Source organism: Sciurus carolinensis, chromosome 16, assembly GCF_902686445.1.
Source record: "Sciurus carolinensis chromosome 16, mSciCar1.2, whole genome shotgun sequence".
Lineage (NCBI taxonomy): Eukaryota > Metazoa > Chordata > Mammalia > Rodentia > Sciuridae > Sciurus > Sciurus carolinensis.
In genome coordinates, this window is record NC_062228.1 from 24,464,002 (window position 1) to 24,536,090 (window position 72,089).

The window sequence follows — 72,089 nt, forward strand, 5'->3', positions numbered from 1 at the left end:
ACAATTATCACCAGCCTGGAGGAAAAAGACCTCAGAGTAAGACTTAGAGCATATTCAATGAAATAATCACTCCTTTTCTTTCATACTTGACATTGCATATACAAATATACAATAGAATAAAATAAAATAATTGAATGAAGTTAAGGGAAGGAGCTTCAGAGCTATGTGTCTGAACTTCAAAGATGAATGTACTACATACAAAAGTGCAGAAGAAAATATTTTACTACTACTTTGGCAGAGTAAGTTGGAAAAAATTGAGATAGAAACATATTTCCTTTTATCATATAATCTGCCTAAATTTTTGTGAACAGTATTTTTTTTCTCAGTTAAGCTATATACTGACCTCCTTCCCAAGTTGTAAAACATACTTCCATTTAATTCCAAGTACTCACACAATCATCCTTCTTTTTGGTTTCACAAATGACTCTGCCCTAAAAAAAAGAAAAAAAAATATATATATATATAGATAGAAAGAGAGAAAGAGAGAGAAAGATTTTTTAATTAAAGGAATGGAATGTTTTTGATTTGGGGTAAGACTTTTCTTTTCTTTTCTTTTTTTTAAGTATCCAGACAGTCATTTGGAAACAAAGTACTCTATAATAAGATCAATTATCTTGAAATTCAATCTTTATGTTACCAGTTTCTAGCTGTGTGGTCTTATCTTACTACTCCAGTATTTCTTTTCTGCTAAAAGAATCTAAAGCATTTTGTTTAATAGCACCATCTGGTATATGTTCTTTACACAGTTTACTTATTTACCTATCTACTACCTGTCATTGCCCACAAAAATGAAAAATTTAATGGTGACAGTTTGTGTGTGTGTGTGTGTGTGTGTGTGTGTGTTTATATACAGCGCTACACTCCCCCCACTCAGTTTTAGTAGGCAATTTTATTAGTCAGCTTTTGTTGCTATGACCAAAATACCCAATGGAAGTAACTTAGAGGAAGGAAAATTTATTTTGGCTTAGGGATTCAGAGATTTACCACATCATGGGCCAAGTCCTTTGCTCTAGACCCCAGGTTAGGTCAAATGTTATGGTGGAAGGGTGTGGTGGAAGAGCCTGCTCACACATGGCAGCCAGGAAGCAAAGAAAGGGAAGTGGGTAAGGGGCCTCAGGGAGGACACACCCTTCCAGACAAAACTCCCTGAGATCTACCTCCTCTAGTCACACCCCACCTGCTAACAGTTACCACCCAGTCCTTTAAAACTAGGATGGACCAATTAGTCCATTTGCTCTCACAATCCAACATTTCAGCTCTAAACGTTCCTGTATCAACACAGGACATTCTAGGGAACACCTCATATCTAAACCACAGCAGCAATCAGTTAAAGTTTGTTGATTAAATGAATGAATTCTTCTGATTCAGACTCAATAAAATGAAGCTGCTAAAAGAAGTTTCATGTGAATTTTGAAAATTTGAATAAATACTGAATATAGAGTGATAAATAGAATGGGCTTTCCATAATGACAGACAACATTTTTATTTATTTAATTTTTTAAGAAAAGAAATAGAAGAATGACTTCACTACAGATAAAAACAAAAACAACAACAACAACAACAAAGAAAACACCCAGGTAGAAAGATTTTATAGGGAAAAAAGATAGAACATAGAGAAGGCTGGAGGAAGGGACACTGACAGGCTGACAATATACAGCACAGACTGTTGTGCCTAACAGAACTTCCTGTAAGGATGTAAATGTCTGTCTCTGCCATCTAACATGGTAGTTGCTACCGCACGTGGCTATGAAACACTTGAAAGAAGAGTAGTGAACAAAGGAACTGAAGTTTTGAATTTTTACTTAATAATTTGTAAGTTAGTAAATTTAAATAGTCACATGTGACTAGTGGCTATACTGTGACAGAGAACATTTTGAGACGTGATTCCCAAAATTAAATAACCCAACTGGGGACTTACTTAGGAGCCCTCATTAAAATGCAAACTTTTAAAGTTTTGCTTCTGAAATTGATTTGCATAGACTTGGAGGCAAGGCCTAGAACTCAGCATTTTAAGGAATCAATTTTGAGTTATCGATGAAGATTATCCATGAACCACCCTTAGAGTTTGTCTTTGTGTCAATTCTTGGAGGTCTGTATGTTTTATTCTCTGTCCCTTCCCTTCAGTTCCCATTCAGTCTGAATCTTGTCTGCGGTTTTATCCCACTAGTCCGGAAATAAAATCGTATTTAGGAAGCAGAGCTGCTCCTTTAATTCTTTTGATGTTATTTTTAAATGTGTGCTGGTTTGTAATTCCATTATCATCATTCATTTCTAAATTTAACCTTCCTTATACCTTCGGAGAGTGAAAACTTCACTGTAAGTTGGATGAGGAATCCTGGTGGCTGCATCGTTACAGCTAGACTAAATTTAGTAAAGCCCATTGTTCAAGTTTTTAAATATTTCCAAAGCCACCTCTGAAGAGGATAGAATTTTAGAAACTGTGGGGACTTCACAGGTCCTACACTTTCATTTTCAGATGGTAAAATTGATAACCAAAAAGAGTCAAGGTCAAAGAGCTAATCGTTACTGTTTCCTTTCCTGTACATGTTCAATCTTTGGAGGTCAAAGCCCAAATGGTCACCATCAAAGGTTAGTGATGATTTGATCAATAAATGAAGAGTTATTGATGCTGCATTTTCTGAAAAGGATTGTGTTTCAGAAACTTCCTGAGAATATAGGTTTTTCTGTCATCTTCCTGCTGTATTTGTAACAACTGGAACATAGATCAGTTACTGTGTTTTTGACTGGAAAAGAAATGTCTTAAAACCTGAGAAAGCCTAAAATAGCTTCCATAATAAGTTAATAAAGATGATTATTCACAGATTAGGAAATCTGAAGAGAGACTGTTGTGGTTTTGGCCGCATGACTGAAAAATGCCAAACAAACTGCAGATTTTTTTCTCTCTTTGGTCCTATTATGCTCTGCATATTGGTTTTCCATTCCCAGTCTTATAAACTCCGGATGATGAGATGATTGTCACAGATTCGCAGATCCATGCCCATCACTTCCAAAGACAGAATGTAAGAAGGTCTGATAATTCTTAATAAATCTCTTTATCAGGGAGGGAAATTTTTCACACACAAAAAAATTTGCTCTAACTTTTATGTTAGCAAACTTTTTGTTTATCTCATTGGCCAGAATTTTGATGCTTGATAGTTCTGAGCTGTGGACAAGGTTGTTTGGAAAGCAAGGATCTAACACTTTCCTCTCTATAATGGGAATCAATTTATGCCAGAAAGGAAGGAAACTGTGGTTAGGCAGACAGTTTCCTCCAGAGGAGGATATGGACTTGCTATGGGGGAATTAAAATTTCATAGGAATCTAGAGGTTGGTATAATGACATTTCCATCTTGGAAATTGGTATAGAAGACTTTCTATTAGATGTTATCAGGGAAATTCTCCTCTTCCTCAGAGTGTGGAGAAAATTTTAAAAGGATCAGACTAGAGAAATGAACAAGAAGAGAGTAAAAGAGTCCTGAACTTAAATAAAACAAGGTTTTAGCATTTGGATCAGAAAATAATTTAGAGAGGGAATATAGAATAAATTCTTTATAGCTCAGTCTGATATTGAGCTGCCATTGAATAAGATAAACAGTCTACTAGCGTGTGAGGCAGAGAAACACAGCGTGAATCAAAGCAGGCAATGTTATTGCTTTCCAAGGTAGTGGTTTGACTAGATGGAGAGTACTATATCTGGTATTTGTCACTATTTCTTAGATGGGGTATAATTTCTCTTGAAGGACTATTGCACTGAGTCACTTAATGATACCAAGCTACTAAGATTTAAGATGTAAAGGTAGAATGTTAAAAGTTGTGCATTTGTTCACTGGGAGGTAAAAGGGAGTTTAAATTCCTATTTAGGCTTTGCAATTTCCATCACTGGCAAAGACTATTTCTCTCCCTCATTTTTTCTCTTTATCCAGTGCCAGTCCATATTCCACTGCCGCTTCCCTTGCGCACCACTTTAACTGCAGCACTTTATGTGAAGGCACAAGTAAAGCGAGGAATCAGTGTCCTTCTATGAATCATCTGTCAGAGGGAGATTTAAATGCATGTTTCTTACCTGCCTAGAGGAAAATGCAGTAAGTGGGTGTTGAGGCAGGAGAGTAAGTTATGTATTGTTAAGAACTGCTGTATTTATTGTGATCTAAACAGGAAATTGCATATTTGCAGGTTGACAGTCACAATTGGAGAGAAAGATCAGCTTTGTGCACAGGCACGGTGACAACCAGGGCTCGAGTGTATGGCTCATCAGCACAATTAGTAAAGCAAGGCAGACTCAGAAATTCCCTACCTCTGTGGCTTGGTCATTGTGATGAATTGAGAAAGGTACAGAACCACTCTGAGCTTCAGTTTCCTCATTCCTAAGTTGAGAATGAAGATAGTTACTCAAATAAAGGTTTGTGATTGCATTAAATGAGATAATACTTGTAAATTGCTGCATTAGGACATAATATATAGAAAGTGCCTAGTGCGTGTTTGCTCTGATGCTTACAATAATATCAAAAAATTAAAGTAGACAGTAGATATTTAAATAATACGCTTCAGGTAAAAGAAATGAGAAATTCAAAAATGTATAAGAGTAAAATTAATTAAAAATGAATTTTTAGATGTCTAGTTATTGGAAATCTGACTAAAAAAGGCTGAATACCTAGCTTAACTGGTCCTGATATAACAGGGCTAAATGCTTCTCTATATTTTAGCAGAAACCCCTGTCTCATGTAACACTATATTAGTCATATTTAATCATTTGACTTTAGTGGTTAAGAATATGGGTGTTGCTTCATGAATCTAGGTGGTTCATCCCTATCTTGATAGTTAGAAGCCATCTAACCTAGGAAGAACTATTTAAATTTTCTATGTGACTAAAATTATTTCCTATGTAGACAGGGATCAGTCATAATAGCTATTCCTTATGACTGATATTGAGGATTACAGGAACTTTTTTTGAAAAGCACTTCCAATAGCACATGGCATATAGAAAAATTCAATATGATATAGCTTTTATCAATCACTAACAGAAAGAAAAGTCCATGAGTTATAGGAGAAGAAGTGACCTGGCTCCCAACAATACATATTGTAACTGGGAATGGACATTCAACCCAAATCACTTGGGAATAGAACATGATCTTATTCTGCATATATTAGGATTTGGGGCCAAGAATAAAAAGAGCTGAAATAAAATGGAAGCTTATCTCTTTTCCCTGTGAAGCTGTGCAGAGCAGGAGGTTTAGAAAGAAGAAAGCTCAAAGGGAAGAGAATATGCTGCTTCTCAAGCTTGGTGTAGAGAATTGACTCCTCTTGTAGGACACCATTACTGAGATGTGACAGTCACTTTTTAAGTATTAGAATGGTTTGAAAAGCTTTCCTATTTCATTGTTCAACCTACATTTCAAATGCAGGACAGCCACATGTGGCTAGTGACTACTTTATTGAAAAGTGCAGGTGGAGAAAATTTTTATTATCACAGAAAGTTTTATTGGTCAGAACTGCGACAGCTCTTCCTTAGGACTACCCCTTCCCCCACCACCCCATCCACACACAGTTCTTCCATTCATACCTACTGTGTTCTAACAAGGTTTCCATCAACCTGTGGGGCATTTTGTGTTCATACTTAATGTGAAACAAATCCCCAGAGAGAACTCAACTCACCTTCTCGTTTTGGATTCTGGAGCCGGAGCTGCTGGAAATGACATGTTCTGATGTTCTTTATTTTCATGAGAATTTTTTTTTCTCTAAGATTTACACTCCAGAGGATCCCATTCTGGGTCTCCCCTTCATGCAGTGGTGTAATTCATATATCTAGTGGAAGGCAATTCTTGCTGCTACTTGTCCTGGGTCATAATTATGTTTTGGGGCTGTCCACACAATACTCTAATTATGTTTTGGGGCTGTCCACACAATACTCTCTAAGCAAACACCTCTCTAGGCCATATATATATAGTATTTTACTTTGTGTAGGTGTTCCATGTGATTCAATTACTTCTGCAATCCTCAAAACCACTTTAGGAGGTAGTCACTCATCACTTGGAATTATCCTGCACAGGGATAGATGAGGAAACATGAACAACTTTTTCATGGTCATGAGCTGATAAGTGACCTCGTTGGTATTGGAAACTAAAAAGACTGGCTTCACCAGAGGGCAGTCAGATGAGGATGCTTGGATTGCCTCACTTAGCACATAGAATAAATAGTCCCTACACCTAAACCTATCCTCACAGGGTAAAGCCTCAGAAGAGATAGACATTTAAATTTCTTCAGCTCAGTGTTTAGGAGGAGAGACTGAACTAGAATAAACACTCCTAGTCTTATTGTTTTTTATCTTTGTATTATTCTGAGTTATTTAGCCTGTGCAGGCATTAAATCATGAAGGATTATAATGAGCAGAAGAATCATTCACAAATTATTTCTTTGAAGCCTCTTCTCTATCAGACTCTTTTCTAGACACAAAGAAGAAATCTCAAACATCCACATCACATGTACAAATATTATAAAGAAATGCCATGTCATGGAATCCCAGCTGACCATACTCTCAAGTGACTGAGATCTTAAACACTGTTGCATTTTGCATAAATAAAATTTCATCGTATGACAAACCCTATTGCATGAAGCTCATTTCTTTTTAAATGTTATTCTCTAAGACGGCAGCAGTCTGGCATCATGCAGGCAAGCATAAAGCCTCCATTAACTACTGTGCCCAAAGTTTCAGAGCTGTGGCATAACAAGCTTTGGAATTTATAGAACAATTATAGAATTATAGAACAATCAAAGCTTTATATAACTGCCACAACTGCTAGCTTCAGCACCACAGGTAGGAGCTTAGGAAATGCCAGTGCTACTATCACAAATGTTTTAAAAGTATTTTTGTTCTTGTTTTGCCTTTTTAAAAACAAGTGTGCATTTGTACCCGTGTGTGTGTCTTTGATTGTTTCATTTTGTCTGTTTTACTTCCTTCTCCTCCTTTCTATTTTTCTCCTGTATAACATCAAAAATTACCTAAATATCTATCCATCTACATAAGTGCTTAAACATGCCAGTTGCTGTAACAAAATTACAGCATTCAATTCTCATAATAATCTTCATTTGAGAGATGGAAAAATTGATGCTCAGAGTGATGAATAAATTGCTCAAGGTGAAAATAGCAAATAAATGGTGGAGCAAAGTATTGAGTCCAATTTTATTGACCTACAAACAGGCTTTTAACACACTTCCCTTCTGGTCTCTTCATGCAGGCCCTCCTTTTATCCACCTCAATCCTGGAATTATATGGCATAATTTTTAAAAATGTTGGCATTAGGGTGATCAAATTCATAATTAAGATCCTAGAAAAATAGTTTGTGTTTTTCCAGCCTTCTTCACTCACTATAAATTAAGATAACCATTCTAATTTTTAGCTAATTCTTGCAAAATGAAATGAGATACCTAGTGAACTAGCAAAATGTCTTATTCATAGGTTCCAATCTTTCTTCTTGCCAGGACAGGGACAAAGGGATCCCCTTAACCACGTTTTTCTTTGATTAACAACATTCTGTTTCTATTTCATTCTCTTCTTCCTCTTCTCTTCCCCTCCTAGTGTCCCTTCCCCTTTCTCTTTTCCTTTGCACCACTTACTTACCAATGCAATTAAGTCAGATGATGTCTATTTCAGATCAAGTCCTAGCTGTGCTGCTTAATTGAATTGAAGGTTTATGCAGCATTTGAAACTTGAATCTATTTCCTAATCTATAGAATATAAAGATATTCTCAAAGACCCTTCCTCAAACTTCTATTGTATAATGCTGAAAATATTTCTTTCAGACACTCGAGGCATTTATAAAACTTTATTTTATAGGGCATAATATCCCTATATTTCCTGACTGCTGTACCTTTCCTTAATTTCCTAATCCTTTATCTACCAATGGCAAGTCATTAAACATTTGAAATGGCATTAAAACATCTTGCTCCATTGTATTTCAGTTCTCCATCTGGCTTTTGCAATTGGAATTTAGGAGCAAATGTGATTTTGAGCTTTGGGGGGCTGTATGCAAGCAAGAAATACTGATGCCATCAGCCCACATGTCTATACAACTCTGAACTTTGTAGCCTCCATCATTTTCTGAGGAACAGATGGCAAAGAAAATAATCCTGAAATGCCCCAATCATGACAGAGAGAGAGAGAGCAAGTGAGAGCAAGTGAGCCACAAAATGTACTTTTGCAGTTATTGGTTTGAAAAAAAGGTCTCATTGGGAGAAAGATAGCCTTTGCCTTTTGAGGGAAGCATTGTGATGTACTGTAGAAAAGAGTGCTTGAATCAGTGAGGAATAGCTTGTTTAAAGTCCAGAGTATGAAAGAGGAGACTTGAAGTACCACAGAGGGGAATATGAAAGAATGTTTATCCTCTTATTTATCCTGGTGACCCAAATCACTACTCCATAGACATAGATTCCTTTTCATAATTTAACAGCTCTAAGAAAGGCTTTGTAGGATGATAGTACATGCAAAATATCAGACAGGCCTAGATTTTATCCCTGAGATGGAGATCTCCAAAATTCAAAAAGTTTGAAATGGAAAGGGACATATAAGACTTGCTTTATCACCGGTCAACACAACCACATAATGAGAGACCATTAATCCATCAGTTGTCTTTAATGGCAGCAAGAATTTGGGGGTATATTTTGCTGCTCTTGCTGGGTAATTGACTACCCTCAGAATAGGTAGCTCAAAACAACAATTTGTTACTCTCACACCCATGACTATGTAAGTTAGCTAGTGGTTTGCTGATCTAGTTTGGACCTGATCAGACATTTTTGCTTCAAGCTCTGGAGTCAACTGGGCTGGCTCCTCACAGCACAGTGGATGCAGATTTGCTCTATTTATTTTAGACCTTCTTTGTAAAGCAGGTTAGACAGAGCATGTTCCTATTGTAGCAATGACTGTAGCACAAGAAAAATAAGATGAGTGGAGTAAAACCTCCTGAAGTCTAGAACTACCCATGGCTCACATTCACCTCACATTACCTACCCATATCCATCAGCCAAGGCAGTCACATGTTTTTTCTGGTCAGCTTCTGTGAATCAAGTACTAAAATTAATTGATATAAGATGATTATTACTGACCCTGCGAATTACTGTTGGAGAGGCATTTGGAAAGAGAAGGGCATTTCTGTCTGTTTTTGTATGAGGGCTGGTACTCATTTGGGATGACATAATGACTTGAATAGCTGTGTTGGGGGATGCCCTTCTAATATGATCTGTTCTCTCATATTTCTGGTCTGACTTAGAATGATTCTAGAACAGATTCAGCCAAGACTATTGAATGAAATGTTTAAGGATGGTCTTTCTAGTCTCAGAGTAGTAAGCAATAAGACTTCTCACATAGCAACTCATAGCGCCTCAAACAAGTGTTTCAGAAAACCAGGTAGAAACTGGATAACTTCTACTATATGGCGTCTGCTACCTGTTGTGTCTTATAAATACTCTATTAGCAATAAGCTCATCACTAAGGTCAGCTGAATTTCCAGGGGGCGAAAAATAGACCCAACTTCTTGATGGGAGGAGTTTCAAAGATTTCTTGTTCTTGTAAACCATTATGCATGGCTGAGCTCAAACTCAAGTTTCAGAGAAGCATTTTATTCCTCAAGTGAAAGGGATTGTAAAGCCATGTGGCATAAACTGTGGACATGGAGAGCTGAGAAGAACTAGAGTTAATGAATCAATAGCATCAGAGATTGGTGAAAACCCACTGAGAGCCATAGGGGATGGTATCTGGGATGGTTAATATGCTTACACATGTGAAACATGGAAAATATAAATGGTCCTCAAGGAAGGTGAGTGAATCAAGGTCAGTCATTGTTTTAGGATGAACTCTGTATACACTGGGGTCCAAGTATAAGCCAATGTAGTGCTAAGTAAAAACAGCTGACACAAAAGAAGTCAGGTCCTAAGGATTGCACCCAAATGATGTGATTGGTACCATCGATTACCAGATCTGAAGGAACAAGACTAATATGAAATCCAACTTCCCCAAAGAAGCTAAACTTACATTATATCTCTGACAATATTTTTGAACTCTGGAGCTGGGGTTCCAGATCAGCATGAAAAATTATCAGTAGCTCAAGCAAGAAAAGTAGATAAAACCTGAATTAAATATGCTCTAATGGATTAAAGATTTCTAGAAATATTTGAACAACATATTTGGAGGATCAAATGAAGATTTGTTTGTTGAATTTCAGTGTTATTGATCAGAATGTCTTGCACTAGTTTATGAAATATCTTCTATAATATTTCAGAAACCGGAGTTTGTTAAAACCTGTTTTATTGTCAAAAGCCATCTACTCTATGAAAAAGTAAAAGGTGAAAAATTCAATATTTTATCTCCTTTGAAAGTAACAAATAATGTAATGATTTAGACATAAGTATTTTCACACAAATTAACACATTTGTTTTCATTAATAGAGTACTACAAATTAGATTTACTAGCAGTGATAGCAAAATTGGACAATTGGGTGGGGGTATCTAAACCTCCAGATATGAAAGACAAAGTAATACAAAGAACTTACAATCACAGACTAAAATGAGAGTGGCTTCAAGGCTCCTTTGCCAAGACTCTAGGATATAAAAGTGGGATATGACAATATTACTCAGGTATCATTACTATTATTATAATTATTTTTACTGAAACAAACTGGTGAGACAAGAACAGATTAGCTGTGAATTCAATGTTTTTGGTTACTAAAACAAGCACCATCAACAGTTAATCCAGAGCAAGGCAAATTTATTTGATAATAAAAATACTCAATACTAAATTATTTAAAAATGACTGGCATCCTTATAAGATCTGTGGAGCTGTATGTTCATGTTGATCTACTTCTCCATCCCTCTATCTGAAACTCCTCACAAGGTATCATACTATTTCTTCAGGAGTCTTTGAAATCTTAATAAAAAGATCTTGGCTCTCTTAGGCACAAAGATCTGAAACAGGTAACTGTTTTCTGTCCCTGGAATATTATTTTTACTATAGTATTTGAATCCTTTAAATGTTGCTGATTCCTAAATTTGAAGTTCAAATACTCCTTGTTGCCCAAAGTGATTTTTGTCTTCTACAGTGAAAATGATCCAGCCCCTCCACTGTGAGTCACCACGAAACTTCCCTTGCAACTGCTCATGATAGTACTTCCCAGTCTCAGCTCCCTTTCCCATTTAGAACCCAGCTTCTATCTTTCCAATATAACTCAGTTCACAAGCTTACACATGGGAGAAAATGACTACATAATTAAAAGATAATTCTAATTAATACATCTACTCTTCACTTCTGATGAACACAGCATCACATACATTCTCTTGGCAGCCTCTACAATGCCTGCATAGAGGAGCATACTATGCAGTTACGATTGAACATCCTACTATGTGAAAAGTAAGCCTCAGTTAAAACAAATAAACCCGAGTTTTGTAAGAAAGTCAGCCGGTCCCTTAGAAGGCATGTGGCCAAGTATTTTAAAACTGTGACCTGGAGACTTCTGAGTCTGATGTTTCATTGTGTGCCATTGTTCTGATATACAATAGAAATGTAACCTAAGAAAGTAGACGTGACCTGGAGAGCTAGCGCAATAATTCTCTGATCGGAATTGCATGCTATGGTTACTCAACATCTACTTGTTTAAATAGTTGATTGAGCCTGTCTTCCAGGGAGATCTTTCCAAAATATAGACTTCAGCAAATCATCAGCCCTTTTAAGATTCCCGGTCTCCTCATTACTTCAGTTTTAACATCCAAACTTAGCATAAAAGGCCTTCAAGCTATAACCACAATTTCTATTCACAAACTGCTTCATATTCACCTCTACCTAAAAGCCTTTTTGCATATGTTATTTTCTTTTCCTGGAAGGCCCATTCTATTTGTTTGTTTTGTTTTATTTCTTTAGTTGAATGCTCTCTACTCTCCTTTTACAATTCAGCTGTAGCAACATCTCTCTCTCTCTCTTTTAAGACTTCTGGGAATACTTCCACACCTTGGTCTTTTACAAAGACATTTCTTTCCCAAGGATCCCAGAGTATCAAATAACATCATAATGTCATTAAGAGTACTAAGATAATAGTTGCAAAGAAACTAATAGAGCATTGACATAGATAAGTTGGTATTATTTTTCATCATTGCCACATATTTAATATCTTGTTCCCTTACTTTGTTATAAATTATCTTTTCATTGCTCAATAATTACCCCTAAAAAAATTAAAGTTCATCAAAGATATTTTCTTTTAATTTGTTAATTTTATTTGTTCTAATTAGTTGTATATGACAGCAGAATGCATTTATACATTTTGATAGATCATATGTAAATAGAGTGTAAGCTGTCATTTTTCTGATTATACATATTACAGGATCACATTGGCCATGCAGTCATATATGTACATGAGATAATAATGTCTGTTTCACTCTACTATCCTTCCTTCCCCACACACCTTCCCCTTCTTTCATTCCCCTCTACCTAATATAAAGGAAACTCTATTCTTAATCTTTAACATATTGACTAAATATTGAGTGAAAGGGATGATCAGGCAAAGGCATCAATTATAATACTGGGGTTTTTGTTTGTTTGTTTTTTGGCACCAGGGATTGAACTCAGAGGCAATCAATCACTGAGTCACATCCCCAACCCTATTTTGTATTTTATTTAGAGACAGGGTCTCACTGAGTTGCTTAGTGCCCTGCTTTTGCTGAGGCTTGCTTTGAACTCGTGATCCTCCTGCCTCAGCCTCCCAAGTTGCTGGGATTAGAGGCATGAACTACTGTGCCCAGCTGTAATCCTGTTTTGTTGAAAAACTTCTCATATGTTTTTGGAAGAAATTTGATATTTGAAGAAAGTTTTATATACAAGCTGTATTTTGGTTCAAGTATGTGATTTTGTTAAAATTAAGGAGCTTCTGATTATAGATCTTTTACATTGATAAATAAAATATATTGGCTAAAATTGTAGGCATAGCCTTTTCTCCAGGGATACAAACAAAGTAATTTACTCTAGAGAAAATATGGGTGGAAGAATATAGTTATTCTTTCTATTACCTTTTTGGGAAAATTTTGTAATATCGTAAATTCTATTCTTGTGTTTTATTCCTGTGGATTTAGGGAGTCTATAGGACATGCATACCAATGTTCATAATGCTGCGATTTAGATACTTGGGTGGAGGTAAAATACAGCATCTATGGGTAAGGACTGAAGATAGATGGCTTGGATTTGACCTCTAGCTGCATACTAATAGTTTGACTTTGGTCGGGTTGCTTAATTTTTCTATGCTTTAATATGCCTTTGTATATAATAATGATAATGTTAATACTTATTCCCCAGTATTATTGTGAGAATTAAAAAGGATATAGTGGCTATATCACTTACTACAGTACTTTTTCCCATATGGCAGGCACTTAATGAGGTTGAATCATTTTTATCTTGAGAAACTTTGGAGCTTTTCTCAAGTTCCTGAGACCAAAGTCACATCTAACTAGATAGATGATGAAACCAGACCTTCCCAGATTGGTCCTTTCTTCAATCTTATTGCTGTAGCTCAATTGCAAGGTCATTGCTTCTTGCAGACCACTGATGTATGTGACATGTAGACATTACATGAGTATCTAAAGTGATTTTTGACTTTATATTCTTATCATATCAACTTCATCTCTCAGAATTTATAATAATGGAGAACATGGCTGCCTATAAAGAAGAGCTAGATTTTTTTATTTTATATATATATATATATGTACTTTTTAATATATATACAAATTATACAAAAGAATTCCATTAAAACAACACAGTCACAAGTATACACATGCCATTTCAGAAGAAGCCTAGATTTCTTTGCCTATTTGCTTGCAAGCTGCTTGTTTCTCTTCTCTCTTCCAGCTGGAAGTCGCTTATAGCCCCTCTCAGAAGGAATTGTGAGTACAAACAATGCAGATTGCAAAATGAGAAAATCTGAAACAAAAGCATGTGCTCAAATCTCCTAGGTAAACATGTTTCACAACTAAATCTTTTCTTTTGCAGCCTTTTGTACCAAGAGAGTGATTTTTGCCTGTGGTTCTAAACCATTCTGAATCTGTATTGTGTGAAGGCAGATCATTTGCGGGAGGAGGGTAGTCTACATTGGCATAATTTCTGTTCCCACAAGACTACTTCCTGTATTTACCGTTCTAGCTACACTCCAGGAGGAGTCTGTAATACAGGCAATAAGTTCCTTGACCAACAGAGCACATGAACCGACTTATAAAATGAAGGGATAACATAAGAGAAAGGGTCTGTCATAAGATTCGGGTTTCTAGGGACATATTTGGTTCTAAAACTAAGCTGATGAACTGGTATCAAAAAGCGCATGCTAAATCTGGGCATGGAACTAAGCAACAAGAATACCCAGTGAAGAATTAGAGAAGGCTAGTTAGGCCCATAGGATGCACAGTGAAAGCTCATGTGATCCTGCTCTCATGCTCTATCCAATCAGTGATGATAGCTGATATGTACAGAACAGTTACCATGTGCCAGGAGCCTTTTCATTTTATTTCAACAATGTCCCAGTGAGGAAGTGACAATATGTATCCATCTTTGTAGATGGAGGAACTCAGGCACAGAAAAATTAGACACGTGCCCAAGTTCAAATAAGTTCTACATCGAGAAACCAAGACTTCTGTTAGGCCACACTATTTCTAGAGCATGCATTCCTAACTCACAAATATCATACCCAAGATATAAGACTGCAGGGGGTGTGAAGAGCTTAGTAAATTAATCCAGTGTAAACCCAGCCATGACACCCAAACTCCTACTCACCCCTTATATCCACGGAATCACATTCACATATGTACTGACAGAAAGCCCAATGAGATCTTATTTTAAAAGATGGAAAGATTCCCGTCATGTCATCTAAAATGAACTTGATATAAATATTGACACTATCACTTTCAAAGAGCTTAATGATTTCGAAGAGTTTAAAGATTGTTTACTTTACCATGGAAATGAACAAGAGAAAGTAGAGAGAGAAAAAGTTGACCATGTATCTTCTTTTCACTATCTCGCAATGACATATGAGGCCAATACTCACGTACAGAATAACCAAAACATGAAAGCAAAATGATTCTTATCAGTCAAATAGAAAACATAATTATGGAATATGAATTCGTTGACATGGAATTGTGCAAAGACTGGGAATAAAGGGGGAGGAGGGAGAAGAAACTGGGCCACTATCATTGTGCAGGCCTCTGGGCAGAAAAAGGGTGTTACATAAAGAAGGCAATTTGCCTTTTGCATCTTAATTACCTAAACTAGGTTTTGGAAAATAGGTCTTCAAAATTATGATCACCATTCATGACCACTCACTTTAAAATTACTATTTCTTCAGATAAATTTCCATATTTGGTCAATTTCCCCTACCATATGTACCCAGGGCATCATTATCCTTTCCACTTATCATAGCTATTGTTCTTTTCTACAACTCTCTCCTATTAACTACATCCCACATTCTCATTCTATAGCAGTAAAGATTACTTTAATTGCTTCTCAAATAATTTTATATCTGCTGACTATTGACACATAGCAACTATCCAATAAATAATCCTTCAAAAGACTGGGTTAAAGAATAGGTTTTATTTTGTCATCCCAAGTCTAGTGCTTATTAGAGAATACAGTAGTGGAAACCATCATCATTTTAATGGTGAGGAAAGATGACTGATGGAAAGGAAAGAGACAAACCTGAAGAAAACGAGCATCAAAACAACAAAATTAAAATCAAACAGGAATGCTCAACTGAAGGTTGGAACCACTCCGTTAAAAGAATAAACATCATTATATGATTCAGTCATCCTCACTTCAGCCACGTTAATGCATCACTATGTCAGATGAACTGTATGGGAATAGTTGAGGTTTTTGTAAAAATTGCATTTTAATAATAGCTCTAGTTGTGTACACACAAACACACAGAAAGAGAGAGAGAAAAGACAGAAAGAAAAAGAGATAGCTGTTTTTATTTTTTTAATGTAGATACTTTTGAGCAGGAAAGAGAAAACAAATGAATACACAATAGTCATACCTAGTATCTCCTTCAAGTAAGACTACCCTACAAATGTTGATTTGAGAAGTTTCTTTTTGCACATAAACCCCCAACTTCTCCTAAATAAATAGTTTTGTTGCATGCCACAGTGTTCTAACTAATTCAATAATATTCCTGTTAAATTCTGTCCCTCAATGACTAGTTGGAACACATCTTTTTCTATAGGGACCTAACATCAAGAGACAAATGATAATTAGCAAGAGAACAATTGGATCCTCACCTGTAAAATGAGAATACTAATTTCTAACTCACAAATATCATACCCAAGATATAAGACTGCAGTGAGTGTGAAGAGCTTAGTAAATTAATCCAGTGTAAACCCAACCATGACACAAACTCCTACTCACCCCTTATATCCACTGAATCACATTCACATATGTACTGACAGAAAACTCAATGAGATCTTATTTTAAAAGATGGAAAGATTCCTGTCTTGTCATCTAAAATGAACTTGATATAAATATTGACACTATCACTTTCAAAGAATCGATATTCACTCCTGCATTTTTATCATGGTAATATTATTATTATTATTATTATAATTATCATTATACTGGGGATTGAAGTCAGCAGCATTTTGTCCCTGAGCTGTATGCTCAACCCTTTTTATTTTTATTTTTTTTAGTTCGAGACAGGGTCTCTCTAAATTGCTTAGGGCTTTGCTAAGTTGCTGAGGCTGACCTGGAACTTGTGATCCTTCTGTCTTGGCCTCCCTTGTCAAATGGTAAATTGTCATTTAGTGCATTGTCTACATAGTATTTTGATTTAATTGCTAATCTATGTTTACTGAATATATGAAGATGGGTAGATATTTCATACATCCCCAAACATACACAAACGATTCTGAAACATAAGCATTTGGGACTATAGCCCTTCGATGAGAATGCTTGGCTTATTAACCCAGCTCCATGATGCAAAGGCATTATAACTTGGGTATTGTGTCTGTGCTCTTTGAGCCTCTGACAATTAGGAATCACAAGTTTACAGTTAGAGAGAGAGAGAAATAAATTATATACCAATAGCACTAACAATGGGTGTATGGTTAAGAATTCGGTAAGTCTCAAGTCTTTTGAACTTTTCAGGTCATAGCTCTGACTGCTGTGTGCTTTATGATTGCTTTTGATTTTATTATTGTGGTTGCCAGTATCCAGTAGACCAAGAATACCAATAGTATAGGTTATAAAAAAAAAAAAAAAAAAGAAAAGAAAAGAAAAGAAAAAGATCAAGATTCAAATCTTTTAACCCTATTCTGAGTTTAAATTTTAACATCTGCGAAATGATAATGTTGACCTTACAAGATTGTTGTAACATCTCAGAGAATTAAATATTGTGCTCATTAATTTTATGTGTCAGTTTGATTGTGCTAAGGACTGTTCAGATAACTGATAAAAACTGTATTTCTCAGTGTATCTGTCAGGGTGATTCTTAAGAGATTAGCATTTGAATCAGTAGACTGAACAAAGAAGATCCTCTTCATCAATGGGTTTGAATATCATTCAGGTCACTGGGGGCCCAGAGAGAAAAAAATGTTGAGAAAGGGAAAATTCATTTCTCTCTCTCTCTCTCTCACTGAAATATTCAAAGTGTTCTGTCCTGGGACATTAGAGCTCCTGTTTCTCAGGGCTTAAGACATGTGCACTCAGACCAGCCTTCCTATCTCCCCCTTACTATCCTTCCATATCTTAGGCCTTAGAATTTAGGCTAAATTATACCTTTCATTTTCCTTGTTTTCTAGCATATAGCTGGAATATCACAGGACCTCTTGACCACATGATCTCATGAGTCAATTCCCATAATAAAATTTCTCTTATTTATTGATGCATATCTCACTGATTCTGTTTCTTTGGAGAACCTTGACTAATGTTTCTATGGAATGACCTTTCCTTATTAAAATAATGACCATGTATGCAAATCTCAGAGGGAATATTATATTCACTGGTGAAAACCTGAAATATTTTCCCATTAGACCTGGATGAAATCCAGAACACCCATTCTCATGACTTCCATTCTACGTGGCACTGGAAGCCCTACCTATAGAGATGAATCATGTACAAATACACAAATTGCCCAAAGCAACATATAAATTCAGTGTGATCTCTAATCAAATGCCAATAACAGTTTCTACAGGAATGGGGAAAAAAAGCAAAAAATAAATTATGGATCCATAAAAGACCCAGACTAGCCAAAGTAGTTTTCAAGAAGAACTAAGTTGAAGACATCCCAATTCCCAATTTTAAAATAAACTACAAAGCCACAGCAATCAAAACAGTGTGGCAATGGGATCAAAACAGAAAATAAACCCATAGAACAGAAGAGAACGCACCCAGATAAACTTATTCATGCACAAGCAACTGATCATTGACAAAGATGCCATTTTCTTAACGGGAAAGGACAGACTCTCCAATAAAGGGTATTGGAAAAACTGGATATCCAGATGAAAAAATGAGATTGTACCTTTGTCTTCTATCATACTCAAAAACCAACTCAAAATTGAAGACTGAAACATCAGACCCCAAACCCTATAAATCCCAAAAGAAAACATAGGGAAATTTTTCTTGACATTGTTCTTGGCAATGCTTTCTTGGACACGATATCAAAAATCACAGTAAGACAAGCAAAAGTAGATATGTAGTACCCCAACAAAATAAAATGCTTCTGGACAGCAAAGTAAATAAGAGAATGAAAGGCCAATCTATATTGTCAGAGAAAATACTTGCAAACCACATATCTGAGAGTATTAATCTCATATGTAACTTCTATAACTCCATAACAAAAATTAAAAAATAATCTATCAATCTCCTAATGAAAAAATGGAAAATGGTGAAAGGAACTCAACAGGCGTATCTTCAAAGACGTACAAATGATCAACTAGTATATAAAAAGGTGCTCAATATCATTGATCATTGGGGAAATGCAAAAATCAAAACCACAATGAGATGTCACCTCAGTCATGTTATGTTTCCTCAAAAAATAACAATTGAAACCATGCATGCCTGTAATTCTAGCCACTCTGGAGCCTGAGGCAGGAGGATTGCAAATTTAAGACCAGTGTTAGCTCCTTATTGAGACCCTAAGCAATATAATGAGATCGTCTCAAAACAAAAAAATGAAAAGGACTGGAGATGTATCTCAGTCCCAGAGCACACTAAGGTTCAATCCTAGAACCAAAAAAAAAAAAGGTAAAAAACATTTTTAAAATTATAAATAGAAGTATATATGGTCAAGGAGTCATTTTTCTAAATATATGTCCAAAGGGATTGAAATGAGAATTTTAAAGAAATATCTTAACTCTTTTGTTCACTGCAGCTTTACTCACATTGATGGAGAGAAAGAACTCGATGTCCATTGATGGGTAAATGGATAAAGAAAATATACTAAGACTATATGACGGAATATTACTCAAGTTTAGAAAAAGAAGGAAATTCTATCATTTATGACCACATGGACATAATCTGTAGGCAATTGTGTTAGATAAAATAAGTCAGTCACAGAACAAATACTATGGAATACCACTTAAATAAGGAATTTAAAATATCAAGTCTCATAGACACAATTAATAGAATGGGGATTATCAAGGGGTTGGGTGTTGGGGGAATTGGAAGATATTCATCAAAGTGTATAAGGTTTCATTGTTTCAAGATGAAAAATTTCTAGAGACCTACTGCATAGCACAGTACCAGGAGTTAATAATCCTGTATTGCATAGCTAAAAACATGATGAGAAGGTCTCTCTTATACTAAGTGTTCTTATTTCATATGTACATATACACTCTCAAACATGTGTACAGATAATAGTAATAAAGTGGGTAGGAGTAAGCATTTATAGGTGATTGATATGTTTATGGAGTTTATTATTGTAATGGTTTCATGGTGCATACATGCTCAAACTCATCAAGCTGTATACATTAAATATGTATAGCTTTTTGTATGTCAATTACCCCTTAATAAAGTAGCTGAAAAACAAAACAGATTATTGAGACAAATAAATGATTTTTTATATGTAAGTAAACAACTTTGAGCCTGTCACAATGTATGCACACACTTTTTATATCATCATTTTTATAGTCATGTTAATAATATAAGCATATGGTTTTAAATACTTCATATTTACCAGATTCTCGGGCTTTCCTTGACTCTGAAATGTTTTTTGTTCATCTCTTTCATTTCTGTGGATGCCTAATGGGCATAATAGCAAGACAGTAACACAAACAGACCTCAAAATCTATCCTTGATGTATATTTCATTTTTGAAATGGGAGAGGGAAAAGAAAAATTCTTTATTCTGTTGTCTTCTGTCTGTCTGCTTCTATCTATCTGGAGTCAAATGCTATTCTTTTAGAGAACAAAATGTATCTTTGACATGATTGTGCAAAACAAATGGTTTTCCTTGAACATTAATTGGAAGTGTTGGTGGCAAGAAAATTCCAACATCAAAATGGCCTACAGAGACATTTCTTTGTTTTTCTGTTCAACTCTCAAGAATATAGCCAGTTTGATGCATTTGTATAGAGTTTTTAAGGAAAACTTTGTAAAAAGTAGGCCATATTGTTTTTCTGAAAGAGGATCCAGCTACTGAACAATATCTCATTGGTAGAGTACAAGTCAATAAGCATTAAACGAGTGTGTGCTGTGCACAATGTTAATTCTGTAAACACAAAGGTCATGCAGAAGAAATTTCATTTTAATGGAAAGGACTTGTATGAATAAATAGAAACAATAGGGAAAATGAGCTAAAAGGTAATGAATTAATAACAGAATAAAAGGATCATAATGCAACCTGGGGGTAGGCAATCAGTCTCTTTCCAAAGACATTGACTAGTAAACAGGACTTTAGTCCTTGGTGTGTTTTAAGTACACAAGATGGGAGAAGGATGTCAAAAGGATAAATATTCTTATGCACAAAGTTTCAGAAGCATAAAGTGATCTGATAGCTTTGAGCAACTATAAATATTCTTTGTTGTCCAACATTAGAGTACAAGGATGAGAAGAGAAAATAGAAGATATAGGCTAAAACAAGAACCAAAAACCTGTACAGAATGTTTTCCCTTAAGTCATGACTAGTGGTATGGACCATTATTGTGTTGATGCCTGAAAGTCAAAGAAAATTTCAGCAAAACTGCAAACTTCTCAATATGGTTTCATTGTTGTTCAGATTTTGTTGTTTTCTTTCCAATGCATAATAGAACTGAAGCTTTTGACAAATTTCCTCATAACTTTATGCATAGCTTCTTGTCAGAAAACTATTCTTGGCTGCCTCTAATAAAATGCTTAACAGGGCAAACCAAAACTTCCCAAGTAGAAGCAGGTGTAGAGTATGGTTAAAAAGTCATACTTATTTCAGTTCTGTCAGACAGATTAATTAACCTCTTTAAATCTTAAAATTGGATTTATTATGATAACTGCTATCTCCTCCTCCTCCATGCTTAGATCCCTCTCATTGCTCAGGTCTCACATACTCAGAGAAGCCTTCCTGACCTCTGTAGGTAATTACTTCTGTCCCTTAATCAGAGCTGGATTTGTGGGTGTGCGACCAGTGTGGTTAGTTTCACTGGGCCGTTCACTCAGAAGGGTCCTGTATTTAAGGTTCAATGTTCAGCTGATTTCTGGAATTTTCAATAATTTTATCTATAAATCTGTGTTGTATAGGTGAAGTCCAAGTGAATGGTGGAAACTTGGAACTTTGGTTCATATATAATATAACTGACATCATCTCCCTGGGATGGGTCCTTACACCTTATGCCCTGCCTTCCTAGCTTCCTAAGCTCATTCAGTTCCCCACCTCCACCTCTCTTCCACACATAGCTACCCTCCTTGCTGGCAGGAACATGGACATGGGCATGAAGGGTCATAGTTGGTCACACATGGACCCCTGGCATTTTGGGATGAGCTATAACAGAGGTTCTCCCTAACTAGGCTGACAGGGTGTATAACACATGACTGACCATTGGCTACATCTCAGTAGAGGAGTTTTTGCCTCCCCTATTCCAGATATCAAGTCTTTCCTTGCAGATAGGTTAAAGACCTTAGGGTTGTCCAACTTGTGTGTGTTACAGTAGGAAACTTACAGGAAACTGGGACACCTGACCCCACTCCCAAGATCCCACTCCTGGATGGCACATAGCAGTTCACTTCATTAGCTGGTGTAGGACCTACATTTTTGCTTAACATGATATCCCATCACAAAGTTAAGATCCTCCTGGCATTACATCATTGCCATGTAAAGTACATTTATTGCATGAGTTTGTAATTAAAAATAAAAAAATTGATAGGAACAAATAAAGAGGGCAGAGGAGCATTATTTTAAGTAGTGAAAGCATCTTGATCTCTTTGTTCTTCAGGGTCTCTTTATTCCTTCTCTTTCAACCCCTTTTTGAATTCTTGTGATGCCTTTCAGGTCTCTGTGTGTATTTATTTCTTTGTTCTTCATGGAGTTCCTTTCTTCTAAAGAGCCCTCCTGGTAGCTCTGAGAAGTCAAGAGAGGATATTCATTCTCTGTGCTTGCAATGTAGCCTTGGGTAAAATTGCTTATAGAGCCCAAAAGAAAAGGAAAAGGACAACTGAACTTGAGACATGATGTCATCTTCCCCTTATGTTTACCATTCCTGCATTTGCAGTTCACACTAAATTGTTTAAGTTTGCAATTCTGCTCAAAAACTTGAAATCTCCTTTCATATCTATTTGGAAGACATTCTAGAAGTGTGTTCCTGTTTTGTAGATCTTAAATCTATTACAAGATGAGTGAACTCTTCTTTAAGATAATGCATACAAAATGATGAACACAAGTTTGAGAGGAAGTCTGTATTTAGAATGAATAAAGAAATCACAACGGATTCTAAATTGAAAAGGTTACCAATACTACAAGATCCTAGCAAATTTTTTAATTAATTTCTTGAAACACTTTGATGGTACCTTTGTTCCCTAAATTATTTGACTGCTGAGCTAGCTTTGTTGTGGCTATGACTAAAATACCTGACAAGAACAACTTGAAAGAGGGAAAGTTCATTTTGGCTATGGTTTTGGAGATTTAGTTTATGGTGGGCTAACTCAAATGTTCTGGGTCCAAGGTGCGGCAGAACATCATGGCGGAAGGGCACGGTGCAGGAGAGCTGCTTCATTCATGACAATCGGGGAAACAGGAAGTGGAAAGTGGAAAGGGCTACAGGGAAAATGAACCTTCCAGGCACATCTCCAGTGACCCTTCTCCCCCAGTCTTGCCCACCTGATGAATCCATTCAAACTAAGATGAACTGATTAGTTTACAACTCTCACTGTCCCATCATTTGACTTCTGAACATTCCTGCTTCAACACAGGAATTTTGTGGGGAAACCCTATATCCAAATGATAACAACTGCCTGATCATTTTTATGTTGTTATTAATGCATTTTATGTTTGCATAATAGTGGAAATCATTGTTACACATTCATACATGAATATAATATAATAATTTGTTCCAATTCATTCCCAGTACTTTCCTTTCTCTCCCTGTGGTTCCATTCCTCTACTCTAGTGGTCTTCCTTCTATTTATTTACTTTTTTAACGGGTGCATTATAATGATACATAAAAGTGGAATTGACTGTGATATATTCATACATACACATAGCATAATTATTGACTACACATTCTCATCATGATTTTGGATTGTCATGTTTTATAGAGTGAATAGAAAGCAAATTTTAGTCTTTCCTCCAGCAAGTTGGACAGGTTGTTTTTTAATTATTTTTTTAATTGCCAAGTATGTATGTTCTACATGAGATTAAAAATTGTGGTTTGAACAGGTCCTAATGAAAAGTAAATATTTTCTTTACAATATATATGTATGGTTTGAAGATTATTCCATAGATAAGCTTTAAATTTTAAATCATTTTTTTCTCCTTTGCCACATTATTCTGGTACAGGAGTGGGGGCAATTTTTTTATGAAGATACTACTTATCTGTGTGTTGCTGTGGGGTAGATAGGCTTTCCTTTGGAAGTCATCCTACTTTAAAACAGCCAACTAGATTTACATATAAATATGTCCTGCCTAATCCATGTAGTTCTGGTAAAGTTTTATTTTAACCAGGTCCAAAAATTATTCCAGGAACCCCTCAACTCCAAATAACTCAATGGAGAGTGAGACATAGAAGATGTAGGGAAGGGGAAAAAATGCCCTTTACCAATTGAGGTTAAAATGTCTTATAGTTAGGACCATAAATATAGTTTGGGGCCTTCTGTAATAATATGCCATTCAGGTGATCTTCCTGTTTTCACAAATATTTTCTCTTCCTAAACAAACTATTCTGAGCAATCATTTAGTCGAGTCAGCCTTCCAAGTCAGTGAGATAATATGCTATTAAGGATACTTCTAGAGGTACAATATCTTTGGCATGTTGACCTTTAGAGATGGAGTCTTGTATCAACTGCTGATCTATATCTTAAATAGTACTAGATTCTAGACTAATCTGAAGAGAATATAATAATAGTATTATTTTATCTCTCAGAGTAAGGATGTTTGCAATAGTACAGTATGAAGGGTCTGCAAGTTGTGATTCATTGGATGTTTATAACATCCCCTGAGGATATGTATCTTTAGTTTCATTATACAAGCAAAAATGCTAATAAAAAAAAAAAAGTTAACTATATTGCCCCAAGTTCAACTTAGTAGAGCTGGCATTTTCAGTGTAGAAATCTGATTCCACTGTTGGTACTTTTGGTCATTATATTCTACTGCTTTGTTTTTTCTTTCTCAATTTATTGTAAATGAATATACATATTCCTTCCTATGATATAGGAAAAACAACCAAAGTTTTGGTATGAGACCAAGTTAAATTAATTTTCCCTTTGAATTTTATTACTGGACTGTACTAATTGCAGTGTAGTTGTTAGTTTTATTTACATTTTTTGTTTCTCATCTTTGGGAAAACAATTTTCACATACCTACATGATACTACCCTTTTTTGAAAAATAACTGAGCTAATGCACAAAACAGCTTTTAGTGAACTTTTAGTTCACTGAGCAAGGGATGCTTCTGAACTTCAGTGTCTTTACATAGTAGCTATTTGAAGTTGGGCAATTCCATATTCCTTATGTACACAATGGAGTTACATCATTTACTTCCACCAAAGAGTAATAGTAGAAAACTATTTAGGTATAGTAGAAAAACGAAGCAAAATCGTGTTACTTCTAAAGAAAATGTAAACAATGTATTTGTACTGATTATTTCTATTCTCTTTTATAGAAATGATTACCATATTAAATTGATTATGGCTATTAGCCGTGTGTTAATGAGGTCTTGACTAAAATATCTGACTAGAACAACTTTAGGGGAGGAAAAAAATTACTTTGGTTTCATGGTTTTAGAAGTTCAGCCCATGGTCAGCCAGCTCTGGGCCCAACATGGACCAGAACATCACAGTGGAAGGGTGTGTTGGAGGAAAGCTGCTCAGCTCATGTCAGATGGGAAGCAGAGAGAGAGAACATGCAAGGAGCCAGAGACAAAATATATAATCCCAAAGCACACCCCAAAGGACACCCACTCTTTTCAGCCATGCTCCACCTGCCTACAGTTATCAATCAGTAATTCACTCAAATATTTAATCCATAAAAATGGATTAATCCACCAATCAGGTAATGGCTCTTGTAATCTAATCATTTCACTTCCTGCCTTAACACAGGCGTTTTCAGGGGACATCTCATATCCAAACCATAGCAAAGTGTATGAGCAGAAGGTATTTGAATAATCAGAGATTTGTGCCTGTGCCTGTCTTTGAGGAGGGGAAGGAGATAGGAAAAGATGTATTCAATCCATCAAAAAAATTCCTAGTTGTGTAAGTTTTCCTGGTTTTGATATTCTGTTCCCATAGGTGGTAACCATAGATCCTAGTGAAATACTTAATTTCACTTTAATTTCATGTTCCTACAAAGACAGAATCTGCCTGAATTTTGGTAATCAAATTTTAAAGTGTAGACAATAAAAAATAATAATACATGGTTGTTTACACATTGATGTAACTGCATTTCAAACATATTTTGCAGTTACTCCCTTCTTTATGATAAAGATGACATTTTCTTCACTGTAGCTTTAAAAATAGAGACTATACACCCTGAGACAGAATGGAGTCAATTCTTACATACCACACTGAAGTGCATTATATTATTCAGTTTGCATGTCTTTAAAGGTCTCATTTATTCCACTCACATGTCTTTCCGGGATCTCCATTAACTATGGACGAAATGTCTCAGTCTCCACTTTAATTTGGACTGAGCCTCAGGAAAACTGAGAGAAGGAAGTCATGAAGAAAGATGGACGTGGTTTATCATATGAAGAGAGGAAGCAAAATGGCCTCTCACGTCCTTAGATGTTTCCAACTAAGGACTTGACATTTGCAGAAGAGTTATTAAAAAAAAAAAAAACTGTAACGTCACCTTTTCCATTTATTTAACATTGGTATATTCATGGGTGGTTACATGAAAAGTGAGGATAAGTCACACTAGGGAACAGTGATTTGCTACGGATGATTATCAGAAAGAAGTAATGAGGAAGTTTCTAAAATGCCAGTGTACACAAGATATTGTTGTGGTAAGATTAATGAGCTGGGGGAGAAATTCCCTTCAAGGAGGCCACGTTGCCAAGTGCGGTGACATTTTACCACACTTGCCACAATTTCTTAAACTCCTTCTGATGCTGAACTCCACTGTAAGATCAGAAAGGCAAATGAGGACAAGAGCCGAAGTTCATTGTTCTTAGGAATTAAAGTTTTCCCTCGTGTAGCTTATGGACCTCTAATTGCTGCTGCCATTAATGCTTGGCCCTTCCTACTTGATCTTAGTCAGTCAAGCTCCTCATTAAAGGATTTGAGGCTGTGAAAGCAGATTTCACACAACCAAGGGTCTTTATGATAAAGTACCTTTCTCAAGTCTAATATGTGTTCTGATTTTCTCTCCACTGTCCTCAAGTGCTTAGTCTAAATTAGTTTTGGCTTCTCTCTCTCTCTGTCTCTCTGTCTCTCTCTGTCTCTCTCTGTCTCTCTCTCTCTCTTTCCCTCTTTCCTTCTAAAGCTTTCCTGTCTTTCCCTGACACCCAGCATTAGCAGACTTGCATCAGATCCCTGTATTCTCTCAGAGCCTCCTTCTTGTGGTCTCCCCCAAAAGCATGTCTATCTCCTAATTTTCTTTTTAAGGATTAAATCCAGATTCATAAGGAAAAGGCAAAGGATACTGACTAAATAAAAATTGGAAGCAGTGGCAAAATTTTCAGAATTATTTAAAATGATCACACTTAGCCTGATTTCTAACTGTCCTCTGAAATGATACATGAACCTTTTTTTTCAGTCATATTCTTCATTTTCACCCCCTGTGCTTTGGTCCAGCCACATATTTCTTTCTACATATTCTTACACACATTTTTATAACCCTTAAAATGAATACATCCAATGGAAGCATACAGCATAGCAGGAAAGAAGTTGTTTCCTTATTCAGAAAGTTAATTTGCATAACTGAGCACTGCAGCTGGGGTTAGATTTCTTTTACCCTTTATTCTATCTGAGAATGAATGAATGAATGATTCTTGCCTCCACCTCCTGAAGGATATGGAAAATAGTAGCCCCCAAGAAAAAGGGAATGATAACCCCCAGGGGAAAAGGAGGACAGTGTGATCCTGGAGGGGAGGAGGGGAAGGCAAACCCTGGGCCCTGGGCTCTTGGCTTTCATCCTAGTAACAATGAGTGTCAAGCTTTTACAACTGTTTGCCTGAGTTAGATTTTTAACCTGCTTAACTAGTTTTCTGACTGCCCAACCAGCCTGTCCTCAGTCTCTAATGATTAAGTCACACTAAACATTCTGCTATGATTAACTCTCACTAAAACCTCTAAAGAGGGACTGGGGATGTAGCTCACTTGGTAGAATGCTTGCCTAGCATGCACAAGGCCCAGGGTTTGATTCCCCAGCAACACCAAAAAAGAAAAAAAATAAACCTATAAAAGGACTGGGATTGTGGCTCAGTGGTGGAGCACTTGCCTTGCATGTGTGAGGCACTGGGTTTGATCATCAGCACCACATATAAATAAATAAATAAAGATATTTTGTCCATCAACAATTAAAAAAATACTAAAAAAAAAAAAAAAAAAAAAATAGACTCCTCTTGTAACCAGGCACTATTTTCTCCCCTGAAAATGTGCATTCCACTGCTACTTAATAAAGACAGCTTTCTGATCCATTGAAGTCTGCTCCCATTTCGGTTATTTTTCCTTACAACCCCTAACACAGTTTTTCTCAGATCCTGGATCCAAGTTGGGAAGACTTTTAGGTTCCTCAGTTTGGTGACTTAGTACTTAAGCAGTTGGTCATTGCTAGCACCTGGTGTCCAAGTCCTCTTCTATCTCTTTTCTCCCTTTCCTTTTTAAAATTTATTACCCTCTGTGTTGGGACCATCCCTCAACACATGCCACACAGCATTTCGCCCATGGTAAAGGAAGTGAGCACCCTGCTTGGAGGATTTGGAATCTTTCTTGGATACTTCCTATGTCTCATTTCACTGCTTATACAGAGCATAGACTTCTCTGTCAAGATGACTGCATTCCAAATTTAGACATTTTTGCCATATGGAAAGATGAATTTTGATGCGCAGAAAGATCTCTGGTCCTTTAAGAACCTATTTTATAGGGTCCTTCAACACTGTCACTAGTTGGTCCTTCTCTGCCTCAGTTCCTCTCGGATTACCTCCTAGGTATATCTGTGTCCACAGATTCAGCTTCATCTCATAGCTCAGTGTCTGAAAAAACTGGACCAAGAATAATAACAATTTTTTTTTAAAGTATCATTTCTATGGGCCATTGTATGAATGCATTAAAAGCAAACCTTTGAATTCCTCTTAGATGAGAAAATGCAGTCTCAAAATTTAATTAATCTACCCAAGGTGTCAAGGCTATTAAGACAGAGTCGACTTTCAAAATAGAGTCTTTCTAATGTCTCAAGTCCTTATTCTTAACTTAATGTCAGAGCTGTGTTAAAAATGCTTGCTTATTGGAAGGTGTTTTTGAAGAAGAGACCTGTGTTTTTGACTCCAGAGAAAAAAATTCACTACTGAATGCCCAGCAACTAATATAGTGCCTGAGACATTGCAGATGCTCAAATATTTAGTAAACTACATGGTAGTCTAATATTAAAATAGATTGGAAACAAATTTTGGAGACTTCCACTTTCCCAGTATTCTTAATCCCTAAATAATCAAGCACTGTCTGAAAACCAGTGGCCTGTCTCCTCCACAAAGCTTGTTAGAAATGCCACATTTCAGACCTCACCCTGGAGCCAGAAGAGCAACATCTGGATTTTAACAAGATCTCTCAGATAATTTGTATGCAAATTGATGTTCCAGAAGCTTTGGCCTAATCTCGGTCAGAGTTCACTGAAGCAGAATGGCTTTGAATATCTCTCCTCTAGATAATGGACTACCTCCTGATTTTCTGCTGATTGAGTACTCTCCCTCAGTTAAAGACATTGCTGTCCATGACCAGTAACAGCCCTTTATAAATAAAAGCTTACCTGGAGAAGATGTGGTCATCTTTCTTTGGTAGAAAGCAAGAGTCCTACGCTTTTTGTGGTTTAGCAAAGGAACTCATCTCCCGTCTTCTCCCCTAAAGATATTAGAGAAATAATCTTGGCAAAGGGCAAATGCAATCTCAAAGAGTGTTTTATTTGCATAAATTTTATGGACTCTCTCCTCCCCCACCAATAACAAAACAGTATCATTGATACCGCCGTTTACCGTTGACGAGTTCTGCTCCTTCTAATGTTGAAGATTGAACACTAGAGAAGCACGCCAAGGCAAGCATATTAAGCAGGTTTTATTTAAAGGTAATAATACAGACTTCTCCCGGCAGGAAGAAGGGGGCCATGGCTGATGTTCTAACTTCCCAAGAAGTGAGCACACCCTACATCTTTTATAGGTTAAAGTCTCTTTTGTTCTCCAGTTCTCTCCCCCCTTATCTCCCCTTCGTGCCTACTTGACTAGGCCTGGTTCTGCATTAAGTGAGAAGCCATGGGCAGGGGGAGGGCCAAGGTGATTCAGGCAGATAAGGGCCCAGGGGGCATTAATTAGCAGCCCCATGCTTGCAGTCCTTGATAAAGGCAGGTAAATTTGGTTATCAATGGGTTCCAGAGATCCTTGACATTCCATTCTTCCAGGGGCAGTCTCCAACTTCCAGAGGCAAATGGCTTCATGACTTCATTTCCTCGATTTGACCCAATCCCCTATTTCTACACTAACTACCTGTCCTTAATTCTGGCTTCATCATCACAAACATGTGAGTAATTCTGGTATGTTGGAAGAGGAAAGAATTGGGGGAAAAATTAGGAATTTTTATAAAATCTTTATGCAGTCTCAGGTTAACTTTCTCATGTTTTATTATTTGTACGATCTTATTAACTTTTCAGCTTAGAGATCCCTCTTTTTAAAACTGCATTATAAAATAAAACAGGGAACCAATAAATCTAATATTCTCCCATACTTGTAGCAACTTTCCTTTGCATCCTTATTTATATGACCCAAGCAATGTAGAGACCATTGATGAGAATGTGTTTCTTCCAGGAACTTGCCTTTTTGTTGGTGTTTAAATTTCAGTGCACATAAGACTATAAGAAATGATTACTTAAGTTGTGTGCTGTGCCATTAGGGAAAAAAAAAAAAAGTACCAGTAATCTCATTTAGAGTTATCAATAGAATTCACAAAACTGCTAACCTGGACTTGAAACAGAAGTGGAGAATCTTTTCCACAACAATGCTCAATTGATAATATCTATTTCTGATTCCTGAAATAATATTGCTAGGTCTGAAAATGCAAATGCAGTTCTGACTATAATGCTTAAAAATATTATGTGTGAACTGGAATTCTTTTAATTATGAAGAATCAGGATAAGGGGAAATTTAAGGAATGATGGGAGGAACTGGGCATCTAGTCATCTAGCATGCAAAGAGAGATTAGAGATCCTATGAGGAGCCCCAAGGTATGGATGGTCTAGTTGAAAGGAATTTATCTGCAAAAGAACTACCTGAGAAAGGCTCTTACTACAATGAAAGACCAAACCACAAGAACACCCTGGTGCTGCTGGGTGAGAGGTGGTCAAGAAATAAGTCTCCTTCATCTCTGTATCTAGGCTTGCTATTCAGAACTATTTTAGTACAAACCTGTTATTTCTCTCCTCACTGAATTTGTATTTAATTCTGTAGTATCAGTTCCTCCCTCATACCTCAGAGACATCACATTGTAAAATTGAGCGAGTAGACTCAGGTACTTTAGTGTTTCATCCCCTTATCCATATGTGTACACACTTTCTCAAGTTCAACAATTATATTACTCTATCATGAGCATCATAATGTATGTGTCCAGTCTCTGGTTATTCTCTTGAAACCAACTTTTATCCCCACTTTGGTTCCCAGGATTGAACTCAGGGATGCTTAACCACTAAGCTACAACCCCATCCCCTTTTTGTTTTATTTTATCTTTTTTTTTCTTTTCTTTTCTTAATTTTGAGACAGGATCTCACTAAGTTGCTGAGGCTGACTTTGAACTTGTGATCTTCCTGCCTCAGCCTCCAGAACCAACAGGATTATAGTTGTGTGCCAGCACACATGGCTACATCAGCTTCCTTTTGAATGGAAATAAATGTATCTCAGTTGGAAACCCTACCTCACTACATTGGAGAAATTGACAAGTGTTAACCAAGTGTCAAACACATTCATATAAAGCTGAGACTTTTTAAATTAGCATAATTAGAATACATGAAGAAGAATGGAAAAGGAAGTAACTTTCTCAGCACTTCAATGGCATTAGTTTTCATTATTAGGTTAGCATCTAAATGTTTTTTTGAGTATTACTTAAAATTTCCTGTGGAATGTTGTATGTCTTTAGATAGTATGTATGTTCTTGATATCCATTGAACTGAAGGTTTTACATGAGTATCTAGCTCAAAAAGCAGTTCCTGCTCTACCTTACACTCTGAAGCTTTACCCTTTCACACCAAACCTCTCTGCTCTGCCTGCACTAGACAGGTTTCTCTTCTACGCCATGTGCCCTGGTGTTTGATTTGAACTGATGACTGTTTATTCCTTCATCTCTTCTGCTATGAGAACTTTAAACCCATTAACTTATTTGGGTGACAACTTTTATTTCCCAACATTCCCCATCAACTCATTCTGCTTAAATCACACTGTTGATGACAAAATCCTGAGATTCTGTTTTCAATACTTGTCTGCTTTCTCTTGATACATCTGACTAATTATAGGTAATAAAATGATTTCATTAGGGTGGTAGTAGAGGTGAATCTGTCCTGTCCAGTCCAGGAACAGAGCCATCATTTAAAATGTAAATTCCATTCCCATGTGAACCTGGCTTTTCAAATCATGTGCTGTGTATGAGAAAAAGGCAAAATGATTAATGGCGGGATCTTGCATGCAGAGGAGGATCGATTCTTTGTGCTGAACATTCTGGTGATAAATTCTAAATCTGACATGTGTCTGTGATTTTTACGCCATTAAAGTTGGCATTCTTCAGCTTCTGGGAGCTGTGTGATATTACAAAGAACATGGGCCTTTGAATCTGACAAGCCTCAATATGTGTCTAAACTCTCTACTAATTAACTTTGAGGTTTTGGTCTTGTCTTTGAACCATTTAGAGCTTTATTTGCTTTCTCAGAATACTGAAGCAAAAATATCTTCTTGCATGGTCAAGAGTCACCTTAAAATATGTTCCAGTGCTGTGCAAGTGAATTGAGCTTTAAGGAATGTAGAGAGATACTATATAGTATCGAACCTGCATGTCTAAGACCAGGAAGGCACACAGAGACTAAAGTGGAAGGATCATGGAATTATTGTCAAATACAAATACTTCACACCGTGGGTATAGGAAATAAATGGCTTTAAGGAAGTAACCCTTTGTGAAAAGTTGGGTCAATGTTCTTCCATTTTGAAACATAAAGACAACTAGACTTATCAAAAAGGCTATTTTTTGTTGAATACTATCGTTTACATAACCTACATAAACTTCATTTTCATATCATCCAAATGAAGAATTATATTATTTTTCTCTGATATTTTTATAATTTTACCTTTCTTGATCTTAATTAAAAATATATAATGCTCAAGGAAACCATATGTAAAAGCACAAACATCCTATGAATTAAATTAAACTTTTGACATCAATCTCACACCCACACCACACACCCACACCACACACACACACACACACACACACACACACACACACAAACACATATACAACCTGCAAGAATGCTCTGTCAGTGAAGAAAAATGAATGTGTTTGGAAGTTACTGCTTAGTAGTTTAGAAAATGGGATTTAAGATGGGTTTAAACAAGGCCATAAAGACCTTTCAACCCTTTTTCCTTTTGCTTTGTATAGTTTTATTTTTTTTTAAATAATCATTTTCTTGACTCAACAATATACCCTAGACAGATATCTACATGTTTGACATAATGAAACAATGTCATTACTCTGTTATAACAATTCCCAGTGTAATAATAAGCCAAATAACTTCTTATTCACTACAAATACCTGTGTCAGAAGAGAAAAGAGAATTACATAGACTGGAGTTATTTCCCACTCCTCAGATCTCGATATCTCAGTGTCTTTTTTCATAGCTTAAGCTATAAATTGAATTGCATAATTTGATGATGGACATAGAACTGTGTATTAGTTTTTATTTTGACAAAATCATTAAACATCACATGGGTTGAAAAATGAATCACGAGGCCCTAAGTCTGCCTTAGAAGATTGCACTTCATAAACTGAATTGCTCACATGGGCAACATTTTGGTGGAAGTTATAGATTTTCTAGCATATCTCTGATAGATAGGACTAATATAACTTCAATAAAAACTCTGGATATGTCAATATAAAATTTTCCCTACCATTGAAAGATGTAAGATACTCCAACTAATAAATCGGACGACAACCTATTCCTTGAGGTATACTAACATACATATTGGGTTACAACAAGCAACAAAATCATTGAGGCAATAAAACTCAGTCACAGAGGGGCCATTGGAGGTTTCTTTGCCAGAGCCCAGCACGATGACTGCAGATAGGAAATATCCCTAGAATGTTAATTTCCAGTAATCCACTCAGCTCTATGTATAACGATTCAGATTTACATATAAACTATACCTGAATAGCCAATACACTTATGACACTTCATATAAATTATACCACATGAAATAGTAATGAGGCACAAATCCTTTATGGGATATTAATTGTGAAACATATTAATAATGCCCTTTGAATTTAATGTAACAGTTTGTGCATAGTACATGAGACTGATCTTCAAACGTCCGGTTCATAGTAGGGGTGATATCAGGAAGGGGTTGTTTGGGGAGGGGCTAATCAAATTAGGTTTGAAGTGCTAGGTGGACAAAAAAAAAACCCTAAAAAATTAATTTATGCATTTATCAATAATTTTATGGTTGCTTAAAATTTGAGGATGATAATGAATATCTCTTAGGGAGACTATAAAGTATAATTTTGAAGCAGGTAGCACCATCCTTGGCAGCTTAAAGATGTTGGTTTCCTTGCCCTACCTGTGAGGTCACTTTTCACCTTCATGACATATGCTACTCTGGATAGAATGCCTTACCTGCAATCCATTGCTTTCCTTTCTGTTTCATTTATTTCTGGAACATAAATCACTCCCTCTTCCCTTTGTGTTGGTCATTGTTGACTCAAGTGAGTAATAAAGACTGGCAAGTACAAAATCTATAGTTCAAGTTCACAGACTCCTATTATCAGGATTCCCTCTCACTTAGGGGAATTAGTTCTTTGTTATGTCAAGACTACAACTGATTGGATGAGACCCACCCATATGGAAGATTATCAGAGTTCCTCAAAATCCACCCATTTAAGTGTTAATCTCATTCAAAAACACTCTCATAGTATTTATTCAGAAAAAATATTGGCTCACACATCTGGGTACAGAAGCCCAGCCAAGTTGCCATATATAATTAACCATCACACTCTTTCAACCAAAAACGATGTATGTCCACATCAAACAATCTTTGTCCAGAGCCCAACTTTACAATAAATGAACTTTGCACTTAATAAGTTATACTAATTAATTGTACCTCAGGTCATAAAATGGTCAGTTCATATTTTTTAATACAAAGGACTATAAAATACATTTAATAGAAGTGAGGTACGTTTTATTTTTAAGCTTTGTAAGCATTAACATAGTCAAATTGATTTTCAAAGGCTCAAATTAGCATAACATATATCTTAAAATACTTTAAAATATCAGTTTTATTATAATCAGAAAGTTTTAAGTAATTTTCTAATTATTTGGCAACATTACTTGTTTAATCAAGAACTTAGTTTGTGTCCTTAGAAAACAGTGCCCACTTAAAAGTGATTGCAGCATCATAAAATTTAACCTATATATTTTCAATATGCTAGAAATTTTATGATAGCAAATGTAATAATTCATTACATTGATTTAAAATTTATTCTTAATATGTTGCATAAAACTTAAATAAATAAATTCACATTTATTATTTTGCATTTTTTTCATGTTATTTACCCTCTTTTTCCTAACCTATTTGAAAACTGAAGATATTAATAATTGTTAGGGACCTTATGGGGGTTGCCTTTGAAATAAGTGGTAAAATTATTTTAATCTAAAATGTTCTGTCCTTATTTCCTCAAATCAGGATATATTTCATCTTGCAGAAACTTCTATTTTTTCTTCATTTTGGGATTTTTCTATCAGGTTTGTGAAAATTCAAATTTTATGAGATGCTTGTAAGTTATAGGTATTGACAATCATGATCAGTGGAGGAACTCTAATTTTTTCTGAATTTGAAGAAAACATAGATAGTGTTTTCTATTGCCATCCTTCATCCAAATAAACACAACTCTCTGCCCCTCCAGAAACTGAGAACATGGACATTATTATCCTTCCTTTAAAAGACAGGGGTTGTGGGCTGGTGTTCAGTTGGTAAAGTGCTTGCCTTGCATGCACAAGGCCCTGGGTTCAATCCCCTGTACCATAAAATAATTAATAATAATAATAATAATAATAAATTAATTAATTAAAGGACAGGGATCAAATGAGTTTATTACTATTGATGGTGTAAGCTGAAGTCTAAAGATTTTCATATGAGCTAGAAGATGCTCAACACTAATCATCTGATCCCAAAAGTAATACTATAATGCAATCAGGATTCAAGATAAGAAACCTAAATGACTTTTTCTTTTTAGTTTTTTTCTTTTTTTCTTAACAGCTACCCCAGATACTTGGTTCTCACAATTTGGACTGAATACTTCCATTTAAAAAAAAAAAAAATCCTAACCTGAAGTAGGTTTCACCTTTGGGAAAGCTCTTGGTTGAATTTCTGTCAGTCTTGTCTTACCTGGCAACAAAGTCACTTAGCAAAGTTAACTGCCTTATCAGTTGCATCTATTACCCTGCCCCACTTATAATTTGGCAGTCTCTCTCAAAGATTTTAAATTCGATTTAAAAAATTTAAGTTGTGCTTGATGTTGCAGGAATTAAAAGGTGATGGAGAGGTCAGAATATCCTCAAATATGTCAAACTAGAATTGAAAAGAGAAGATTTCAAGGTCCTCTGGGATGCTAACATTTTGGGAAGACGTGAAATAAAACCACAACAAAAATCAATATGTATAAATTTATATTAAACGTAAAATGTAAAGTGGTTTGAACACTCACAGGAATATAATGGAAGAAATTGGTTTCTATCTGTAGTAGGTAAAGCAGGTTCCCCCAAGGATGACTGTGTCCTAATCCTAATCCCCAGAACATTTGAATGTATTACCTTACATGGCAAAAGAAACCTTATGGATATAATTAAGTTAAAGATCTTCAGATAAAAGTTTATCCAGGGTTATCAGGCAGGCCTGATACAATTGCAAAGAGCTTTCTAAGAGGGTGAGAGTCAGAGAGATAGTTCATGTCACGCTGCCCTCTGAACAGAGAGGAAAGGGCCCCAGCCAAAGGATGCAGATGGACTCTAGAAGATAAAAAAGGCAAGGAACTAGATTTTCCCTTAAAGTTCCAACACCTAGCCAAGCGAGACTTCTGATCTGTTGAATTCCCTGAGAATAAATTTCCGTTGTTCTAAGCCAGTATTTCTTGTAATATTTTGCAGCTGTAATAAGAAATAAATCATTACATTAGTCAACTTTGTGTCACTGTTACATAATAACTGAGATAAACAACTCATGAAGGAGTGAAGGTTATTTTGGCTCACAGTTTCTGAGGTTTTAGTTCATGACTATGTGGTCCTATCGCTTTGGGCTTATGGCAACACAGTACCTCATGGCAAGAGCACATGGCAGTATAGTTCTGTTCACCATGTTGCAGCTTGGAAGGAAAGAGAGAAGTAGCAGAGTATAGGTCCTTATATCTCCCTCAAGGGCCTGCACCCAATGACCTAATTTTCTTCCACTAGGCCTAACCTCACAAAGGATTCAACACCTTCCAACAGCACCACATTTTGGCAACTAAACCTTTAACACAATAGCCTTTGGGGGGCACTTCAGATACAAACTACACCACCATGCAAGAGAACAAATAGAGCCAGGTGTAGTGGCACACACCTGTAATCCCAGCGGTTTGGGAGGCAGAGGCAGGAGGATTGCAAGTTCAAAGCCAGCTCCAGCAATTTAGTGAGGCCCTAAGCAACTCAGCAAGACCCTGTCTCAAAAAAAAAAAAAAAAAAAAAATGTATATATATATGTAAAACCAAAGGGCTGGGGATCTAGGAACGTGGCTCAGTGTGTAAGTACCCTGGGTTCAATCCCTGACTGGTACCAAAAAAAAAAAAACCAAAACAAAACAAAACAAAACCAAAAAAGAAAACAAACAAAGTGGCCTTCCATAGGTAGAGTGCTGGGAAAGATCTGCCACAAGTTATGAAGGAAACTGTGGACTCCACTACCAAACAACAATGTATTTAATAAATCCCAAACAATATAGTATGAATGCTCCTGGAGAAACATTTGTTTTTTTGTTTCCATTTATTCAATAAAAAGTCAAGGAAGACTGGTTTTACAAGAATGAGTCTACACACACTCTGCATACACTAAGACTTGAAAATTGTAATATAACATATATTAAAATCATGGAAATGTTCAGTCATTGATCTTTTTTGCTACCATTATAGATCCTTCACCAGCAGGAGGTTGCTTTTGTGTTATTTTTGTTGTTGTTGTCATTCTCATTGTTATTTTGCAAATGTGCCTTTTCAGGCAATGCTAATAAAAGGTACTTGAAAGGTGAACAGTATTCTAGTAATTTCATTCACCCTCCTGGGGACTTATGGGAAGGAAAGAAGCAAAAGTCAAAATATTTTATAGCCCTAAACTTCACTAGTTTTTTTTTGTTGTTGTTGTTGTTATTGTTGTTTTGGTTCATTTTTTTCCCCATGTGCAGATGAAAATAACAAATACTGTCTGAGATGTTTATTGTAGACAACTTGTTATAGAGATGGGGCCTTCCCAGAAACTCAGACAGCATGGAGATCTACCCTTTAAACCCCAATTCTTGTGATCAAGTCAGAAAGAATTCAGACATGTTGCTAAGAGTAACAGGAATGAATTTATTGAAGGGACAGGAAAAAGGAAAGGGGACACTCACAAGGGAGAGAGTAGGTTCTGTCAGAGGAGAGGGCCAACGTGCCCTTCCTTCCTGCACTTCAGTTTTATTGGTGATCCCAGAGAAGTTTCCAGAGAGTCCCACCTAGGTCCACCTCTTGACCATTTGACTGGCAGCAGACTTAAAGTCCCCACGGCCATGACAAATCTAAGTTACCTTGACCCATGCTGACCAGTTCTTACAGATTTTAATGTTAAGAGGAAATATCCTTATCTCCAGAGTTTCCGGATCTGGTCACAGAAGTGTCCCTTCAGGCTAACTTGGGTTCCTCTTATTGACATTATTTTGGACCTGCGTTTCTCCTGCAATGAGCAGGTAGTTTGCTGAGGAATGTGATATATCCTGTTCACTTAGGCGAAGCAGGGCTGCAGGTAAATGGCTTCTGGGCAAAGAAATCATGTGGGGGTCAGCACAGTGGGCCCATTTCATAAAATTATTCTCTGAACCTCTTGTTCTTACCATCCTCATCTGTCTGTCCCCTAACAAATTTATCACTTTGAAAAAAATGTGGCAAACCGAAAGGGGAACAGAGTGCTAGCATCAATTAAATGCATTCTAGTTCTATGACTTGCACTGTTAGTCCGGGCCCCCGGGACATCAACGGGAGACGGCGAACCTAAGAGAGAAGGAATGAAAGGGTCAAGAGACACAGGGAGTGACAGCAAGACAGGAATTCTGATCAAGCTGCAAATTTTTATTGTTCTCACGGGTATTTATGCTGAGGGAATGAGGGGTATGACGAGGTGCAGGCTGGTTGGCTGTGTTCTTCTATTGGGCTCCTGATAGGGTGCAAGTTCGCGCTGGCGGGAAGGTGAAGTCCCGGAAGAGAAGCAGGGATGGCACCATAGGCGCCATATTGTAGGAACTATCAGCCAGGAGTGGGGAGGGGCGCTGCTGCTTATTGTAAAGGTCAGAATGTTCTCAGAATGAGAACTTCTTCTTGGTCCCTGACATGTTTAGTTAGCAACAGAGCATATTTTTGATAAAATTTACTCTTCACTGTCTCAAAAATCCTGAGGTATTAAGGAATGACAGAGTTGCTGATTAGGGAAGTATTGGCATCTGTTCTCAGATGTTAAATTATATGACTGAGACTTCATTTTAGTGAACTAAAGAAAAAAAATTCTGTTGCAAACAACAAACACAGACAAAAGTTCCAAACTGTTAGGGTTCCATACAAGTCTATGAAATAATTTATTTATTACTCTAAATTTTCCCAAAAGAATGGCTGGTAATTTCTACAGGGTTGGTGGGATTTTTTTTTTTTTTTCTTTTCACATTCTAGAGTTATTAACAAAACAAAACCATTAAGAGCTACCTGAAATAACCTAAAATAAAGTGAGTTAAGAAGAGACAACCCTGAAAGTGTTTAAGTATAATACATGACATAAGAGCAGAGGGCATTCTAATTCTATTAAACACAGTGCCTTCAGTGGGAAAATTGAGCTGGCCAAGACTCGTCAGATTGTATTAAGTGAAAGAAGATGGCTAATGACATGTCATGGAGATCGATGCTTGGTCCACCTCTGCCCACCTATTGGCATGGCTCCCCATCATGGTGGACAGATGTATAAATCACAGGAAATTGGAAAGACTAGTCAACTGCTAAAAGGAAGATTTGAGAAGCAAGTTCCTTTAATATTTCTATTTCTATGAAGTTTTTAGTATACAGTAAAGATTTTGCAAAGCAAAGGAAATTATCACCTTGGTTGCATAAATGATTGCATTTCAGTGCTTCGTCATAAAAGCTGATTTGTTACTGATGCATTACTTAAGTGTACATAAACTTTAGTGAATGCAATTTACGTGTAGAAATATTAGATATTAATGCATGGGTCCTTGGTAATCATTAGCTGGTAGCAAATTACTATTACTAAATGAATACTAGATGTTTCCTCCATTTTCCTTGAAATTCATTGCATCACTATATTCTTGCAACAACTTCTGAAAATGACAACATTATCCCTGTTCTGAAGAAGAATAGTCAGTGATCAGGCAATTAGGGTAAAGACCCCAATTAAGGTCTTGTTCTTATGTAAAGATCACAGCAGGAAACTAATTAATGGGCCCCCTAAAGCCCTTTTTCATATGCAAAAACCATGAGGTTTGCCTGTGGGAACATTCAAGCCAACTCCCTTGACCCAGAGGAGATAGGGATGAAACTGAATGGGAGTTAAAGGAAGAATAGAAAGGATTAAAACTCAAAGGTTAAAGGGCACAACCAACAGCCTTGATACTTTTTCAAACACGTCTTTAACATAGATATTGGTCAATAGCTTTGGTACTTTTTCAGTGCCTGTTATATAGAGATTTTGGTCAATGCTCATACCCCAAAAACCACATAATCCCTTAGGCTAGCACACTAAAATGAGTTTTCCTGCTATCAGGTCCCTTCCTGTTTGGAGGGAGTTCTCTCCTCTTCTCAAATAAATCCTACTGCATTCACTCTAGCCTTCCAGTATTGTCCCTGGATTTATTAAGAATCCAGAAGGAAATTGGTAAAGAAGGGAAGCTAGTTTCATCTCTAAACTCTGGTCTCGGTACTACAGTTGTGAAGTCTGAGTTTTAGGGAGTTGGCCTCTTCTTGAGGGTCAGAGTGCTGGAATAAGAAACTGAGATTCTAAACTCAGTTTATCTGATCCCAGAGCTCAGGATTTTTTAACAGCCATATGCAAATGCACACACACAACACAGAGTCTATCCTGTGCATGTTTGTATGTGGGCAACTAGGTATCAATTCACATACTGTCAGTGGGAATTGTTCTTATATATCTTTCAGAATTGTCCCTCAGCAGAACCATTTGGGGAAGTGATAGGCACTATCCTTCAGGTGGGAATAGAGTGGCCTTGAACAAGGAGAGCACCCAGGTAACAAGGAAATACAGGAAGAAAGAAAAATTGCTAAGGTTTATTTCCACTATGAGAAGGTAAAACGAACCAAGGTTGCAATTTAAAACCCCATGTATCTTCCCAAGCATTCGAGAGGCACATTAAGCCAAAGTGAGAAATTGATATGGGATCTTACTGAAGTAGTCAGAATTTTTAGATTGAGGAAAATAAGCTGCTAAACCAATCTTCACTTTTTCGGATGGATATGCCAATATCTCATCTTTTACCACAGACAAAGCATTCTTTTTAAATACAAAGGCAGTTTTCATGAATGTGATAGTATTTGTTTTTCATACAAATGCTACATAAGTGTGTTATGAATGTAAGTCAAGATACATATCTCTGAAATATAAATGAATGCATTTCCTTGTAATGCAGAGACTTTCTGATGACAAAAATATCATTGAAGTTCTGATTCTGACAGGGATTAGCTTTGAGTTCCAATCCTAATTCTTAATAAATATCATTTGCTTTATGAAAATGAAAATGATACTCCATACTCCATAGGATTCTTATGAAAAAATCATGACAGTAAAATACACTTAAAGTCACACAATAATTACAAGTTTTCTTAGGGCTTCAAAATGTTTGTTTTTGTTGTTGTTTGCTTATTCTTCTTATCCTCAATCTTATTCAAACGATATGGAAATTTTAGATGATATATGAAAAGGTTTTTTTTTTTTTTTTTGTCTAATTTCAGACTTTTCAGCACAAGGTGACTCTTTGCCTGAAGGCGAATAAAATAGCATTGTATACTGAATATGTGTTTTCATCTGTTTGTACATTAAATTATATCTGGCTTCTATTGTGAGTTGAATTAAAATGCAACCACATCTATCCCTATGCCTGACATATGCTGGACAGACAGACAATACATTGTAATTAAATCTACATATGAGTTGAGTGGACATATGCAAGGTCCCGGGTATGTATAAATGAATAAAATATCATTCTGACTCTTGAGAACTTCAGAATGTGGGGAGTGACAGAGATAAGTGAGATTCAATAGGAAAACTCAATACATTGAGATGAGCATTAAAATAAAGATAAGTCTGAAGTTTTTTAGGAGGAAACTACTCTATCTTTTGATAATGTAGGATAGATCATTTTATTCCTCATAATTCGACAAAAGATTATAAGTTTATTCAGGGTTAAATCCCCAATATTCACAGTAGCTTGCAAGGCACTTTAGAAACTTTTTTTTTCATTTAGCTTTGTCATTCCTATCTCCTATTCCTTTTTGTTACTCACTCAAATACAGTCTTTTGCTGTTCTTCAAATATGGCCCACATACTTCTGCCTTAAGCTCTTTGTTGCTTCTCTGCCTTGAGTACTCTTCCTTGCTGATTCATTTGGTTCACAGAGTCTTATACATCAAATTAGAGAAGTAAGTTTTTATATTTGGAGGATTTTTAAAGTTTTAAACAGAAGTTATCATATGAGATGCATCTTTAAATGATAGCCTTTGGACATTGCTTATAATAAGGATACTCGGGAAGATAGTGATTCAAACTTGATTAGTGCTGGTGAAGGAGATGAGAATTTGACAGAAACAAATAACACTTGTGATGCAGACTTAGCAGAATCTGGCAATTGTGTGGATGTAGGAAACAAAGGGAAAAATTGAGAAATCGCAGGAGGTTTCCTTGGCTAAAAAGACTGGGTTAGGTGTCTAGCAATATTTGTAAGTAATATAGAGACTACAGCAGGAAGATCCATGGGAATGTGTGGAATAAATAAGGCATACAGCAGAGGAAATGAAGAAGACAACTAGAATACAATTCTGAAACTCTGGGGAAGAGAATTTAGAAAAACTATAAGAATTAATTGATGGATGCATAGCAGATAGAGTCATGGTGTTATGATTTGAATGTGAGGTGTGCCCCAAAAGCTCACGTGTGGGTGCCAGAAGGTTTAGAGGAGAAATGTTTGGGTTGTACGAGTCTTAACCCAATCAGCGATTTAATCTCCGATAGGGATTAACTGAGTGGTAAATTAAGTGGTAGGGTGTGGCTGGAGGAGGTGGGAATTGTATCTGAAGAGTGGAGACTCTGCTTCCTGATCACCATGATGTGAACTGCTTCCCTTCACCACCCTCTCCTACCATGATGTCCAGTCTCTTCTTGAACCCCGAGGAATGGAGTGAACCTTCTATGCACTAAGACCTCTGAAGCATGAGCCCTCAAATAAACCTTTCCTCCTTTACAGTTGTTCTGGTTGGATCCTTTTAGTCACAACTGTTAGTTAGATGTAAAGGGGGGCAGTTTTGGTTCGTCGATAACTCCCAGAAAAGACGCTCTGCAGATACAGGTCTCACACGAGGAACTTTTATTCAAGCGAACAAAAGGTGTCCGCTGGGGGGAAAGGGGAAAAGGAAAAAGAGAAGAAGAAGATGGCGCACCGTTCTTTGTATTGGAATTTCGCGGGCTGGGAGAAACCAATCGCGGAGGAGAATTATTACAGACTGACTGATGGACCAATGATATATTGGAACGTAATGTGGGGTAGGGGGGCAGGAGGGTTACAGCGCGTAAGCCAGAAATTCCTGTAATGGGAGAGGCGGACTTAACACAGATTGACAGGTGATGCCTGTAGCGGGAGAGAAAAAGGTGGCTTTATACCTAACAACAACAGTGAAAAAGCTGACTAAAACACATGGACATGGAAACAGTCAATGAATAAGTGGTAGAATTGAGACAATAATCAGGGGACATTTCTGGAGAATGAGAAACTAAGCCCTATGGCAGATTTACCTGTGCAGGGTCATGGAAAAATAGGGAGGAAGGTATAAGGCTAGTCTATTAAGGAACGTCTTCACAGAGGAAGTCTTGAGGTCTCAGAAAGGATAGGAATTTTGCTCAAAATGCATTTCAGGAAAAGACATATAATTATGGTGTGATATTACGATATACATGTTTGTTTGTTTTTGCTCATGGTTTCTGGCTTATAAGTTCCTCTTCAGGTCATCTCAGAAAGTTTTGATCTTCCCCTACCTCTAGCTGAACATTAAAAATTTCTCTGACCTACCTTGCCTGATGGTAGTTCCTAAGACCCTCCTTATTACAGAGGGGTCCTGCCCCATACCCTGGAGGGTGCAAGGTTGCATGGAGAGGCCAATTAGGATCCAGATGGAGAAGCCCTGCTGGGTTTCCCCACCAATTGTGTTAGCATTCATGCCTCTGCCTGCAATGGAGTGTCCATAAAAACTCAAAAGGGCAGGGTCGGGAGAGTTTCTGGATAGTTGAACATGTGGAGGTTCTTGAAGGAAGGCATGCCAGGAAAGGGGATGGAAGTTCTGTGTCCCTTCTCCTGTCCCTTGTCCCACGTGTCTCTTTATTTATAGTCTGTGTAATATCCGTTATAATAAACCTATTCATGTCAGTGTTTCTCTGAATTCCATGAGCCACTCTAGCAAATTAATTGAACCCAAGGAAGAGATTGAGGGAACCCTGATTTATAGCTGTTCAGTCAAAGGTACAAATAAAACAACCAGAGGTTTTCAACTGGTATCTGAAGTGGAGAGACGCGGGCTTTGGTACTGAATCCTCCCCTTGTGGCCTCTGTTACTACCTCCCACTAGGCACCATTAGAACTGAACTGAATTAAAGAACACTCAGCGGGTCACTGCTGCAGGATTGCTTGCTTTTGTGTTTGCTGACCACTTTTTGAGGTCAAGAAGTGATCTGTATTGTATTTTTAGAGTAAAACATTATATTGCATGAAAATATCATGTAACTTAAAAAGAGTTTATTGTATCTTATAAACAAGGCTATGCGTTTGGGCATAGTTATGATGACAGGATGGTTAGCCTGAGTTGTGTAACCTCTACACAAACTAGCTGCCGCACTGGAACTGGAATTGACCTGGTAGGAATGAGGAAGGGAAGAAATGAAACCAACTATTAGCTTGACCAATTTGTTATTTGTTATAGTTCCATTTATTAATATCAGAATAACTAAATTTTAAGTCCATTACAGTTCATCATATATGGAGAATTTTGGATTAGTAATTTCCACTGGCTAGTAGGAACTTGGGGAAGTCATAGAGTTGCGCAACATTAAACTGAGATATTCTTACAGCTTGCGTATCACAAGTTGGTTTAATACCTTTACAATTAAGACGCTTGTCCTATAACTTTTCATTTTAGTGTAATTCTTATGAAGTGATTTAAAAGAAGCTGAGATTTGTATAGAATCCCTAAATTCTCACAATGTTTTTTATAATGTAGGCAGTTCATATTGTTAGCTACTCTACTTACAAATTATCCCTTGAAACTTCCACTTCAGTCTCTGATGGTTTATCCAGTGTCACACCAAATCTCTCACCCAAAACAAACCTGAAAGTGTTTGAAGTCACTAGAAACAAGAAAAATACAGAAGAAAGGGAAAATGCATTGGGACAAACCCGTTATTTACTCCTACTTTTATATATTGCTTTTTCTGAGCATTTTCGTATTCTCAGAGTGAGATTTAGATAAAGAAAGGTGTAGTTTAGAGTGTGTAGCATTCTTCCAGGACTGGGGACACACAGCAAAATACCCAAGAAACTGCTGAGTTTCAAGACTCATGGGCCTCGAAGGGTTAATATCCCTGAAAAGAAACACAGAAAAATCAAGCCATTATTTGTTCAGCTGGATCATGAGGCACAATAAATTTCAACATATGAATTTCTAAGAATTTCAAAGAATAAGAAGTTAAAATTGTGTAAAACACTGATGCTTAGGAGATAAAATGCTCAGCAGCCTGTTAACCTCACAATGCTGAAATGAAACAATTGATGTCTACGGCCTGCCAGGGCCTAGGAACTATGTAAGAACATGAAGCTTTTAGTTAAATCCTAGAAGCACTCAGCTCTAGGATTAGACCAACAGGAAGCAGAACAGCCTAAAATAGGCTCCAATATTATCAAATTGACTCCAATATTATTTCGATCAAGGTAATCAGGCCGCATTGCAATTGCCCACTGGACAAGGTTCAATCATCTCTGGAAGAAGATAGCATGATTTACACTCTGCACTTTTTCCATATACATTGAGACATTCAATGAAAAATCACCAAGCTAATGCTGCTTCTTAGGATGTAGACAGTCACAGGAGAATGTGCTCTAGCCTTAGTGATGAGAATAAGCCTGATAACCTGCAGAATCATGTTTATAATCCCCAGCAGAGAGCTGAGAATGGGAAGAAATCTAATGAACTGAAATTCAGAGAGTGTCGAGCCCATCCTAGGAGAGAACAAACTTATGGCTGCTGTCACCCTTTGCAGAGCAATGGGAAAGGAGAAAACCGCTCTAGATGTGGAAAAGGAGAAAGAAAGAAAGAAAAAAAAAAAGCTTAACTTTTAATAAATTTTCAAAGTTCAAGGGTGAGGTGGCATAGTGATTTAGAATCCCTAGGAGCCAGAGACAGAAGAGAAAAGCTGCACCAACCTGCCAACTCTTTTTACCAGGTACTTTCAAGACAGAAGAGGAGTGGGAGAGATAGTGTCAGGTGTAGAATGCATGGAGGGTTTCTAAAGACAGTCCTGCCCCCATAATTCTACCTGTGCTTTACCAGGTGCCGCTTTTAGCCATATGACATTTTACCAGTCCAGGAAGCATCTGCTCCCTTAACAGCATAAGGCCTTGGGTCCCTCCAGGGTTCCTTTTACTACCTTGTTCTACTCTTTCTCAGCAGAAACTGAGGTTATAACAATGACAGAGAAACTCCTCAGACACAGAATCTAAGCCCTACTTAGAAGACTCATGATTCTACCCTTCAAATTTGAAAACTGTAATGAATTGACCCTAAATAACGCAGAACAAAACACACACACACACACAAAAAATAGTTTTATAAATTGGCCAGTCCTCCACACAAGCAGTTAAGTAGGAGAGATGTGCCCTTTTCTAAATGTAAATATTATTTATGGAAACCAAATGATTCTTTACCCCACATATGCAACATTCATCACAAACTGCTAGATAAGGAATTTCCTACTTTAGTCAATACCAGGCAACACAGGCTGGTTATCCCTGAGATATGGACAACAAGGTGATCCTTACAATTGCCCAATCTTCCTATATAAAGTTTGCAGGTCACATGAAGAGATTAAGGGGTTTATGAAGACCCTACCAGGATCACAGGAAGGCTGAGAATCTGGAGAGACAAAGGAAACCAGAGTTTTCAGAGTAGAGTATCAGTCATTTAAATATCTTTAAATTTTTTTTTTTTTTTAATTTGTGCTAATTAGGCAGAGCGTTATACCAATGGACAAGTCCAGAAAAGTATAGAGGGTTCCTTCCTTATTCAACTGATTGCTGATCAGTAAACAAATGCTAAGAAACTAATGATAGTAGGAAAGAACAATTCCAAAGACTCAGAGGGAACAATGCCTGGAGGTCCCATGGAACCAGGCATAAAGTCTATCATCCCCAGCTAGTGGAAAATCTCTTCCTTTACAGGATATTGGGTGGAGATTCACACAGGGTCTTGCCTCAGTAGTGAGTGACCACTAACTTTAGAATATAAACTGGTTTACCAAAGAAGCAATGTCTGGCATCCAATACAAATATTCAGACACATGAAGCAGAAACATACAACACATAATGAGGAATAGCATCAACTGAAACTGCTCAAGATATGATACAAATCATAGTGTGTTGAATAACTATGTGAAAGTAGATAAAAATCAAATTTTAGTAATTAAATCTGTAAGTGAAGTAGAAATTAGGCTGAATGGATTTGTCAACTTATTAATTTTTGCAAAAGTTAAGAAAAGTGAAACCAAAGACCTCACAAAAGAATCCATTCAAAATGAAAAAATGGTGAAAATAAAATAAGGGATCAGTGGGTCATGAATTGGTTTATTTATGAACTCACGTATTTTAAACTGAGTTTATTTACTGTATTTTAATCTGAGTCTATGAAAGAGGAAAGTACATAAAAATTCTTGAAGCAATAGCAAATATTTTTCTACATTTGATGAAAATTAAAAATTCACAGATACTAGAAGTTCAATGTGCCCCATGATCAAAACAGTAAAAGGACTGGAAATTATGAGGATAAATTTTAATGTTTACTTTCCTAGCATCTATAGTTGAAGCACATGAAAGTCAAATTGCTTAAAACCAATGGTAAAAAAACAAATTTTTACAAACTACCAGGACAAAAAGATATTTTATGTAGAAAGAAGCAAAGATAAAGATGTCAAACTTCTTATTAGAAATAATTCAGTATAGAAGACAGCAACATTTTTAAATTACTGAAAGGGGAAAAAAAAAATGACCACTAACCTGGAATCATTTACGTGGCAGTAGGGTCTTACAAACATGAAAAACAAGTGAAATATTTTTTTCAGAAAATGAAAGAATTGAAAGTATTTAATTACTATCGATCTGCATTGCAGAAAATGTTTTTAAAAAATTCTAGTAAAATAAATATCATACCAAGTAGAAATCAAAATTTATACAAAGGAATGAAAAGCACCAGAAACTGTAATTTTGAGGATAAATATTCATGCTTATTTCCACATCATTTAAATATCTTTAAATTTTTTCTAATTTGTGCTAATTAGGCATACACGACAGTAGAATGCAGTTATGCATTTTGATAAATCATACATAAATGGAGTACAATTTCTCATTTTTCTGATTGTACATATTGCAGGACCACATTGGTCATGCGGTCATATATGTACATTAAGTAATAATGTCTATTTCACTCTACTATACTTCCTACCCCCATACTCCTTCCCCTCCCTTTAATCCCCTCTACCTAATCTAAAGTAACTCCATTCCTCTCTAGTGCCCTGCCCCCTTTGTGAATTAGAATCCACATATCAGAGAAAACATTTGACTTTTGGTTTTGTGGGCTTGGTTTATTTCACTTAGCATGATATTCTCCCACTCCATATACTTACCAGCAAATTCCATGCTTTCATTCTTCTTTAAAACTGAGTAATATTCCATTTTATATATTTATATATATATATCACATCTTTAAAGATAATTGATTGTTTAAAGGAAAAACTAAATACATAAACTAAAGGAGTTTATAACATTTTTGGAAATGAAATGTATGATAACTATCACACAAACCCCTTGAGCAAGGAAGACGAAAGTTCTCCTGGAGAACTTTCATAGAGGCGCAGAGAACTTTCATAGAGGCTGAACAAACATAGCATCACATAAAAGTAGACTATGGTGATTAAATGTGCATACTAGAAACCTTATAGCAACTCAAGACAGAGGTGTAGCTCACAAGCAGCAAAGGAGATAAAATGGAATTGTTAATACAAAATAAAAAGAAACAAGAGCAAACATGACAAATAGAAAACAAAGTTCATTTAAACTCAAACTTACTGAAGGGCGATAGTAGACTCAACCATGTTGATTAATGATCATGTTAAATATAAATGGCTTAAAAATCTCATTTAAAGGAAGAGATAGTCGGATTATATTTAAAAGAAGGAAAGCAAGGACTTGCTGTCAGTGCTGCCTAATCTTGCTATCAATGCCTCACTTAAAATAGAGACTTAAACGAGTTAAAAATGAAAGATTAGAAAAAAGATTTGATACTAGGATTTATTAAAAGAAGGCTAATGTAGACATATGAACATCAGAGAAAATGTAGTTTAGAGCAGATATTATTAAGAATAAATAAGGCTATTCATTAACTAGCTAGTTATGAAACCTACCTAGCCATCAATCTCTATATCGTTCTCCATAGTAATCTAACCCTTTAATTCAGTCAGGCAATCCAATACAAAACATAGAATACTTCATCAGGCATCTTACTGTAAAGGCTCTCTAACATTATTAGTCAATAGATATGTGCAAATTAAAACCATACAACAGCATGTTATAAACCTGAATGAACAAGACTGAAATAAAACGTCATGCTAATTGCTGCCACCAATTGGGAGGAACATCTTGTATACCAGGAGGTGGGGACATGTAATCCTACATTCACTTGAAAACACATATGTACCATTCAAACAGGCAGTTCCACTTTAAGGTTCTACATGACAGAAATGTAATCAAATATGTGTAAAATATATTCATATCAGGTGGTTCAGAAGAATCCAAACTGGAAATGCATTTAAATGTATACATACTGTATAACTGCATTGGTATACATTTTTTAAAAAAAGCAGAATTAATTCGTTGAAGCAATTTGTAGGTCTAGTTTCTTTTGGGTGCATCATGACTGGGATCTAAATGATAAAGACAATTTTGTGTCACAGAGGCAAAGCTACATGTCATTGCAAAACATTAATACCATCATACACATTTAATCACAAAACGACTTCAGTCTCCCTTCCTCCAATAAATGCTTTAATTTCAAACTGAATAAAACACTCCAGCTGAAAGAATTATTTTGCATTTTTTGTGTGCTTGGTGTTTTTTTTCTTTTTTTTTTCTCTCTCTCTCTCTTACATCAAATAATGTGTCGTTTGAATCAAACTAGTTTTTATCTTTTAAATTTGCACAAATTATTTGGGATATCGCTAGAGTTAAAAATACATGCCAACATTAAACAAGAGAGAGCGAGGGGAATGATGTTGCTGAATGTTTCATGATCGGCGTTTGCAGTTCTCCTTGCATGTAAATACAAATGACACCCTCTGTCTGATTATGGACGAGGAGTCTTACACACTTGAACAGCTCTGGCTCCTTCATGCTAATTTCTGCCCTGTGTGAAATTCCGTAAATGTCACATCTGCCACAGTCCCTTTCCCAGTCTAGCATAGACCTTCAATAGAGCTGAAGGTTCATTGTTATCAAATGAGAAAATATATGTGAAGTGCTTTGAGAACTAAAAATCACTATAGAAATAGATATAACCCTCTGTAGTGGCCAGTGGGAACCTTGGTTTCTGACTTAGCAGATATGGGCCATTAAGAAGTTTCTGGAGGAAGAGGAATGCCCTTTTTTGGAAGACAAAGGCTTATCTCATAAGGAATTCTCAGAAGCTGGGTGGGACTGAGCCATTTCAGAACTTGTGGAATGTCAGGGTACTTCATTTTCTAACGCATTCTCTCAAGAGACTGAGCAAGATTCAAATTTTTTTTCAAATTTCATCTTCACTGAGGTGTGATTGACAAATAACATTGTACGCTTTTAAGGTGTCCAATAGGATGATTTAAAATATTTATAAGTTGTCAAATGATCACCATAATCAAATAATTGACATGTCATCACCTCGCATAGTTTCATCTTTTTTTCCCATGAGAACATGGAATCTACTTTCAGCAAATTTAAACTGTACAACATTTCAAATATTATTAACTATAATCACAATGCTGCATATTAGATCCTCAGAATTTATTCATCTTGTAACTGAAAGTTTGTGAACTTGAGCAAGCTTTGAATATAGAGGAGGAAACCCCCACCCAAAAAAAAAAAGATGACTTTCTCTTATAGATACAGGTTAAGAAGTTTTGGGGATGAATACCAATAAAACTGGTCATTAGTGTCAGTTTGGTGGGTTTTGCTTAAAGATAGAGCTGAGATATATTGTGACAATATCATTAGAAAATACATCAGACGTTACCGAAGTCTGAACCCAGGAAATGAATAGTCTTAGTTTTTTTTTTTTTTTTTTCTCAAGATAGGATCATTCTGCTTAATTTATGTTCTCTAAATGGAAGCCTCTCCCTTTCCTGCCACCAACACCTTTCTATCCCAATAAATACAGATATTTAACAATCAGGAAGGAAGGTGATCAGGCAATTAAGGCTTTTAGCTATCATTAAGTGCTAAAGCTGTTTCTTCCTGTTATTGCACACTTCCTATCTTGGTAGATGAAATATCTGAAAACAATCACGGCAAGGGAGAACTTTAAGTAAAATCAGAGATAAGCAACTCAAGTCTTGGGAAGCTCCGAACCCTCATGAATAATTCTTGAATTGTGGTGTGAATGCTGCCTCTCTCAACTCACAGACTCTTTCAAGATGTTAGTTTCATGTTTTATTTAAGCTCAACATAAATGTTAACGTGGTCCTCATCAGACTCCTTTTATCTAACTCTGAAGACTGATATGTTGATGTTGTAATATGGGAAGAGGGCCTTGGGGAGAGATTTTAAATGCCTATCCAGGTAATCTGTGAGGAATCACAGATAAATCTCTTTTTCCAGGAACTGAGTTGTAAATTTGTCTTAGTGCACCCCCTTGGCGTACACATGTGCTGATCAGTGTTAATTAGTCTTCTATTGTCCAATTTGTAATCTACATATATTTTATACAGAGAGAACTGGTGAAATGCGTTGCGTGTAATCTTTCTCTGCAAGGTTTCTGCTGAGCAAGTGACAATAAATTGTGCATAACGCAAACATTAATCAAAGAGAATGCCATTAAAAGCTTACTATAATAGTCTCCATTGAGAAAGAAAGCTAACTGTTGTCCTGTCTTCATTATGAATTGTAACTATTATGATTGTTTTATGATTGTACTAGTCAATAGTTCTCATGGGATATTTAAGTTTGAGTTACTTATAAATTAAGTCTTGAACCTCAAGTTATTTGTAAATCAATTAGTTGTTTCTTAGTGCTAACTCTGCTTTGAGCTACAACATTCTGTTTGGTAATTAAGATCTCTGGCTACTCTGATTAGTGCATTGCCATTAGATTTGAATATGAAAGAGAGGAACAAAGGAGATATTTTCATGGTGTCTACAGATGGATCATTCCCACTAAAACATTATTCCATTAATGTTTGAAGTTACTGAGAAGAACCTTAGTAACTTTAACATGGTACTTTAACATGGTTAGTTTCATAAAACATGAAATTAACATATAGAAAGACTTTACATTTAGCAAGGCAGCATTCACATCACTTGTCTTAATGAATAATTTCCCCAAGATTTCCTAAGTTAGGAACCATGTCCTACCCTATATATGTATAAAGAAAGTGGTTAAATGGAATTTTGTGCAATTCTTTTTAGAATTCAACAGGTTGCATATACAGTGTGCTCTGTAGGTAAATGGGCAGTCCTTAAATTTAAAAAATTCTTTATTTGGTAAAGTGACAGTCCTTTATGTTGTAAGACAACAGTATTGATATATTAAACTTATCCAGAATAGGTTACTTAATAATTTTGTGCAAAAGAAATCCTTTCACTTAGTAGTGATTATATTTTAGGGTTATTTAGTTTGAACTAACACATGCCTTCCAACTATGGCCAAATACTTGATTCCCTGTACCATGACTTAGAGTTTGGTGTTTTCATATGATTGAACTTTATAAGACTGCAAAAGGATTTGAAATCCAATATGTCAAAATAGACCATCTGTCTATGTGTTTTGAAGCCAAGAAGAGAGTGAATCTTTTGGTTTTATTCATTTATTACATGAGAATTAACTGGTTTCTTCTCATGCTTCTTCACTTTTAGAAGATGGAAACAGCACTATTATGGAAGATAAATAAATTAATCAGTCCAGTCAGCTACATCCAGATTCAAAGCAATGAAAGTCTCCTCATTATCATTAATACTAATAATTAATAATAATAATAATAGCTGCTAAGATACATTGAGACTTAACTTCAGACTAGACCACTCAACCATTATAACAACAGTATGAGTTTAGAAATATTATTATGCAAATTTCTTGAAAACAAGGTGAGGCACAGAAAAATCTATTAACTTGTCCAAGGTCACATAAATAGAAGTTATGGATCTTGAATTGAAATTAGAAACATCTAACTCCAGCACAGTGGTCAATCATGGAATCTGTCACTATATTACTGCTACTTTGCTACACAGACCACATAGAGCAATATTAGACTTCAGTCTGAAATGACTGAGATATTCAAAACCATTTGTTATCTGTAATAGGGTCAATAAAATTTTCAGAGTGCTATATTTGAAGTTTTCTTTGAACATTTGCTTGACTAGTGAGTCATTTGGGTCACAGCATAGAACTGGAGAGTTGACACTGGGCAACAGATTTCTTTCCTCATTCCTCCTCCTGCTAGTTATATGAACTTATGCATTTCCTTTGACCTCTTTGGACTGCAGTGTCCTCATCTTTATAAATGAAGAGGGTAGACTAAATTATGTCTAATTCCTTTCCAGCTCTGACCTTTCTACAAAACCGTATCTTTTACATTTGTGGCAGACAAAGGCATAAAAATAATAATAAAATAAATGTGTTTAAATGTGCTTATATATTTGCTAACCTTGCACTTCCTGGATAGCATCTCTATTGCAAAGCCTGGAGTGTCATCTTGCATTTTCCCCCTCAGTCCTGGTTGACACATGCTAATTAGAAGAAAAATGCTTTTCTAAGTGAAGGGGCCTCTTCATCTTCTTCTTTACCATATGACTCCTGGGCTCAAAGAAACAATTTTATGGGCATTTTTAAAATATGCTACTGTTTTAACCTGTTGACCTTGTCTTGGGTACTTTATTTTCTGTCTTCAGCTTCAATATTCATTAGTAACACTGTGACAAAGAGGAATATGAATGGCATTAAGAAATTGAGTGCCACTCAACCCAGAAAAAAACGATGCTAATGCTTACATGCTGCAACATAGCAAAGATGTTTGAGGCTTTCCTACAAAGGGCTGGTTTCAAATGATCATGAAAATATGCTGAGACTTTTCATGTGAACAGCATATTCAAAGACAAACTCATTTTTAAAAATAACAATAAAAGCAGAATTTACTTCCCCACCCCAAGCTAGAACGTCATTCTGTGTCAAATATATTATTTGGGACTGGTATGGAGCATGACATAGTAAATGTTCTGACCGTCGTAGCATATGCATAGATAATATATAGCTCATACAACTTTCATAACCCTCTCTGCTGATTCTCTTCTAATATCTCTCTAAAGACATTTGTGGTATCATTCTTCATTTATTTTGCATGCTGCTTTCACCCATTGTGGATAAACATGAATAAAAAATTCTGGAGGTATGAACAGTTATCTTTGCTGATGCTTGGTGAGGTTTTAATAAAATATACATGACACCAGTGTCTGGGTATGTATCTGTGAGTTACATAGCAGTGAAGAAATTCAGAGATAATTATGATATTTTATGATGATGGAGGAATTAGCACCTCAGTAATATGCAATGTAAAGTAACATGGGCAGAGTCTCCTATTTGCCCTTGAACCATGTGGTATGAATGCAAATAACTAACATATGCGATTCTAATTTTGAAGAACCCTTTCAGGGAAAGGAAATCAGATGGAAAGAAAGAGAAGGATTTGTATAACTTTAGTGGTGAAGATCCACAAGTTAGTTAATATTTGTTGTCCAGATGACTCTCAGCTGACAACAAAGTGTTCCAAAAAGAAAATCTGGACCTTTTGGCTTAACAAAGCATTTATTTCCTTTACCCCCACCTTAACACTGTTTCTCAGTATTCTGTAAAAAATGAAACACTTCATGTATCATGAACTAAATTCTTTGAGATTGCCTTAGTCCATTTTATGCTGTTACAATAGAACACCTAAGACTGAGTAATTTCTAAAAAACAGAAAACTTGCTCTCTTGCACTTCTTGAGTTGGGACATCCAACCTCAGGTACCCGAATTTGCTGTGGGCCTTCTTACTGCATCCTCATAGCAGAAGGTAGAAAGGGTAGTGAGAAGGAAATACTTGTACTCTCATGTCAGAAGAGCAGAAAAGGGTGAACTCATTCCTCCAAGACCTTTTGATGTCAGTGTTAATCCATTCATGAAAATAGAGCCAACATAACCTAAAGATGCCCCAAAAGGCCACATCTCCCAGTACTATTGCACTGAGGATTAAGTTTCAACATGAAATTTGGATAGGATATAAACATTGAAACCATAGCAGTAGATGATTTGTGCATGATCCTTAGATTTCTTGAATTTGTAAAACTAAATCAAATGCATGCCTATAATTTTTGACTTCAGGAAAACACAAGCTATTTCCAGTATCAGTCTTTTCTAGTTAGGTGAAAGATGAAGACATCTGAATCATTTAAGCAAGGCCATGTTTACAGCACTTAGCAGACTAAGAATAGCTACAACTCTGCAGTGGGAAAAGAGATAATTATGACATAAGATGGGGAGAGATACCCACTGCCATCTTCACTGTGGTTCCTTTTATGTGATAAGCACTTCTTCATATTTTCTATGTTTGCTACATTATATACATAATTTCTATTAGAAATTTATAGAAATAACAAAGTTTATTAAAAACTAGTTCATAGAATTAATGACAACTCTGGACCTACAATGGTACCTTTCTTTCATTCCCCAACTTTGAAACATTTTCAATGAGTATATGCTGTGCTATTTATTTACATATATAACATGAAAATATCTAGTATGTATCATGTACCAGATACTGAAGAAATCTGTCATGAACAAACTTAAATCTGTATGCTATCTCTGAAAAAGAAATGGTTATTGTTCTATAGGGCTGGCAAAAACAGAGATTGAGAGATGTTATGTAACTTGTAAGCAGAACAACTTCATCTATTATAATTCATATCATCATTTCCAACATTCCTTTTTTTCTTGGAGGACACCTGAGACTGGTCTTTTCTTATGCTCCCTTTTACGGGTATGTCTAGATCATAGTGGGACCAGAAATATTAAGGTCATTTTAGTAGTTGTTTTTATTTCAGTTGAAGTTTCCTAAAGCTTAGTTGACCAGCAATTTAGTTTATTTGTATTTCTTCAATTATTTTACACTGCATTCTAATCTGGGTCCATCATATGATCATGGTAGATGGTACCATGATCTGGATTCTGGTAATCTGGAAATCTGGATTTTACTTATTACCTCATGATGGAGGAGATTTTTGTTGTTGTTAAAATGAATGCATGCCTATTATTATTGTTAAATAAATTCTGTCTCTTATAACTTTGATGTTTTACTCCAAGGACTATTATTTGGAATCCCATAAGTATTTATTGTCTGGGAGAAATATTTCATTCTGTAGTGTTTAAATGTTTTAACCATGATCCTCACCAGATCAGACCCTGTCAGGATGTCTAATCTGGAAATAAGCAGACCTGAATTATTTCATGGATTCCTCATGAGTAATGGTTTCTACTTACTCATTCTCTTCTAAGCAACTGTGAAAAGTGCAGGATCTGAGGCTTGAACTGACTGAACTGTAGAGTTGGCTCTGCTACTTTACCTCTGTGACCTTGGGGAAATGACTATTCCTATGCAGCCCCCCTGCCTCATTGTAAAAGAGACATTAAACAATAGCTCTAGCCTCAGAGTTGTTGTTAATATGTAAGATTAAATAATTTACATGGCACATATTAAGGACTCTGAATGCTAGTGGTTAATATGCTAATTACAATTCTTGCCTGCCTCTGCAAAATTCCATTATTTCTTTTTCTTAGGCTGCAAAGGAATTTCTTAAATTATTATTTTTAAATGTACACATTTATGGGGTACAGTGTGATAATTTGGTCCATGTATATAAGATGTACTGATCAAATCAGGGAAATTAATGCTTCCATCTCATTTTCATTATCTTATGTTTGCAGTCTTTGATCTCATCTCTTCCAATTATTCTTAATATATATACATATAATTTTGAAAAACAAAGCATTTATATATATGTATGTGTATATATATGTATATATATATATATAAAATAGGTTATTATGAAGTATAATCACCCCACTGTGCTGTGTCAATTTCCAAGATCTCCCAAAACCAACATAAAACAATCTTTGGAATTGCGACACCCCTTCTCATATTCAAGTGTTCCTTAAAACCATCTTGATCTGGGGTATGATATATTTTTGGAAGAAAAGGAAAAATTTGAATTGGATATCTCCCCTCTCTAACCACAGCTCCCTAATTATCATGCAATGGGATCCTTTATATTGTACCTTTATATTGTACATTGCTGTTTGTTGTCCCTACTATACCTATTCAACTCCAGGTCCCTTCAGAGCTGGAAGTATATCTTGTTTTCTATTCATAACACCAGATACATATTAGACACACCAAAAATATTGGATAAGCCTGTAGTAACTGTAAATGATCATGACTGGTATAATAAGGGAAGGAAAGTAAAAGTTGATCATCCGCTATGACCTTTACTTTGTTCCTCTCTTCATGCAACCTAATATATACTTTTAATTTTTAGTCACATGATACCAATGATAACTAAACCTTAAGTCCTATTGTTATTTGCTACTACAAAAGCATTTCATATACTAACTTGATTAGGTGTACCTTGCTAGGAAGGAATATATTCTCACATGAGATAATTTTGAATAAGGGATATTTATTGTAAACTTTTGGGGGAAGAACAGGAGAAAAACATCTCCCACAGTACCAAAAAGCCAAAAAGACAGTCGACTTCACAGGAACAAGAGACATGTCAGATGTCTTTCTTCTCACTCACCCTGTTATCCCTGAGTCCAATTTCCCCTAAAATCATAATAAGCAGAGAAGAAATGTTATTAATAGTGTGGTAGGCATGGTGTTGAGTGCTTTCAATAGATAGCTCACTTAGTTTTACTAAAACATCAAATCAAACCAAAACACACAACATCATGCTATGAAGAAATTATTATGATGATTTTGCCATGATAAAGTGAGAAAGAGTGATATAGCAAATCACTTAAGATTATGTAACTAGCAAGTAGCAGAACCAAGAAGAAATTATAATAATTTCTAGTAGAATTCTTACCTCCCTAACACTTTCCTATTTTAGTTCAACTAGAATTATAAAAGCACTGAGTATTCTTTTTTCTTGAGTCCTTCATTGAAATCTACTATTCAGTGAAAGTAACTTTAACCAACTAATCAGAGCAAAGTTACTCACATACTTGATATGATGAGTAAAAGTGTACTTATTTTTGCCTGAAAACTTTGCTATAATTATAGGTGGGGAAAGAATGCTTGAATGGTAAGATGTCATGTAGAACTAAAGAACTTGTTTTCTGTTTTTTGTTTTGTTTTGTTTTACTTATATATTATTGAGTTTTTATAGAACAACCTATTACAACATGGCTTCCACTTAAAAACCCAAAACATGCATGTTACATGTGAAACCCCATCTGAAACAAATCCTCCAATTCCATGAACCAGTGAAATAATTCTGGAGAAAGGGAATTAGTTCCCTTTAGGCTTTTGGTGGGAACTGTACAAAACCTTCCTAAGACTAGAAGAATATGATAATTTTATTTTTCCTTTGTATAATTCAAATTGAATTTGATTGCTTATACTACTAATAAGTTAAAACAAATAGTGGTATGCTTCAAATTTGACATAGACTCTGATTAAGAGATATCAAGTGGCATCAAATTACGGTACATCACATGTCATATTTAGTTCAGCAGTACAGTGTTTATATCTTAGACCATTCAGGCTGTTATAATAAAACATTGTAAACAGGAAGACCTATAAACAATAGGATTCTACTTCTCACATTTCTAGAGACTAAGAAATCTAAATTGAGACTTCAGTAGACTTGGCTTTAGGTTGGGGGCTAATTTTTTAACCATAGATGGCTCCTTCTCTCTGTGACCTATTTTGTGGATGGGACTAGCAAACTCCCTTCAGGTCATTATATAAGAGCACCAATCCACTTCATGAGGGCAAATCCCTCATGACCCAGTCCTATACCACAATGGTCAGTGTCCTAAAACTCTTGCCCTAGGGGTTCAGAATCTTGCGGGAGGATACAAACATTCAGATCATTGCATACTTTCAGAACTTTCTGTTATGGGAGTAAATCTTTTCACAGTTGGGACACAATCAAAATTGTAAAACAGTTACACAATATTAAAATCAGTTACACTATTTGACTTCTGAAGACCATTCTCGTGCTGATTTTTTTATACCTCCATAACTGCTGCCTTTCGAGTTCTTTGTCATCTGATCTTGATGTCAAAGTGGTGGAATGAACCAGGGATCAATCATTGTCTCTCTCTCTCTTCTCAGTTCATATTCTTATTCATATCCATACTGTAAAATGAACGACATGATGCCGGTATTCAAATGTGTATTCCTACCCTTACACTCTCACATTACCTCCGGATTAACTTTCCTGTTGTCTTTCCCCATTTCTTCTTGGTTGTCTAATTGGCATCTCACACTTAGGAGATGGAAAACTGAATTCTTTATTTGTCCAAATAAACCATCCCTTGGTGTTAACATCTCAATTGATCTCACTGATCTCCACACAGGTATTCAGACCAAACAGCTAATATCATTCTACTTTCCACTCTTGCCTCACTCTTCATAGTCATATCTTTTGTTTTTCGTTTTCCACTTTCAAAACTTAAAGTCCAACCCCTTTGTAACAATTGCCAACAGGTCACCCTTTCTTCTCTGTCTTGGTTTCTCCTAACTGCTTTTCTGTCTTCCAATCTTTTCCTTGTTCTGTTTTAGTTTATTCTTTATGTACACAGCGGTACAGGAAGAAGTGATCTGTTTTTAATCAAAAATAATATCAGGAAACATTGCTGCTCAAGTCACTCCAAAGAATTCCCATGGCACTCACAAACACCTCTCTTTACCAGGCTTCACCACCTCGTCCATGTGGTCTGTGCTCTGCTTATCTCTGGAAACCTCACCTAGCCGACTCCCTCCTGTTCATACTTCTGCAGTATTCTTATTACTCGTCAGGTAGGGTGAGCTTTTTAGTCCTCTTCCTAGAATAAGTTCCCTTGGGTATTTACAGGACTCTGTGTTTTTCACCTGTCATATTCAGCTGTCATCCCTCAGCAGGTCCATCCTGGATAAACCCTTGTAGAAGAGTCTCACATGCCTCTCATATGTCTCTAATTGCACACCCAGATTTTCACTCATAGCCTATTGACAATAAGCAGCTCTTACTACCCCTTGCCCTCTGAATTGTGTCTGCTAACTGCACTGTAAGCTCCATAAGGGAAAGTGGCTTCTTTCTTTCTATCTTGATCACTATCATCACACACTAAAGATTGTAGGAGTTTCATAAATATTTGCTATGTGAATTGTACATGTTGGACAGAACAGTTGTTAATGTGAATGTTGATAACCATCATATTATATTCAGACACAGATGCTGATAAGCCTATATACCATTTTTAATGTAAGATGTCATAACATAATAGTTCTATTATTCTAGATCTATAGTCTTTTCTTTGCTTTTCAACAGGTTCAAGCAATTGTAACAGGTCTGGTTCATGTTCTCTTATACTTCACTTACAGGAAGATGCCTACCTATACCCTTTCTCTGTGAGGTGGTTTTACAAATCACCCCAATTATGACAGCAAGAGAGAATCTTCCAGGCTAAGCATTATCTTAATAATGACAAAAAGTAGTTCCAGATGTCCTTTGGAAACATGTTCTCAAATATTTTAGAAATCTGTGCAATATACACACATCAAAGAAGATTTTTATAATTTGCTTTCAGGTACATGAGATATTCAATTGACAGAATATCAACATATTCTCTTTACATATTATAATTACTCAAAACATCATTATTTGTCATTATACATGCTCCTATTTTATATACCTAGAAATTTCTATATGAACTATTACATCAAGAATTGATCATTCCTGATAAATGAGAATTTGACTACTACAAATAACTCCACGAACTTAAGAAATATACAAACATAGATGTACATTCATATATATGTATGTATACACACAACACACACACACATACACATACACACATATACATATGAAACCATCAGTGAAAATAACTACAGGTCTGACAGTTAATTGTATTGATTACAGAATATCATCCAGGTTTCAAGCTCAAACCCTAGCTTCCATTCAGTATTAAACATTGTTATTACTTGAGGAAGAGAAATGCTTGATATTTGATATTAATGTGGTATAAAATAAGGTACTTTAAGTGATGAAAAAGTCTATCTTTAAAAATAAAAAATGTTGTGCACATTAATGAAATTATGTAAGAGGCACTTTAGTCTCCTCAGAAGGATATTAAAAGGAAAATACATATTATTAGCTGATTTAGAAACAGCTAATATGGAACTTCTTAAATAGTAATTGCTGTTTTAAAATGCACAAAGGACTCCAGGCATGTGAAATAAGAACAGAGGAATTCTAGTGTGGACATCTCTCCATGGTATAAGGTTAGTGGCAAGAGTACAATTCACTGTCTCAGTCACAATCATTGTGAGAATCTTATCCAGGGACCACATATTCCTGACTGTTCTGCTCTATGGTCTGGAACACTGGCATATGCCTAGCACTACCAAGTAGGTGTTGATGTGCCAGGAGGAAAGAGTAACCCTAAAGTAACTGTGGATGCAATTTCCTAGGGCATAAATCTTACTAACAGATTTGAGAGAAAACTACTGTTTTTTATATTTAAGCTAACATGCCTGTATTATGAGTAGAATATAAAATTTACATAAATTTTTCAAATATACAGAGACTTAAAAGAAATGTTGCTCTTCTACTTGGTTGAGAGCCTCTGGAGGTTCTTATTCATTCCCCTTTTGCTATTAGAATAATTCAGTGGGAAAGTTTGCAAAACATTGCCTTGCTGATACTTTGATAGTCTACATTAAATAAAAATAAATTTCTTCCAAGACGGAAACTGTACATATTCTACATTTACTTGCTTGTTCCTCCATTCTCAGGGCTAGGTCTAGCCCAAATTTTGGTTGTAATAACTTTTTTTTGTGGGGAAATCATTCCCTTTTCACCTGCTTCTTCCTCCTTCCCTATTTCTTTTATTTTTTCCTTTCCACTTTTTCCTTTTCCTTTTTCTTTTCTATTTTCTTTCTTTTGTTCTTCCTTCAAATATTTAGTGGATATCTTGCATCTCAGACCTATGTTAGGAAATGTGATTATGAAGATGGAAGATGTATATTACTAGATTGGAGAATTCTACATTAATTCCTGGATAGAATTATCTCTTTCATTTATTTATGACTATGTCACTAGTGTCTTCTTATAATGCCTAGCATGCAGAAGACAGCCAATTGATATTTATGAATACAGAAAACAAATAAGGCATAGGTAAATGTTAAAGTAACAATATGATAATAATTTAATACATTATTTTATTTGGTCCCATTCCTTGAATCTTGAACCCACTGATAAGTGAGGAAAGAGGAAGAATTGAGCTTAGAACTCAGGTGACAATGCCACTACTTCCCAGACAATATATATTACATTGAACCTTTGCCTTGGTCTTGAAGGAAGACCAAATCCTGTCAAAACTGAAAGAAAGGAAGCAACATCCCATGCAGAGTGGGGAGCACATTTAAGGTCAATAAGGTAGGACAAGGCCTGGTGTTTCAACATGTGATAAAGCTAACTATTTCAGTGTGGCTAATGTAGATGTGATATATCTTTGGGTATAAGAATATGTGTATTAGTATAAATAATGGAAAATATTTTAGCAAACAGCACAAAGTGACCTTGTGTAACATCTTGTGCATATAAGAATTCTTCTTCTCAAATATCTCTTAATGGAGATGTTAATTTAATTCCTCCACATACATTTTCAAAGATTTGTAAATGACTTAGTTATGCTGTCCACTTAAGTGCACAGCAGTGACTAAAGCAGGGAATTGAGAATCAAATTCTATAGGGACCTTGAAGATTATGTTAGTGCATAGGGCTGTTAGGCATGTTTTTTTTTTTTTTTTTTTTTTTTGAAGAGGGTGAATGATGGTTTCAGTGATCATGTACCTAAGAGACTCAATTCCATCTGATTATTTCCATCAGGAATATAGATAAAGTATTGTCAGATATTTTCATTTTTCCCTGCTCAGATATAGAATTTCAATTTTTTTCCAGGGAGATGATCTCTTCACGTAGGCTTAAGGAGGAATGATAGCAGCAAGATAGTGGAATTAAAGTTCTTCAGATCCATTTCTCTTCACAGGAATCAAATTAACAACCATCCCTAGACTAGAATAGATTTGTAATCATCCTAGAACTAGAGAGAGACTGTGGCATACATTTTCACCACAGTACTTACAAAACTTACAATCAAAGCTGAAGAGGAACAGTGTCACTTCGATAGCATTACTTTTCCCCTAAGCCAACATACAGAGAAGATTTCCCTGGACCAAGAGTTTTTGCAGTGAGAAAATGCAGCTCTCCCATCATTCTGGGATCCTTTGCAGAAGGTCAATTCTTCTTTCTCCCCATGAAGAATATCTGTGGTATTATACAGGATAGATAGACTGAGGTGAACAAGAAACAATAACCAGTTTCACAACAACCAATGAAAATACAGAGGGTGGCTTAATGGATAAAAGGAAAAATGTGTATGTTGATTAGAATAGATTCACTTCATTAGTAAGGACACACAAACTGAAAATAAAGTGATAGAAAAATAGATATTCCACAAAAATGAAAAATAAAATGGAGCAAGATAGCTATAGTTTTATCAGACAAAATGAAAATCAAGTGAGAGACTATTAAATAGTCAAAGAAGGTCATTAAGTAATGATAAAGGTATAAATTCATCATAAGAAGGTAAAAATGGTAATACATATGTACACATAGCATGTGAGCACCTAAATATATAAAACAACTTAAATTATATGAACAGATAAATTTTAATACAATAATAGTGGGAGAGTTCAATACCACACTTCCAATAATGAACAGATTATCTTGACAGAAAATCAATTAGGAAATTTGGACTTGAATTAAACTTTAGACCAAACACAAATGGACCTAATACATATATGCAAAACCTTCCTTCCCTCAGCCACAAAGTTCTTCTCAAGTGCGCATTGGACATTCCCCAGGGTGAATCATCTATTAAGCCCCCAAATAAGTGTCAAAAAATTTAAAAGGACTAAAACCACATCAAACATTTTGCTGATCACAATGACATGAAACTAGTGATCAGTGTAACTTGAGAAATCTTGGAAAATTATTAAATATGTGAAAATTAGACAACATTCTCCAAAACAGCAATTGGGCCATGGGAAAAAAATTAAAAAGAAATAAAATAAAATCATGAGAACAAAATGGAAACACTACATATCAAAACTTATGAGAAGCAGCAAAAGTAGTCCTAAATAAGAAATTTATAACAATAAGTAACTGTATAAAAATATATCAAATATATAATGCAATGTTACATTTATTTTGTTCCTGAATCATGAAGAAATAGAAAATATGAACAGAAAGATAACAAAAAAGGAAATTGATTGGCTAATAAAAAATCCCCCACCAAAGATAAGCCCATAACTAAATGACTTCATAACTGAAGTCTACCAAACCTTTAAATAGGATCTTATACCAATCTCTCTAAGAATCTTCCAAAAACTTGAAGTATGGGGATACTTCTAAACCCTTTTTACGAGGTAAGGATTATCCTGATATCAAAACCATGTAAGAAAATGAGAAAGAACAAAAGGAGAGGGGGATAAATTATAGCCCAATATGCCTGATGGCACAGATACAAAAATCCTCTACTAAACACTAGTATTTATATATAATTCAACAAATGGTGAAAGAATCCTTCAACATGATCAAATGGGTAAGTCCTAGGATGTAAGGATGGTGTAACATCATAAATGAATAAATGTGGTAAACAACATTAATAAAATCATATGTTCCTCACAGTAGATGATGAAAAAGCATTTGACAAAATTCTGTACATTTCAATGAAAAAAACTCTCAAAAGATAAGGTATAGAGGGAACGTGCCTCACCATAATAAAGTCCATATCTGACATATAATAAATTGAAAGCTTTTCCTAAGATGACGGAAAAGACACAGATGCCCACTCTTGCCATTTGTTTTCAACATGGAATTGAAAGTAGTAGATAAAGCAATAAGGCAAGAAAAAGAAAGAAATATCATCATAAGATGAAACTAAGAAGAAAGTCTCCGTGTGCTGATAACATGAACTTAAGTGTATAGAAAACCCAAAGACTCTACTAAAACATCTGTTAGAATCAATAAACTCAGTAATATTTAAGGATATGAAATCAACATATAAATTTAATAGCATTTTAATATACTAACAACATACTTCCCCAAAAAGAATTTTTAAATGTCCTACTTAAAATATGAATAAATAGGGCAAATTTAACCAAGGAAGTAAAAATTTGCATAATGAAGGGCTATTAGACTTTGAGAAAAATAAGATAATGCAAATAAATGTAAAGATATTCCCCATTAATGAACTGGAAGAATTAATATCATTAAAATAATAGTACTTCCCAAAGTGATCTATGTATATAGTAGAATCCCTACCAAAATACCCACAGTATTCTTTACAGAAATAGAAAAATATTCTTATATTCATATGAAATCATAAAAAATTGTGAATCTTGAACAAAAGGATAAACCTGGATGCTTCATACTCCTAGACTTGAAAATATATCTTAAGGTTATTTAATTGAAACAGCATTTTACTGGCATAAAAAGAGGTAGATCAATCTTTGTGATGAGACAGAAAGTCCAAAAATATCCCAAGTATTTAGGGTCAGTTGATTTTCAACAAAGATATCAAGAATACACCATTGGGAAAGGACAGTCTTTTAAGTAAATAATCCTGGGGTGGGGGGAATGGGTATACACTTGCAGAACAACAAATCTAGATCCTTATCTCTCACAATATACAAAAATCAACTCAAAATATATTCATAAATTAAATATAAAACATCAAACTATAAAACTACTAGAAGGAAATACAGGGGAAGAGTTGTACAGTACTCATCTGGGTAGTAATTTTACGGTTCTGACCCTGAAACCACAGACCTCAGAAGAAAAATAGACAAATGGATTGCGTTAAACAAGAAAGTTCTGCCAAGAAAAAGGAAATAATTTAAAAATTGAAGAGACAACCCACAGAGTGGAAGAAAATTTGAAAATCATAATGTGATAAGGGGTTAATATGTAAATATATAAGAGGTTCAGACAGCTCTATTAAAAAATAAAAAGCAAAGGATCTTTACAGACATTTCTTAAAAGAAGATATACAAATGCTCAGGAATTTCAAGAAAAAGTATTTAGTTTCAATAATCCTTAAGTAAGGGCAAATTTAAAAATACTGAGATACCACCTTATTAGAATAGCTACTACCAAAAAGATAAACTATAACAGCATTGGTGAATTTGCAGAGATAAAGGAGCACTTTTACAATGTTGGTGGGAATGTGTATTAGTGAAGTCTCTTTGGAAAACAGTTTGGAATTTCTTCAAAAGACCAAAAATAGAATTATAATACAATCAAGCATCCCCCTTCTGTGTATATATCTGAGGTTATTGAAATCAATACATAAAAATGATATCTGTACTCCAATATTCCTTATAGCATTATTTACAATAACCAAGGTATGGAATCCACCAAGTTGCCCATCAACAGGTTAATGGATAAAGAAAATTAGTATATATAGATAATGAAGTACTAATAGGATATTTTAAAATGAAAGAAATTCTATCATTTGCAACAGCGTGGATAAATATAGAATACATTTTACTAAATGACATAAACTAGGAACAGAAAGAGAAATATGAGATGGTAAAAATCATACATGAAAGTTTAAAAAGTTCAACACACAGAAGTAGAGAGTAGAGGATGGTGACCAGAAACTGGATAGGGGTGTGTTGTACAGGGATTTTTTTTTTTTTTTTTTTCTTTTTTTGTCAAATAGTACAAAGTTTTAGTTAGGAGAAAAAGTTTTAAGATGTTGCACTCCTCAGTGACTAGTATATTACTTGATTAAATATTAAGTACTTGATTATTTTTGAGTAAGTTATAATGGCAATCAATTTGTTATAATGTCCATTCTGTCAAAATGACACCTTGGGAACATCAGTGAGAAACCACACATCTTTGTTTTTGCTTTTGTTTTTTTGAGCACTAGATTTACTAGAAAGATTTTTGAGCAATGTTTAGAATTGCTGTATTCTCATTTTGTGTTATTTGCCATGTTTACTTTTCTTGGGCATACACACAAGAGATTGGTGCTCTTTCTGAATCCCTGCAAGGTCTTCCATAATGATGACACATTTTAAAAATTATCATGTACCTACTAATTGCCAGATATGAGGCATATTGTTGAACTGCAAAGATAAATGAAATATGATTTACTGACTCAAGCCTACAATTCAGCTTAATACCAACTATGAAGATGGATTTAATATTTATAAGCTATAATGGAAAATAAGGCAATTATTGTCTTTCCCCTATTTAGCTACTGTTAACACTTCCTGCATCTAGACATCTAATAATAGAAAATATTGGAAAGGCATAAAATCAGAAAAGAAAGACTTTATTGAGAAAAGCTGAATGTATTAAGATCACAAACATGCCTCAGGAAGTGGTGTCGGGTGACAAGGGAAGGGACTTTCTCACAGATTCAAAGTAATAAATGAAAATTAATATCTGCCCTGATCTTTAGAGTTTATGAAGTATGGTTGTGATATTTAAGCCCACACTTAAGGTATAAAATCCAAAGTCTGGCACTGTGGAAAACAAAGATGGTTAAGAAAAAAAGAATAAAATAATTTTGCCTGAGAAAAACTAAGTGTAGACAGAGATTAGATCATCAACAAAGAAGAAATTAATAAACACCAGAAGCCAGATAAAGGTGTCTTTGCATTTTTCATAAGGTAAGCACTGTATTAAAAAAATAAAAAAGAGGGAAATTATTCCATAAAGCAAGACCAGTGCTCTCCTCATTTTAGTAGCTATCAATTGCATCCTTGAGAGAAATCAGAAAAAACAAAGACATGAACAGTGGTTAGATTATGTTTAAATGTTTTAGTAGATCTGAATGCAACTTTAATAAAACTAATTTTTAAATTATTGTATTTTTGAACTACTTATGCCAAAAATTTTTTTTGGCTTAATAGAAATTACTGTAGTCTTTGAAAATTTATAAATTAATGACCATTACCTCTGTTTTTCTAATGGGGTAACTAAGAAGTTAAGTGACTTGAACAAAGTTAAGTGATTATTAAGTGACATTAAGGCTCCTTTATTTTAGATGTGTATACAGTTTTTCAAAAATTCCTTCATTAAAAGCAAAAGTAAATGGTTAAGTAGCTATCTCCAAGAATAAAATTTTGCGTCCCACTTATTGGACTACTAAGTGATCTACAGTGATCTAATATGACTTTTTTAACATTAATGGACACTCAAAATTGTTTAATGAAAAGGAAATGGCTTTGTTGGAGAATATACCTCTTTTAAATAATGGAATATCACTTGAGCATATGTGATCTCTGCTGTTGATGACCTTGTAGAAACCACTTATCTGTATCCAGGCAATATAGTTGAAATCCCCTTCTACATATTGAGATACTGTTGTCTACTGCTAACTCTGAAAAGGACTAAGTGTCCAAGTCTACCTCAATAGTCATTGTTACTTTTGGGATCTCTTACCTGCTTTCTACTACCGTCTACTTCATATTTCACTCCTGTTTTCTACTATCTACCTCCACAATACTGGTCTCAGAAAACAGACATCCTTTTCTTCTTCTCCCCTAGCTGAAACCAACTTGTGAGATGTCACAGAACCTCATGCAGGAGTCAGGAAGCACATTCTGTAAAGGGAATGATTGTTCTAGCGGCATTTGTCTCAAACCTGCTACTTCGCTTTTGTCGTGAAAGTGGCTTATTATAGATAATGCTTAAACAATTTTTCATGGCTCTGTTATTTATAAAACTGGTTGTCCGCAGACGTCGTCTATCGGTTATGATTTGTGGGTCTCCAAATGAAGCACAGCATAGAGAGCTCATCTTCGCCTACAACCAGAGCAACATAATTTGATTTCTGTCTCTCTGGTTTCTTTTTTGACCAGGTATCTGTGATCACTGAAAGTGTACTCATGCCATGACCTTGAGGTCAGTGAGGTTCAGACACTCATATTTACTATAAATATGTAAAGATAAGACACCAATTGGGAGCAGAATTTGGGACAATGTTTACTTCATCTGCTGCCATTATGGTTGCACCTTCTTTAAAAACTTTGGAGACTTATGTCATTCTATTAAAATGATTGTTGGGTTTCTTCATGCAACTCAGTCTATTGGCCTCACAGGCTGTAGTTAGAAAATACTAAGAAAAAGGTACATCTAAAAGGTTAGGAGAAATGAGAATCCAGTTCCTTAGGCTTGGAGAAAACAAAAACGTCAGAGGGATCACAGAGAGAGGTTGATACCAGGTGGTAGATAATGACATATTACAGTATTCTGGATCAGTTAATTTGTCTGAATTCTCTTTCAACTATTTATATTCTCAAGCTTTAGAGAAAATGGAGGTATAGATGTGCTACCTACTGTGTTAAATGGTTCTTGCTTTCATTTCTTATAATCTGACCTTTATCAAGATTGACAGGGAGGTGTTCACTTTGCTTCAACAAATCTTCAAATGCCATATCTGTGTTCATCCTTTTGAGTCCTCTTGTGACATGTGAGGCTATAATCATCCACCCTCTGAGCCATCATCATTCTAGTTAAAGGTCTAATCCTCTTGTGACTAATCCCAGACTTCAGGGACTCTCAAGGAATTTTCTATCTAATTTGAGAATGGAAAAACATTGTTCTGAAGTGAAAAGATACAACAACTTAGAGCATGAAGAAATCTCCCTCCTTTGGGGCTTGTTGCTACAGGAAGTAAGATCGGTAGGTCACCCCATCATTCAGGGGAGACACATTTATTTATCAAAGCAGGAGACCTAATACAAGGCCCTGGTGACAAAGTGGTAAATGAAGCAGGCACTGCTATACTCCTTTACAACTCAAAGACCAAGGGGAAGAAAAAAAAAATCGAATATATGTATTGTGCTGTGGACTTGTCTTGACTATACCTGCTGCACGGATTTTTGTCTTAATTTAATTTTTTTGCTGTGGGTCATAGAGGAGGAAGAGTTTCTTGTGGTAGGATATTTAAGCTGAGACTTGAAGGTTGAGTGGGGATTCCCAAAGAGAGGATAACAGGCATTCCTTGATTGTACAGAGTGTACAGAGGCACTAGTGTGGGACAAGTGAGCAAGATGTGAAAAATATACAGAGAAAAGTGTTAGAGGGAAGGAGAAGGACAACGAGACCGGAGGAGAAAGCTTTGCATGGAGGAAATTCGAGACAGAAAGATGAAGCTGTAGATGTAGGCAGGTACAGATCATCCAGCATCTTGTAACTATTTATTATAAAGGCTCAAAAAGAATACCACTGAAGTGATTTGGGCAGGAGAATGACATAGGCAGAACTGTTTTTTTGAATAATGATTCTGCTGTTCAGATAAAGGAGTGGAAAAATTTAAAAAAAAATGAAAATCAGGAAAAGCAGCTTGAAGGCTACTGTAATATTTCTGGAAAAATGGAAGGTGAGTTTAGTCTACACTGTGATATTTTGGCACTGGTGGGAGAGATCCGATGCACATGTCAGGATATTCAGCCATGATTTGTTATTAGTGAAGCTGAACATGGACATCAATTTTACTCTTTGACAAGTGAGGTTCTCATCCGTGGAAGCTTTCCTTTCCTACTTCCTCCTGGGGCTCTGGGAACTAAAGGGCAATGTCACAATTTTGGGAAGAAGAAATTTTTATGTTACTTCTACATCATCTCTCTAGTAAGAATTTTG